We start from the raw sequence: 72,089 nt of genomic DNA on the forward strand, positions 1-72,089 counted from the left end.
CCTCAAGACTGGATCAATACTTTCAAAGAAAGCATCTGGGTCATCTATTAATCTTAGGAGCTTCTGCTGAGCCATTAAGGCTCGAACCTTCCTCTTCCAAATCCCAAAGTCCCCAGTGCCATCGAACTTCTCAATATCTACCCTGGAACCCCCCATAGGAGTATCCAAACTTAGGTAGCTAGGGTCCCTCCCTAGTCCTACAGCTCTACTAGAGCCTGTGGTTATAATACTAACCACACTGGGAGGTGTATCCTCCCCTGGTAGACTGAAACCCTTACTTGGCTCCACTTTGAACTCGGTACAAGACACTAATCAGTATATAAGAATCCAATTCACAATACTGATTAATCAATTCTGAAAAAATAAAAGATTATTCTAATAAAGTGTTAAATAATCAATATTAATCACAAAAAACATAATCTCAGTTTATACAAGTTACAGCAGCCTAATAATCAGATGTTAACACCACAGATCAATACATACCAAGTATTAGATCAATATTAACAAAGAAAGTTAGACAACAGATAGTATAATGAGAGATGCAAAATTAAATGAGATTAATTAAAAACCTAATCATATCAGAATTATCTACCTATACTCAGATTGTCACCCAACAGGTTATAATCAACTTAACAAAGCATACCACAGTTATATGACATAATTTTAACAGAGATTTTATAGGACCGAATCATAGTCATAACACATACATATCATATGAGATGAAAACAATTTCATACGATTAACAGTTATGACAGAAATTGAATGGAAACTATAAAAAACAGAATTATCATTCATATAACAGAGATATTAGCAGCGAAAGAAAATAAAGAATTTAAGAAATAACCTGAGACAACCTTAACCGTATAAGCAACCTTCAAATTTAGGATTTAATTGTATTAACAATACCTAAACGAAGCAGGGAACATGACTGAGATGGCTCTGATGCCAATCTGTGATCGTTAAATCCAAAACCTCATGCCCTAATTACTTGTGGACCGAACATACAAGGGTATTTCAAGACAATAGAGAAGACAAGAACATGATTACGGAGTTCGGCATAGCCTACTCTCCGGGATTCAGGTATGAATCCAATCCACTATATAGTATGGGAGATTACAGACCTAGAAGAAGAAAGAAAGGAATACGAAACACCTGATATAGTAATCTCTGATCTCCAAAAGACCATCGAGTGTTCGCCTCACTCTTGCGATCAGAAGCCCTCTCTTATCTTCACCAAGAACCAACTAAAACCAGAGATACAGGTGACCGAAGACGACTGCCATGGAAGTTCCTTCAAGTAGCTTCAAGAACCGTAGCAGAGGAATAACCCAAAATGAGAAAAAATGATTTGCATACTCGTGCGAGCCAACCCCAAACCCCTAATATAACTAGGTATGAACCATAAGAACCAAACCGGTTCGGTTCATAACTAAAACAGGTACAAATTACCAGATTAACCCCAACAAGAGTCTATCAATTTTGGAAGACAAAGCACAAATTCACTGTTGGAAGCAACTCTTTTTGGGATACAAACTGGGATGGATATAGCAACCCATGATGGAATTGACATAGAAGAAATATGGATTAACTATCAATAGATTCAAGATCTTCTACCTCAACCATCAAAAGGAACATGGCCTCTAAGGGAAGTACAGAAACTAATGAAGCTTGCCAACACAACAAAAACAGTTATATATGGCAATTTCCCAAACTCTATGCTCCAAATCTATTTTGAACATTTAGCTTTTTCAGCAACTAATCAACCGGATGACTGTAATAGACTATTATCCTATGGCTGTAGGTGCGTTCTAGACGTTTAATTAATAGTAATTTCTTTTCTTTGATCAAAAAAAAAAAAACTTTGATTACGCATTTACGCGTAAACAAGTTAATGCTTCTTCTTTTTTACCCCTCTTTTTAAATGCGTTAACTCCGTTAATATCCACCTGGCTCTTATGTACTTTTTGCTTTGTTTCTTGATGTTGTCTTTAATTACCAAAATCTCTTTTGGTAATATATCATTTTTTAGTAGGAAAATGCTGTTTCTATTGCTGGTTTTACATGTCTCTCATCATACTTTGTTTTTGTTTTTTTGTGTTGTCCACCATTTACTTCTTCCATGGCTATATTTCGTTTCTCATGTACAAATTGTGAGTTTGTGACGCAGTAGTTTTTTTTTTATTTTCTTTTTTAAACAAATGAAAGACATCAATGTTATTGAGTTAAATGTTACTCGTGAAATGAAGGGGTTGAAATAAGAAAGGTAAAATGACAACACTACCACCATATAAAATGAAAAATCCCAATTTCCATGAAATGAAAAACACTATCATTATTTTGATCAACTCCTACTTGAACCAACTTAGATTTGGGAAAACACGTCATCAATTTGGACGGTGATGATCCAATGATTTATGGATGGAAGAAGGTTTAGGAAGGCTCCAGAGACGCGGTAGGTGGTGATTTGTTTTTTTAAATGTTTTATTATTCCTTATGGACGCTGCGAAAATGTGTCTTTTTGTCATGTTAAAAGGGAGTGTAATGCAGTAGCTGACTTCCTTGTTGGTAAGGCTGTGTTCGTAGCGTGCCAGACTCTTTGGCCTATTGTAGAACCCTTGGTTTCTCGATTTGTGTAATCTTGATGCCTTGCGTGGGTCACGCGTTAATAAATAGACCCTTTTCTACCAAAAAAAAAAAAAAAAAAAAAAACGCTACAAAAATGTTACAAAAAATGAAGGAAACACCGACTCGTTCCCGATAGTCGAGTACTCTTCTCATTTTCCATTTTTTCTTTTTTTCTTTTTCTTTTTTCCCTTGTTAGGGTAATTGTATTACAAATTCTTCAAACACACAAAAATGAAATTGCAATACAATTGAGAGATGAAGATCTTTAGTCAATTCGGAGAGCTTGAAGTTGCAATAGAACGAACCACCGATCAATGAAATTGAGTCACACCTTGAGTGTTGTCTTTAAGGTAATTGATGCACCCTACTACCAAGGGTTCTTTGCACCACCACCTCCAAGATAAAGCAACCTCCAACTAGAAGATGAGGTAGTTCTTCTAGTCCTTTCAAGAAGCCAAAAGCTAGAGCACAACACTTAGACAAACTCAAAGAAAGATATTAACTTTGTAACACAAATAATGTGAGAGTGAGGTGTGAAATCCCCCGGATTTCTACCCCTTTAATCCGTGGCTTCGAAACCAAGAAAACCGGACCTCGAGTTGACGGCAAATGTGGGCCATTCAAGTGGAGATCAAAGGGTTGGAAATGGAACCAATGTTTATGGATGACCCTTGTGATGACTCATCAACTCTCCTAAAGTTTAATTGAAGAGAGAAGATTAATCATGATTGTGTAAAATGGGTGATCTTGGAACGGCCATAGATCGATGATAGAGAATCCGATTGACGCGAATAAGGTATCAAAACGAAGAGCGTCGAAAGACCTTTCCAACAAGCCAAAGATCTCCCAATTTGGACTTCATTTGGCCCCTCAATCAAGGCCGGTCAGTCTAGCCGGTCGACCACCCCCAGCCTCCGTTTCGGGGCAGACGGGTTTTACCCTTTAAAACCCTATTTTGAAGCTCTCTTTCACTCATACTCCCATTTTATGTTGCTAGTACGAGGCTGAGGCTCAAGGAGGAGGAGAAACCAAGGGAGAGGAAGGTTCCTAACCATTCGGACCGTTGCCGGCACCCTGATCATTGCGGAAACGTTAGGAAAGGTAAGAAATCATCAAACCCTCTTCTTTGGGCTTTGTTTTAGGAGTAGTTATTCGCTATAAATGTTGGATTTGAGTGGTTGTAACATGATAGGTGTTTTGAATGCTTGCAAATAATTTCATTTATGTTTCCCTTTTGTTTGTGAGTGGTTTGTGCAAATCGTTGCAAACGACTTTGCATTTTGGCTCTCAAACTCAACCGAGAGCACTCGCGAGAGCCCAAAATTGGGGCTTTTTGATTGAGATGGAATTAAATCAAATTGAAGGTATACTTAGGACCCTATTGCTGCTAATTAGACATTCCCAAAGTTTTGTTTCGAATCGATGGTGAAATTTGATTTTCGCTGAAATTAGATTGAGAAAAGTGGGTTCGAAACTAGCTAGCAGATTAGGCTTTTGTTGGGTGATTTTGGGAACCTTATTAAACCCAATTGACTTCTAATTTATGTCTAATGATCCTCTAACATGATTAGGTTTATTTTGATTATAATCACCAACTCATAAGTGTGACTTTGTGGAACTTTGGAGAGCTTATGCTAACTAAAAAGGTGAGGAATATACTCAACCTTATCTTGCATGTTTAATTATGTAATTAAATTTCATTATTAATATATTGCCTTGCTTTAATATTTATTATCTTGTGATTATGTGTGGGACTTTGCACGAATGAAAGGTAAGCAAGTATCTTTGCTTCTATTTTCAATATTTTTTGAAAACAATATGAGAATGTATGAGATGGATGAGATTGAATGGGATTGAGTGTTTTCTTTTATTTTCAAATTCTAAATTATTGATATGAAGATATATGGATGATATTGAATTAAATTACTCTTTTTATTTTATGTTTCAAACTAAGGTTGTGGGTTCGCCCATTACCCTAGTGAACTTACATGAGTATGCATCTAGACTTAAATACGTGAATGCTAAGTGTCTAAAAGTGTTTGGCTAGGTAACCTCATGAGTACTACTACCCTTCCTGCAGGGGTATTGAAGCCGATTAACCCGTGATGTTAGTGGCTGGGTCCTGAGCGTCAAGCAGGTCCACTATCACCATAGAGATGTAGGGTTGCATATAATAGATAAGGGCTCCTGGGCACTAAAGACCGGTGAAATGATCCGTAGAGAACATGGAGAGCATCCTGTCCATTATATGTGGATGACCACTGGGTTAAGGAATGGGATCCAACAGATGCCTCCCGTTGAGGATTCCATTCATAGGTGGAAAGGTATTGAACCAAAAGGGCATTAGGCATTAGGGGAGATATCCGGACCATATGTAGTACGAGACATTATGACTTTGCACTGGGCTATGATTATCCTTAACACGCGCCAATCTCATACCAAACAGTGATATGAGAGAGTGGTGACCTATATCCCATCCATGGCTTGACAAGACTTCACCCAACAACTGCGGAGAACCCAATTCTCTTGTTGAGGGAGAGTGACTGAGACCGCCCAAAGGAGATTGGTGTACAAACTTAATGCGTGTCTACCATAGAGACCTCATGATAGAGTTAGGAGCATAATATCATAATCATTCATACATCATATCACTATCATTAATTACATTATCGATACTCAAGCTATGTGTGTGGTGTGGGATCTTGTGTACGAATGCATGATATGATATGGAATCTTGTGTACGAATGCATGATATGATGTGGAATCTTGTTGATGAATGTATGGTAAGATGTTGAGTTGACATCACTTAGTTCTGTTGAATTCATTCCTTTTTATATGTATGTTTCTATTAGAATATTCTGCTGGTTATGAGGACTCCTTCCAAGTGGAAGATTCGTCGCCGCAGGGCTTTCTTAAAGGAGTAACTGAAGAAGATGTAGACTTGCATGGAGCTTCATGCCCGTGCAAAGACTATTCTTATGAGGTTGGATTCCATTGTGGAATCAGTTTAGTTTAAATTCCGCTATGACAATCAATGCTTCCTTCAAACTCTGATGTCCATTTTGATTAACTTTAGATAATGGATGATTGTAACCTTTTGATAATCCAGATTTAATAACTTATTATTAGAATTTGATTTATTCTTGTCCTTTTAATTATGCTATATCTTGTGTTGTATGGAATTGTCACTGAACCTAGGTCCTGCGATGTATCACCCCCACGGGTATTTGGGTATGGTCGGATCCGGCTGGGTGGGGTGTGACATGAGGAGTGTCTCAATTATACACCACATGCAAGAAAATGTTGGGTTTATATAGGCCCAAACCTCACCTTACACCCCTTAGGATTCTTGAGGCAATGAATTGGAAAATCAATTCTCCACTAATGGAGAATCAATGGCTTATCCCTCCTCCACTAATGAGAATAAACCACCTTGACCTAACCTCCCCACTACTTGGAGAAGTAACTCTCATATTCACTTCTTTGAAATGAATTAGATTTAATCCATTCAAAGACCTTAACCCCACTCATGGTAATGGCCATGAATGGTCATGAAGTTGAAATGAGAAATGAAGATCAAGAGTTAGAATTTGAGTAAATTTCATCATTCAAGTAAGTCCACCTCATCACCATGATCAAGACCTTTAAAACCCATGACCAATGTCATGAAGAGCCTCATAACCAAGGTCATAAAGGGCCTCCTTTACTCATGATGCCTCATTACCACCCTTATCTCATGGGTCCCACACACTAACAAAATAATTAAATAAAGAAATGCAAAAAACTAATTTTGAAACTTAATATAGATTTTTAATAAAAAAACCTAACATCCCTTTATCATGATTTCGTTTCACTCTGGTTTTTAGACTATTTTTCCTTGTTATGAATATTAAGTATTGCAGAGGCTCTTTTTTTCTTGTTTAAGGATGGAAATGGGGATGCTCGAGTTAACCCGATGCCCCGGTCCACTTGAAAAGTCCATTTTAGGAATCCTTACATTACATTGTGATTCGCCACGTTTGACTGTCGGGTTCACATGTTACACTTCTATGGTGTTTTCGGTGCCTTGAGGAGGAAGGCCAAAAACAAGGTCAAAAAAGATGGCTATGATTCTACGAACCTTAAGGCTGCGTTTGTTTGCTGGAATAAAGGTGGGGTGGGGAAAAAGGATGGGAAAATTCTTGAAAAAAGTATAGATTTTTCACTTTTCCCTTAAATCCCAAAATGTTAGATTATTTGGTTGCATGGGGTGGGAAAGTGAGAGACAAGCCCAACTTTCCCACCCCAACCCATTTTAAAACCCCACATATTTGGTGGGACTTTATGGGAAAGTTGGGAAAAGTAAAAAGTGGGACCCACCACTATGACTTTTCCACAAAACCCTTTTCTTTCCTTTCCTTTCCTTTCCTTCTCCCTCACCCCACTACACATGGGACCCACGTTTTTTTTTTTATTATTTTAAAAGGCTTTGATATTAATACATAATTTTTTTAAAACAAAAAAACAATCATTTACCTTCTTATTATCAAAGATCAACTTTATTACGTACTTCAAAAGATAAAATAAATAAAGGTCAGCTGAGTTGGTAATAATCAATGCCTTCAAATGGAGAAATCAAGTTGATCCTCGTTAATGCTGTATTTAATGATCCCTACTCTTAATTTCTAGTAAATTATATAAAATACTCTTTTAAAAAAATAAAAATAAAAAGATAAATATCATTTATTCCCCATCGTAGTTGAATAATATCACTTACCTCCCCTCTTACGTAGCAAATATATTAAACACCTCCCTTTTGTTAATTTTTTCAGTTAAATTTAATTTTTATCGTTAAATATTTTTCTAAAACTCCAAACTACCATTGGCTAAAAATATTTTTTATTTTAAACCCTAAATTGTCGTAATCACTCTAATAGTTAAAATACTAAATTATCCTCAATTAAAATATTTATTAAAAACCAAAACTAAAATCCAAATTATCGTTAGTTATTAAAAGCCCAACATACCCTTTTTTTTTTTAAAAATCATCAAACAATTAAAAAAACCCAAAATAGTAGTACGTGTTTAATTTTATAAACATACCCTTTCTTTTTAATTGCATTTTTAATTTTACTTGATAGTAGTACGTGTTTTTTTAATTGTTTGATAAAAAAAATTTTAAAAAGGGCATGTTAGGCTTTTAATAATTAAAGATAATTTGGGTTTTAGTTTTGGTTTTTAATAATTATTTTAATTGAGGATGATTTAGTATTTTAACTATTAGAGTGATTACAGCAATTTAGGGTGTAAAATAAAAATATATTTTTAGCCAAGGGTAGTTTGGGGTTTTAGAAGAATATTTAACGGTAAAAATTAAATTTAATCGAGAAAGTTAACAAAGGGGGGGTATTTGATATATTTGCTAGGTATGTGATATTATCCAACTAAAAGAGGGTGTAAGTGATATTATCCAGCTAAGAGGGGAAGTAAGTGATATTTACCCCCAAAAAAATCACCTTCTAAATTCAGATGGCTCAAAGACGCCTAATGATGCTAAATATGGGATAGTTAGGTTAGGATTTTTTTTTTTTTAAGAAGAAAAATATTAATATTATTGTAGCAAAGACAAAAACTAATAGTGTCTAATACAATTAATCCTTTCTTGTGTTCTATGGAGGATTTAGATGCCACATAAATGAACCATTGTCGGAGTGTGGTATATCAAAACCTGTTGAGTTTAATATCATTAATAGAAATAAATTAGTTGTACAAAAAATGGGACAAAGACTAATGGGCCAACTTCTGTGTTTCGACAGCAAAAGTAGATCAAATGCTTCCTCCTCATTTCATCAAAACTCAGATAGTTGAATGTTCGAAAGTTGGGCTTGATCTATTCTGTTGCGTAAACCAAATAAAAGCACCTCAGTGAGATCTCCTTTTCTTAATGCTCCTATGTTGACATACTTTAGTTGTCCTTCCCAAAATAGTCTCACATTCCATTATGTGCTATTTAACTCTGAATTATGTACCCCTGCACACATCAGAATTGGTAAGTGACTCAAATTAGTCATATTTTCACAAAAGCAAGTATGTTGTTTAGAAATCCTTACTTGTGTCGTGTTGTGTGTGATTTATGATGTTTCTTGTGTTTTGAGTTTTAGATTTTGATCCAATTGAAAATATTATTTAAAACTCGTATGGGGTTGGGGGATTGCTTATTATAAATTTTGTTATTTCATTCTTTCCAAACAAAATAACAAGTAATTATAAAGACAGACACTAGCCACCATTTGGATGGTTTGTCAAGATCAAGATTTGAGATGAAAGATTGGCAGAGGTCACTGATAGATGTATGTGGGACTCCTTCCATTCGGAGTCCTAGAGGGCCGGCCGCCCAGATCTTCTTTGTAACAACCCCCGTATTTCTAACCTGGAACTGTATTGTAGGTCCGATAACCCGAAGGTCAAGCCGGAATAAGTTGTGGAATATCTGGATTGAAGTCCATGATCCATATCCTGAGTCCATGGATCTGGATTCTCTTGATGAAGAACCTACTTTGCTGAGAAAGTGGATTTCCAATCAAAGTCAAGATATGTTTGAAGATGTCTGAATTGAAGGTAAGACATCCCCCACATATTGTTTAAGGTTAGGTTTGAGTTGGGGATCAACCCCTTGAGCAAATTAATCATGGCAATAACTACTTCTTTTAAGCGACATAGCTCACAAATACTCTTAGCTCTACTAGAAATGGATGCAGTATAGTAGTCAACTAATGACACTTTACAGAAAATCCTCATGTGTCATTCTATTGGCAATCAAAATCTTTTACTTTATGTGACTCAATGCCATGAGTGAATATACTTTATAGTTCCCACGAACCTGTATGGCATCTTTATAACTTGAGTTTAACTTTTATGTGTTATATTACATACCTCAAGGCTAATACATACATTAATACTTACATAATATGCAACATGATAATAATGTGAATACCCATGTGTCACCAAAAAACTTTGTTGAATTCAAATGACAAATTATCAATGCATATACAATGTCAAGAGACAAGTACAGATGGAAGATCTTATTACACAATAGAGCAAAATATACAAACTCCCACTAAGCAACCGCATTTAAGGATGTTCCTAAGCCCACAGTTACTACATGTCTTTGAAAGACGTCTGAGCGGAGACCCTTCGTTAAGGGGTCTGTAACTATATCATCTGATATGCTCTACTATGATGTCACATTCTTTAGCTTTTTCCCTGGAAGTCAAATAATTGATCATGTGTTTAGATCATGTGATCACACATTTCTTGTTGTTAACTAACAACACAACAAAATTATTAAATACAACTTGGATAGGTTTATCCACGATGTTAAAATAAAATTGTCAATTATATGATGAAATTCTTTAGTCAAACAATATGAATAACTGCATCATAGCATTCTACAAACTCTACCTACATAATAAAAAATAAATAAGTATACCTTATTTCACACTTTTCATGATACTGTCCCTCCTGCCATCATGGAAAACAATCTGATGTGAACTTCTTATTTTCCTAACAATTAGCAAGGTCAAACCCTATATACCATGTTGCTATAGGTCTAGAACATGCTTATATAATCACTTGTTCTCTTCAAGTACCTCATTATAAGATACTCTCTTTAATTTTTTCTCTCAGTATCATTTATAGGGCAACCATATTAAGCTCAATATATCTCCATTGAGAATCAAAACATTCTCAGGTCTGCAATTTAGCGTACTAAACTTCTTTAAATATAAAGCATATATGCCCTATAAGAAAGATTCAATAAATGGCATGAACAATCCCTATGGGTCTCAATGCCTAAAACAAATATATCTTTACCAAGGTCTTTTATATCAAAATTCTCAAATAACAATTATTTGGTCTTCATGCAATAGACCAATGTCACTACTAGTGAGCAAAATATTATCAATATAAATAACGAATAAGATAAAAATTTCTCCCACTGACCTTCCCATATATACTGATTTATAAGGTTCTCAGCAAAATCGAATAAAATCACAACAATATCAAACTTTAAGTATCATTGTTTGGAATCTTACTTAAAACCACAAATAAACTTCTTAAGTCTTACCAAAATGATTAAGATCATCTATCGCAAAACCCTCAGGTTAAATGATATAGACTTCCTTATTAAGATTTCTAATAAAAAAGACAGTCTTCACATCCATCTAGTATAACTCTAAATGAGTACTTAAAGAGACAGACAAGAAAATCTCACTAGTCAACTTCTTCTGTCTGAATAAATTTCTTAGCTACAAGTATGGCTTTAAACCTTTCAATCTTTACCTAGGAATCCTTATCAATTTTATACACCTACTAATGGTTTATAGCCTTTGGGCAACTTAACAAGCTTCCCAAACAACATTATGTCTCATCAACTATATTATATCCCTTGTTGCACCCAATCAACAAATCTAATTAGAGATTAAAGACAACTTCCTAGTAACTGAGTCAATCATAATGTCAATGTTATACTCATGTTCACTAAAATTAAATCAAATAGTGTAGGAACGAGCTACCCTTCTTAGTTATATCAAACTCTAGAAAACTAACTATCTATGAATCCACAATTATTGTGTCTCGACAAAGATGGTAAAAACAGGGTCGGGTAATAAACAAATTAACAATGAATACCTTTATATTCCAACTTCTGCAATACTGGATTGTACAACCTTAGCTTTGCAAAACAACCCCAAACTTTAAGATGGTTCAAGTTAAATTTATGAATATCTACAATGAAAAAGGAATCAAATGAACAATGAGAAAAAAATTTGAAAAAAAAAAAAAAAAAGACACGGGTTGTTATCAAAGCTTCAACCTATAAAAAAATATGGGTAAATTAGTTCTACGAACTATACTCTTCACTATATCCATAAGGGTGTAATTAAGCCTTTTGGCTACACCATTTTGCTCATGACTCTTAAGTATAGTAAACTGATCAATTATATTTGAATCCTCCAAGTACTTGGTGAATGAGCTCTTAAGCTGTACAACATTCACATGTCTGTCATACTATTCTCCTCTCGATCAAATCTAACAAAAAAAAAAAAAAAATTTGTGACTTTTCCTAATTGTTTCTCAACTTTAGTCTTAAAAATTTTGAAGATCTCAAAAGATTCAAACTCTTCATTAATTGAGTATATAAATCATATTAAAAGTAGTCATCAATAAATATGATGAAATAATAATTTATACACAAGATTGCTGAATAAAGACCAATATCTAGTCACCATAACCGAATGGGACAAGTGAAAATTGGATTCTCAACCGAGAGTCAAAAAATCAATACTTTTTATTCTCGCAAATGGCTAACTAAGACTTATACTCGATGCAACTTCTACTTACAGAAAAAAACAACGGTCATCTCCATTTTATAATGAAGCTTTATAGATCCCAAATTGTTAGTCTAACCGGATTCTTTATCTTTATCCTTAGCATTTTTGTGAATATTAATGCTCATAAGAACAAAGTTTCATCTTGAAAAAAATTAATTGGTCTTTATAATTCTAAACTTCATAGAGGGTGCTAAGGTCCTTGATGAACAACAATAGGGGCAATGAATAAAAACATTAAGAGTCTTGAGTTTTGTTTTGAAAAACAATCATCCTAATAAAATAATTCATAACTCCTCCAAAACTATCACACCTTATGATAAAGAACTTTAACAAAAATATACTTATTTCAATACTAGATGAGACTCAATATTTTTATGATACTATACCCAACAGTTTCAAAATAATGCATTCAGTTGGTAAACCACTCTTCAAGTGTTCCTTGATGGACTACTTAATGGACAGTAAATAGACATAATTCTATAACCAACAATTTCAAGGTAGTGCATTCAGTTAGTAAATCACTCTTTAAGTGTTCCTTGATGGACTTCTTAATGGACAATAAGTAGACATAATTACTTTTCACCTCTATAGTGTAAATCAACTTTTGTCTTCTATACTCTTATGAATCATATCCATAAGTTTCTCAGTAACTATGAATGTGTGGTCATGTATTATTTTCCATAGTAAACAATACATCTTCTATAATTTCTTAAAGTTTAACTTTATAAAAATCTAAATAACAATCATAATAGAGAATATGTAACTAACATCAAAAAATGCATACTTTATTAGTATATTATATAACTTATAAATACACCGCTAAAAAGAGCACACATATATATCATCATGAAAATACTTTTATGTAGAATTTATGACATACAATTGTGATACTCCATCACTTTGTTAGCACATTAATATATAACTTATAAGTACATTATTATAAAGAGTACACATATATCATCATGAGAACAAATTTTTATAATATACAGTTGTGATACTCTCTCACTTTAATAGCACAATGTGGGTAATATGTAACCTCTAAATGTATCACTAAAAAGAGTACACATTCATCATTATGGAAACACATTTGAACAAAATTCATGACATACAATTGTGATATTCCCTTACACATCAACGGGAGGGGGGTTTCACCCTCCGTAAAAAACCCCCCCTGGGGTGAAATATTAAATTGGTTGTTCCCCCCCCCCCCGGGGGGGGGGGGGGGAGGGGGGGGGGGGGGGGGGGCCCCAACCCACCCCCCGCCCGCCCCCCCCCCCGGGCCCCCCCTTTTAAAATTTTTTTTGATTGGGGGGCGGGGGCAACATTAAAAAAATATAAAAAAAAAATGAAGAGGGGTTCCACAAAAAAAGAAAGAAAGGAAAAAAAAAAAAAAAAAAAAAAAAAAAAAAAAAATAAAAAAAAAAAAACAAAATACGATATTATTATTATAATAAAAAAAAAAAAAAAAAAAAAAAAAAAAAAAAAAAAAAAAAAAAAAAAAAAAAAAAAAAAAAAAAAAAAAAAAACAAAAAAAAAAAAAAAAAAAAAAAAAAACAAAAACCCCCCCCCCCCCCCCTAATATGTGAGCGGAGAAAAAGGAAAGAGATGGAAAGCGAAACAAAACAGTAATGATGACCATGTTATGTTAAGAATGATTTGTACCCAACATATCTTAAATTTTTATTTTTAACTTTTGAGGGGAAAAAAAAATTATAAAATTTTCAATGTAGGCATTAGTTCACTCTCAACCAAATGTTGTATATGTCGTCATCTTAATGCTAATACATAATTACCACTTTTGGGTGTATAAAAACGTAGTAACACTAAGAGACATTTCATTATATTATATGATCGATATTCTACAAACCTAATCATGAGTGTCACTTTGGCAGTCACCCAAAATCAAGCTCATGAAACTCTCTCATGTTGGGATATATTTTATATTACCTACAATATGATATTATTTGTAATTTTAAACCGAATGGCAAGATGTTGGATTGCCGATAAAATTACAACACATGCTAATACATTGTTCAAAAAAAGGCTTCGAGATTACCAGAAGGCAATTAAATTTTTTTTTTAATAAAACATGCATAATATACATCTTATAATTGCATAATAACATATAAAACATGCTCACAATACAAAACTAGAAGACAAAATAAAGAAACCATGTTAAAAATTTGTCCAACGGTAAAATTATAAAAACAACATAAACATGTCATATCATGTTTTACATCTATAGAGGAGGAATTTGGTCCTAAAATGGTTCCATTGCGTTCAGAACATAAAACCCCAACAAAACGCTTTAAAATTCCTTACGGTTTGACAAAAAATTAAAAAATACTAATTAAGGCTCTTTTTTGTATCAATTCTCATTCTCTATTATGCCTATTTTAAAAAAAATAAGTACAATAATTCATTATTAGTCAAAAATGAAAAATGGTTTGGTGAATTTTGTCAAAAATAAATTATAGAATGAAACATAAATTTGGTATGTCAAAATAAAAATTTATTAGAAAATGATAGTGACCTACTGACCTAGTGAGAAAAGGGAAAGAGAAAAAGATATATAATTTTTTATAAAAGAATATGTATTGACTATTTTACCATCATTTTAACCATAAATTTTTAAGTAAACCTTTGCATAAATGAAGAAAATGTAACTCTCACCATAATCCATAATAGAAAAAAGTATATTATGGATTTTGGAAGTTCTTTTATTATTTTAAATAAAAACAAAAATGATAATAGATGCCAAACAATTTAAAATAATAAAACATTCTCATAATTGAAAACGATAATGGATACCAAAAAGAGCATAAATATATAATATTCTAATTATTATTGGCTCAATTAAAACATAATATATCATATTTCATATATATAGGGGTGGGATTTGATCCTAAAAATGGTTCCATCACGTCCAAAAGGGTCCAAGACGTAAAACCCCAAGAGAATGGTTCAAAATTTCATACGGTTTAGCCATAAATTAAAAAATACTAAATGTATAGTATTCGTGAATTTTTTTTTTTTATATTTTTTTAAATCAGATCAGTTCAACCAAAAGCGAACCGGATCAAGCCAAATCAAATAAACCGGAATCAAATCGTTGACTGGTCAAATTGAGTTGACTCACGGTACTAGTGGGTTGACTCGATAGGTCACAACCGTGTCGGGCAAGTCAGCAAATCAAGTATCAAACTGGTTTGACGGACCAATACAAATCCGTTTGACAGACCAATACAAATGACCCCTCTGGACCACGAAGGGGCGGCCCAACCCAACTAATTTTTAGGTCATCAAACGTCACAAGTCGGGTCCAACCTGACCCATTGACTCGGTCAAACTGTTACATCAACGTATTTTATTTTAATTTTAAAGCAACCATCAAACGCACGGGCGACCGAGTTTCAATGGGGCCCATAATATATCAATTTTTGGTTTTTGAGCCACCGGAGGTCTCGAAATTTCAAGATTCACTGTAGAAAAAAAATTTATATGGCAAAAACTTGATGAAAATCCATGGGAGAAAATTCACAAAATCTATAGGTTCAATTTTGGAGCCATAAATTCATCAATTAATTTATTTATGGGTTTTTAATCAATTCTATGTTTACTCTGATATTACATGTAAGATTAAATCTAGTAAGGATCACATTGATTGATAAAAATACCATAAGATAATAATAATACAAGATAATAAAACATACTTTATGTACGATCTATTGAGAGAACACAATGGAATCTTTTCTTTAGTCTCCCACAAATAATAAACCTGAAGTTGATTCTATGATCAACTTGATACTAGATCTTCTCATCTAGACTCCTCCCTATTCACTAGCTCCATAGTACAACCTCTCTGAATTAACACTTTATGTACAGGGAATAATGTGATGCATTAAGATTTAGAGGAGAGATCTAGCATACTTTATACAAACAAACTCATTAGATCGATCGTCTATCAAGATCTAATGTTCCCTATTAGCCACACTAGCCAGTCCATATAAGAGTTTTAATAATTGTGTATTACCATATCAGACCAATAAAAAAAACAAATCAGAGTGTAACACAATCAATAAAGCACATCTTATTTGAAATATTTTATTAATATTGTAACATTATATTCTCCCATACTTAGATCTAAAATATGGACCAGCTTGACTTTCATTCTTCCATACTTAAAAAGTTTACAAAAATACAAACAATGGGAAAAACACCCAAAAGCACTTTTGGATTAACCTTTGGGTGCCATCTTTGCATGATAAAACACTGACCTACCCTCCTAAAGGTGGGAGTCAAATTAAATGGGCATCTCAAGCCACCCAAACAGTTTATGGGATACAAATCTTTTACCATCTATTATTTCTACTCACTTTGTTTCTGAGATTTTGCAAAACAGGATCACTGATGAGGATGATAAAGGGCAACCTCCAAGTTCTCTAATAGGAAAGCTGCCCTACCTCCTACTTATCTCTCTAGAGTTAAGAATCTCAAGTGTTGGTACTTCTTTCACAAAAAATTTCAATTACACCCTAGGTAGAAGTTCTTTTTTTGAAGAATGTTTATAAATAGCATACCCTTTAGATCCTTATTGGGTAAATGGGGTACGTTGCCTACTTCTTGTCCAATTTGCAATCACCCTGTTGAAACAATTTGGCGTGTTTTGTGTGAAGCATATCCTTCTGCAGGTATATCAGGCATCCAATCTGAATTTATTATAGCAGACTCGTCTGTATATCATGGTTTACGCCGCGGCCCCGGCCCCGCGCCGCACCCGTGCCCCCCCCGCGGGCCCCTGGTACCCCGGCCGCTGTCTGTTGTTCCGTTGTGTGGCCGAAAGGGGGGAAAAATGCATGATGGTGGACAAGGATTCCATCCAATTATAAAATGAATAATATCTGAAGCAAATTAGAATATTTGCACCTTTGTGAGGGTGGATGACAAAAGAGTGATCCCTAAGAAAGGACACCTACAGATCATGCCACAAATTAAGTCTCATCTGGAATAAATCCATATCAACTTCAATTTGATGCAGATTGACATTAAGAGTCACCTGGAACAGATCATGAGTGTCCTTGAACTTCATTTTTGCCTATTCTTCCCTTCCTTGATGTAAGGGAACTTTATCTTGCTCCTGTATGATCTTCTCAAACAAGGTATTGTTGCCAAAAACAAGACCAGTAGTGTCTTGAGCCTGTTCACAAGCATACCAGACCAACCACATAACATGAGAAAGCAAGAGCAGTTGATTCCTCGAGAGAACTCTTTGGTTTCTAAGTGAGATCATGATAGCAAATAGTAAATGAAGGTACACAGAATGGAACTTTCAATTTCTTCCAATTCTAAACAAAGCCAAATGATGAGAGTTTGTAGAGGTACTGTTAAGCCTTAATCATAGTATCATAGCCGAACTGGAGTCCAATCAGATGGTTTAAACATGATCTTTTTCCTCGTGTCACCAAATCAATGGAGGCTGTATAATCACCATATCTAGGGTTTCAACTGATTCCAATTAATTCTTGATTGATCTTGGCTTGATTTAAACCAGAACTGATGAAAGCCAGTCCAAACTCTGTATTCAAAACCAATCTAGAATGATTGAAATTATACAGAAGTGTGCTCTGTAGCCACTTGCTTATAAACAAAATGTATCTAGAACAGTAATTCAATTGACGAGGGAAAAATATGAATGCGTCAACAATCATATTACCTCCGCACTGGTAGCTTTTGCCTTCTGTTGTCGATATGGGGTTGCATTCTAAAATTATAATCGAACAGTGTGCTGCAATGCCTGTGTTTTAGTGCATTGATCATCAGCTGTATCAGGTCAAATTTAACCTGCACAAGATTACCATACAGACACTACCGAAATGCTTCAACAAAGAGACCTGCAGCTGAATGATAACTCAGTCCAAAAAAGTAGACAAAATAAAATCCAGAAGGATCTCTCCAGTTATATTCAATCATTTAAAAAGAAAATAACCACTTGTAGCTGGATTAGCTTAATAACTCAAAAAGATTTAAGCAATTATGCGAATATCAGTTAACTGACCTGAGACATTAACATCTATGGTATAGGTTCCATCTAGCTAAAAGAACTCAGGCTTCATGAGGTGTCTGAGGTATTTAGTCCATATAAAGATGACAAGCATTCTAGTGGGACAACCAACCAGTGAACTAGTGAAGGCACGCATCAAGGTTAACTTCTAAAAGCATGGAGGATGGATGATCTTGTAGAAGGAAAGACCTATATTGCTAAGGTATGGATCTGTTCTAATTCCTAATTCTGGATTTGTGCCTCTGCATACTCTCTGACTCTAAATGATGACGGCAGTAATAGCTAAGAGAACCTATGCATTCATGTTCAACAAAAACAGATCGATACAATATGGGCAGGAGTCTTCTGTCTAGGAGGTGTGGCCCCTACACCAGCGTGGGAGCCAATGAGAACATGTGTAGAAGCATAATGGGTTGAGACTTAAACCTTAAATGAGGAGGTCGGTGATCATCTTACTCATACTCTCTTCAGGTGCTCCGAACATACCTGAATTTCTCAATATAAGATACAATCCATGTGTAACTTTCAGCAAAAAACCACATCCACCACTAACTGCATTTCCACTGAAAGAAAATGCAAACTAATCTCAGCAAGCAACCAATTTGGAAGATATAGGCAGTAGTATCACTAATTTGAATCACTAATTTGACTCATGTAATTACATATATAGTAACATGGGTAATATCAAGGAAAACACGTTTAGGCAGAACATCAGGGATAGAGTCATAAGACTCATAACCTATAACACATGGCTTCTGAATTATCCATTTGCCAAACCAACATAAATCCTAAGTTAAGAACCTACCTTTGGATGATAATTGTATCACTCAAGTGTAAGTAACATTACCAAAAAAAAAAAGTGTAAGTAACATTAATCCTCAATCAATTAGCAGAGCAAGGGTACCTTTGGGTTTCCAATTGAAAGATCAGGTATGCTTCAGAAGCTCCTATTTCCCCCAATAGACTTGAAGCTCCTTTGGGTATGGATCTGTTCTAATTCCCAGTACTGGATTTTTGCTCCATACTCTTTAACTCCAAATGAAGATGGCAGTAGTTAAGGGAGAACCTATGCAGTCATGTTCAACAAAAACAGATAGAAATAACATGGGCAGGAGTCCTTTGTCCAAGAGGGGTGGCCCCTATACCAGCATAAGAGCCAATGAGAACATGTGTAGAAGCATAATGGGATAAGATTTAGACCTCAAATGAGGTGGGTGATCATCTTATTTGCTCTCTGGGTGCTCTGAACACAGTCCTTTTTCCCATATAATTATCTGTAACTTTCAGCAAAACCACATCCACCACAAACTGCATGTCCATGGAAAGAAAATGCAAACCAATACTAGTAAACGACCAATTTGGAAGATATAATTACATGGGAAATATTAAGGACAATACATTCAGACAGAACATCGTGGATACAGTAATAAGAGTCATAACCTAAAACACATGGCTTCCGAATTATCCATTTTAAACACAAAACCAATAGAAATCATGAAGTTAAGTACCTACTTTTGGATGATAATGGTTAGCATTTGAGTGAGTGTAAGTAAAGTTGGTTCTCAATCAATTAGCTGAGCAAGCATAGCTTTGGGCTTCCAATTGAAAGATCAGGTATGCTTCAGAAGCTCCCATTTCCTTAATCGACTTGCATTTTGAACAGATACTGTTTCCAAAATGTAAGATGCAAATGAAAAATCCCCTGTTTGAAAATTGAAACATGAATGGAAGTAAGTCTCAATGGTCAAGAGTAAATGGTTTGTCACTGCCTAATGTGATTTAGGGAAATGGTCATGCACAAGGTTTCAAACATCTGGACTCAGATCTCCAGTACAGTAAATTCATGCCAAAGAACATAGAATTGGGGAGCCTTGAGATCTGAGGTCCAATCCTGGGGTCCTTGGGGCAGATTTGGATTACAATCAGGATGGAATAATTCAACTCAAATAACCCCCCACCCCCCCCCGCAGTTTCTTCACCCCTGAAAAACTGCTTGGGACTTGAATTCTGGACTTCTATGGATGCAAACATAACTAAAGATCTTACTGCAATCAATTATGGTTTTAGATAAAAGGAACTGGGGGGGGGGGGGGGGTCTTGAAGACTCCATTTATTGATTCACAATGACATTTTTTAAAGGTATATCCTCTTGTTCTGCATAAGATTATAATAGTTCATAATGCTTTAACTCATTTGCAACTAATTCTCCAAAGTAACAGGAAAATTTCAGGAAAAGTATAAAAAAACAGAAAGAAATAATCATGCATCTAATTCATCAAATATCTCACACTTGTAATGGAGTCAAAAGTCCTACATCCATTCGAAGTTCCAAGGCTCTCATTATCTTTCTTACAAAGCTGTTTGTGAGTGCAAATCACAAACTCAAAACACCACCCCGTGCACCCCCCCCCCCCTCCCTCCCCCAAAAAAAACAACAAAAAAAAAAAAGTGGACATTTTCTGCTTCTTTGTAAAAAACAAATTCGAGAATGGATTTATGGTTTAAATACTGTAGGAGATACATCACAATTCTCATGGTAGTGAAGAATAAAAAGACCAAAATTCATATATATGGACCATATGAAATCAATAGGACCTTAAGAGAAGTGGTGAGAAAATATATGCATAGCTTAGGCTTTGTATCTAGCATGACCTCAAACAGAGTTGATTGGAAAGCAAGAATCCATGTAGCCGACCCCATTTAGTTGGGACTAAGCTTATTGTTGTAGCAAGAAAATTAAACACATCTTGAAGCAAATAAAAATTTTTAATACATGATACCATTTCCAAAACTTCATCTTAAAAACAATTCAATAATGGAGATGAAACAACAATTGAGGTCTCCAAGGCACAGGATAGATCAAATTGATACAAAAATTAATCTCCTCAAGAATTTGAAGCAGTCCATCACCTTTGATCCCAAAAAAATTTACAGGAAATATGATTCCATTATTTGTCTACAAGTTACCAAAATACCTATACAACTTCAGCTAATTACTAGAGTCAGTACAATTCGGTTCATGTTCATAACAGCAACACAAACACACCAAAAAAAGGAAACATTGCTCAAAGAAAATGATGAAACAAAGAAAAGATCAATTTTACAAACTCATACCCTTATAGAAATTTCTGTGAACAAAACTTACTACAATGCGCTTTAAGAGGCATATACAAGTATTGCTTGATGGAAAACCTAGTAATATTATATGGCAAGTCTATATGCTCAAACCAGCCCCAGCAAGCAGGTTTGCAGGTTTCTTGCGTATTTTATATTACAACAGTAGGCCATTCACAGATCTCCCTCTCTTCCCAAAGTTTGATACAGTGTTCCCCTTCTTGTTAAAATCTGAAGTTGAAGGTTCAATGCTGTGCCCATTGAATATTTTTAATGTCAATTCCTTCCTTAACCATCTCATAGAGAGGACTCATCTCCCTTAACTTTTCCACCTGCCGTACAGTAAGCTCAACTGCACGATCAATCTCTTCCTCCGTAGTGAACCTCCCAATCCCAAACCTGATAGAAGTGTGTGCCATGTCCTCATCCACTCCCAACGCCCTCAGAACATAAGATGGTTCCAAGCTAGCACTAGTGCAGGCACTGCCACTAGACACTGCGATCTCCTTCAATCCCATAAGCAAGCTTTCCCCTTCAACATAAGCGAAAGACAGATTCAGATTCCCAGCATACCTCCTCTCTTTGCTCCCATTGACAACAACACCAGTAAGCTTGGAATTAATCCCATCAAGCAGGCGTTTCTGCAAGGCAGAGATACGCTTGTCATCATACTCCATCTCCTTCATGGCTAACTCACAAGCAGCACCCATGCCAACAACCAGTGGGGTTGGGACAGTCCCACTCCGAATCCCTCTCTCTTGTCCACCACCATTCATCTGGGGCTCCACCCTGATTCTTGGCCTTCGCCTGATATAGAGAGCTCCTACCCCTTTTGGTCCATAAATCTTGTGACCGCTCAGAGACATCAAGCTCACATTCATCTTCTCCACATCGAGAGGAATCTTACCCAAAGCCTGAGCAGCGTCTGTGTGCAAAGGAACGTTGCGTTCCTTACAAATTTGGCCAATTTCCTCCATGGGTTGGATGACGCCGATCTCGTTATTGACGGTCATGACAGAAACAAGCCCTGTATCAGGACGAATAGCTTCGCGGAGGCGGTCGAGGTCGACGATGCCGTCAGGGCCAACAGGAAGGTAAGTAACATCAAAACCCTCCTGTTGAAGATGTCGGCATGAATCAAGAACGCACTTGTGCTCTGTTTGAGTGGTTATAACATGGCGCTTCTTCTCCTTGTAGAAATGCATCAAACCCTTCACGGAGATGTTGTTACACTCAGTTGCGCCCGAGGTGAAGATGATTTCCTTCGGAGAAGCGTTGATTAGTGAAGCTACTTGGGCTCTGGCCTTCTCAACGGCGAGGTCAGACTCCCAGCCATAGAGATGAGTACGAGAGTGTGGATTACCGTAGCGGGAGAGGTAGAAGGGAAGCATAGCATCCAAAACCCTAGGATCGACTGGGGAAGTGGCTTGCACATCCAGATAAAGCGGCCTTCCGGAAATTTTGACGCCTTTGATGTTGATTCCCTCTGTGTTCTCGAATTCTTCCTGCCGAAGAGGCGATGGTTCTTCTCTGGCCACCGCTGCTGCGGCTGTGGAGAGAGGTCGGAATTGGGTAGAACATCTCCTGCTGCTGCTGATGTAGATTTCTCGGAGCTTCGAGCCGAGAAGCCTTGGAGCCATGGTTGTTCTCCTTCGAGAATCGTTCTCGATCAGATTGGAATAACCATTCAGTGAGGGGAAGAGGGAAAAAGTAGGATAGGGATCGATTCTAATGTTTTAATGTTCATTACGTGGCGGTGGATTTTTATTTTTTTTTTTTTTGGCGGTGGATCAACAATAATAACGGTTTTTGCGTGGAAATTATCAATTACCTTCCTACAAAGGCAGCATTATTGCCACTAATTGAAGGCAAATGATGTTTAAAGATTTAATCCTACTTTTAAAGTAACCATTGTGGAAATTATCAATTACCTTCCTACAAAGGCAGCATTATTGCCACTAATTGAAGGCAAATGATGTTTAAAGATTTAATCCTACTTTTAAAGTAACCATTGTCACGTTGCTCTCCATGTATCCTGAACGTGTCTTTTTATCAGAAGAGCCATGATATTTTATACAAAATAGTGGCGGTGGATCATAATTGTGACTATCCAGACAGAAGCACTCTGGGCTCTTCGAAAAAAGTTGCAACAACAAATTATGTAGGGTCTATTAGTAAAAAATAATAAAATATTTAAAAAAATAAATTTCATCAATCTTAATTCTTTAGGCCTTACTAAACCCCACACCCTAACCCTGTGGGTGTCCCTATAATTCAAGATTATTTTTTATCTTTATAGAAAGTTTAACTTGCTACATTAGCATTTAACTATGATTTTTTTAATAGTATGAAGTGTTCTTGATATATTTTTACACTATAGATGTCTGATTGATAAACTAAATAATTCGAGCAACATTAATTTCAAGGGATAACGCAAAGCGGCGTTGAAAATCTTCTTCAAATTTTCTTTGACTAAGTTGACTAAATTAACCTTCTAATTAAAAAAAAATCAAATAAAAATATTTTTCTGATATAAAATAAAAGTATATTAGAGACAAAAAAAAAACCCTAGAATGAGATCAATCAAACTCTCCATTGAATTGAGTGCATTTTATATTTATAGTAGAAGTAGCATCTTTTCTAATATGAAAATATTAGAGTCTACAAATAAATATAATATATGATTCTTGCACGCAATAAAATGTTATTGATATGGAATGATAGATCACCACCCAAGAGAGAAGGTGCATAGAATGGAAATTTTGACTACCAAAATTGTGTGTTGAGATGACTGTAATATTCAATTAAGATAAGAATATGAATCACTAAGATTGCATGCTGAGGTGCTTAAGATCTTCAATTAAAAGTATTAATTCTTTGAGGGTGATGGACATCCATAATCAATATTATTCATAACATTATTCATTATATATCCATCAATAGATAATGTACCTCGTTAAAATCTTACTAAGAAAAAACTTTGTGGAAAAAAATTTTGGTGAAAAAAAAGAGTATACATATTTAAATAATACGTATCACTAGCTATCTCATTAAAAACCTTACTAGGAAAACCCAGTGAGACAAAACCTTGGTGAAGGAAAAAAGAATACAACACGTATTTTACTTTCCCTGATGGTAACATTAGTGAATATCTTTTAGTCTACACATCCCAATCTTATGTACTAACTTTTCAAAATTTGAAGTAGGCAATGCCTTAATAAAATAATTCTGTCAAATTATCACTTGAACGAGTTTATTGAACATCAATTTCACCATTTCGTTGAAGATCTTGAGTGAAAAAGAATTTTGGTGAAATATGTTTCGTCCTATCTCCTTTGATGTATCATCCCTTCAACTGAGCTATACATGCAGTATTATCTTCATATAATACTGTTGAAACCCCTTTTTATAATGGAAAACTACATGTTTCATGAATGTGTTGATTCATTGATCTTAACCAAACACATTATTGGCTTGCATCATAAATCGCTATTATCTTTGCATGATTTGAAGAAATGGCAGCAAGTTTATTTTGTTGAACGTCATAAAATAGCTATACTTTCACTTGTGAATAAATAATCTGTTTGAGATTTAGCTTTGTGTGGATTAGATAAATATCCTGCATCTACATAACGAATAAGTTGATATCCACATTCATTTGAATAAAATAATCTCATATCAATAGTTCATAGAAGATACTGAAATATATATTTAATACCATTCTAGTGTCTTCATATTGCAAAGAATTAAATATTGTCAATAAACTTATAGAAATTGATTATTCGGTCTTATACTATTAGCAAGATACATTAGTGCCCCAATTGCATTGAGATATGATACATAATTGTTTCATGGATCGAAGTTCTTCATTGTTTCATTGGTCAAAATTGATTTTTTATATATTAAGCGATCTTACAACTATTGGGGTGCTCAATAGAGGTGTTTTATCCGTATAAAATTGCTTTAAAATCTTTTGTGTGTAAATTGATTGATGAACGAATATTCTATTTGTCAAATGTTCAATCTGCAAATCAATACTATACTTTGTCTCTCTAAGATCTTTCATTTCAAATTATTTATTCAAATAGTCAACTAATTTTGGAAGTTCTTTAAGAGTTCCAATAATATTTAAATCATCAACATATACACTTTTATAATAACAAAGTTAAATCCATATCTTTTAATATAAACACAAGGGTAAATTGGGTCATTTTTGTACCATTCCTTTAATAAATACTCACTAAGGCAATTATATCACATACACCTTAATTGTTTTAATTCATATAACGATCTTTGAAGTTTTATTGAACAAAATTTTCAAGAATTTTTATATGTTTCAGGCATTTTGAATCCTTCAGGGATTCTCATATAAACTTTACTATTGAGTGAGCCGTATAAATAGGCTGTAACAACATCCATCAAACGCATGTAAAGTTTTTTATGTACTGCAAGACTAATAAAATATCTAAATGTGATTGCACCACCATAAAAATATGTTTCTATATAATCAATGTCAGGCATTTGATAAAATCATTATGCTACAAGTCGTGCTTTATATCTTACGACTTCATTTTTCTCATTTCTTTTTCACAAAAAACCCATCTATACCCCACTGGCTTTACACTTTCAAGTGTTTGGACTACAGGTTCAAAAACTTTATGTTTTTCAGTGAATTCAGTTTCACTTAAATTGTATCTTTCCATTTTGGCCAATCATTTCTTTGTTTACATTCATTCATGGATTTAGGTTCAAAAACCTCGTCTTGTTTCATTATCTCGATCGAAATATTATACGCAAAAATGTTGTTGACAACTATATCTTTTTTGTTCAATTTTTTCCTATAGTGACATAACTAATTAAGATTTATTCATTATTTTCAAGTACCTAAACCTCTTTTGAGGTTTTATGGAAAGTTTTGCCTTCAGAATTTTTATAATCAATTGTTTTCATATTATGACCATTTTGATCATTTGCTCCCTTTTTAAGATTTTTATCCTTAGAACCGATTGATTTTCCATGTTTTAAACATGGTTTAATATAATTTGCACTAATAGATTGTCCTACAAAAATATCAATTCGAATTAGATCATTCACAGCTAGAATATAAGATTTAGTAATTATTGGCAAGTCAGTAAAAGCATCTGACAGCTGATTTGCTATATTTTGTATATGAATTATATTTTGAACTTCAAGTTCACATTGCTTAGTACGATGATTTAAATAAGATAAAGACAATGCATTTAAATCAATCTTTTTTTCCAACTGTTTATTTTCTTCCCTTAATATTGGAAAAACTGATTCATTAAAATGATAATCAGCAAATCTTGCTTTAAATAAATTTTTAGTCATTGGTTTAATATATTGAATTATAAAGGGAGATTCATATCCAACATATATTTTCAAATTTTTTGGTGACCCATCTTTGTACGTTGTGGTGGAGCAATTGAAATATAAATAGCACAACCAAATATTTCAAATATAAAATATTGGTTTCTGACCATAAACTAATTGTAATAAATAGAATTTATGATAATTTGTTAGCATGATGCGTACAAGTGATGCAACATGTAAAATAACATATCCTCATGCCGACATAAGGAGTTTTGTTATCATAAGTAATGATTTAGGCTCTTTTTGGTATCAATTCTCATTCTCTATTATGCCTATTTAAAATAAATAAGTACAAGAATTCATTTTTGGTCAAGAATGAAAAATGGTTTGGTGTCAAGATAAAAAATTGTTAAAAATGATAGTAAACAAGTGAGAAAAGAAGGAAAAAGTATGGTTGTTATAAAAGAATGTGTATTGACTATTTTACCCTCATCTTACTTATAGAACTTTAAGTAAACTTACACAAATGAAGATAATGAAATTCTCATCATAATCCATAATGGACAAAAAGTTCATTATGGATTTTGGAGGTTTTTCTATTATTTTAAATAAAAATAAAATTCATAATAGATGCCAAACAATTTAAAATAATAAAAATTTCTCATAATTGACAATGATAATTGATACCAAAAAGAGCCTTAACTATTAATTAGAGACGTTTAATAAATGATTTTGACATACCATTTTGGGTATAAATATGAGCGACAAACCTGTTCAACTATGATTTAGTTGACATATAATAATTATTAAAAACATGAGATGTAAACTCACCAGCATTATCAAGACGAATTGTCTTTGTTGTATAATCTGTTAATTGTTTTCTTAATCTAATTATTTGAGTAAACAATTTCACAAATGTCAAATTATGAGTTGATAGTAAACATACATGTGACCATTTTGTAGATGCATCTAATAAAATCATATGATATCTAAATAGTCCACATGATGATTGAATGAGTTCACATATATCACCCTATATACGTTCAAAAAATACAAGGGATTCAAATCCAACTTTAACTGGTAATGGTCTAATAATAAGTTTCCCTTGAGAGCAAATAACACAAGAAAATTCATTGAGTTGAAGAATCTTCTAGTTCTTCAATGGATGACTGTGAATTTTTAATAATTTTTAGCATCATATTAAACCCGGGATGGCCCAACCGGTCATGTTAAATAATAAAACTATTAAAATCAATATTCCTTTGATTCACCAAAGCATGTATTTCAACCATGCTAATATTTGTGGTACAAACCGAAAGAAAAAACAGATAATTTTTTCAAAATGTATTTTCTACCTGTCATTTTTGTAATAATACAAAGATATTAGATTTTACCAGTATATGTAGTTTCAATATGATAACCATTTTGACGAATGTCTTTGAAATTTAATAAGTTTTTTTTAGAGTTATTATAAAATAATGCATCATTGATTAACAATTTAGTTTTGTTAGGTAATAATAAATTAGTTATTCCTGAGCCTTCAATTAATTTTGTACTATCAGTTATTGTATAAACTTTGGCTTCCTCTATCTTCAAATAAGAGAAATATTTGATCCCTTAATATAGTATGCGTTGTAGTATTATTTGCGAGACATATATCTTCACTGATCTTGGATCTAACTGAAAATTGAAGGATATCTATATTCTTCATTAAAGTAAAATGGAATACATCGAAGATATGTAAAAATCATAAAAAAGAAATAAAACTTAAAGAAAAAAAACTATTTGAAAACATAACATCAATTTTATTCGAATCCAAAAAACATAACCATTGCTCTCAATCATTAGATGTTTGAGTGAAAAGGGAATCCCTTTCTCTCATTTAGGCTGTGTTTGTTTGCAAAGGTGGGGTGGAAAAAAACATGTGGACCCCATGTGTAGTGGGGTGAAGGAGAAGAAAAGGAAAAGAAAGGGTCATGTGAAAAAATAATAGTGGTGGGTCCCACTTTTTACTTTTCCCAACTTTCCCACAAAGTCCCAACAAATATGTGGGATTTTAAAATGGCTTGGGGTGGGAAAGTTGGGTTGCCACATCAGCAACAAGTTTTCTTGATTCAAGGAACATTGTTTCTCACTTTCCCACCCTAAGCAACCAAACAATCTACCATTTTGAGATTTAAGGGAAAAGTAAGAAATCTATACTTTTTTCAAGAATTTTCTCACCCATTTATTTCCACTCCACTTTTATTCCAGCAAACAAACGCAGCTTTAAGGTTATTCTCGTCTTCTTGAAAAGTTTAATTTGGCTGTAGGTATGCCTCTATGGTAAGGTTATCATTGATATAATTTTATTTATTGGGGGTGTAAATGATAAATTAGGTAAGTCAGAGAGTTGCAATAATTTTAGTTGATAACTAAGGGGGTGGATATGAAATTTTATTCCAAAATTTCCGCAGTAATATGTTTCGCGGTTCGCTTTACCTCTCCATCCCAACAAAGCATAGACTGAGCAGAGCAACGCCACAGTAAGGAAGAAGAAGACGACGATGCCGCAGTAGTAGGTCTATACCTGTCACTCCGGCCTCTGCTTGACGCCAGTCCATCCGGAGTCCTCTTCTTCTTTCTCCGACGCTTACTTCCTCTTTTCTGGTCACAAGAAAAAACCCTTGCTATCGTCGACTCAGTCCAGCAGGAACAGAAAGTGTAAAAGAAAACACTCAAGACCTTCTCTTAATTGGATTCAGACGGTTTCAGGCTATGCGCCCATATGCCTGAAGGGGTTTATCAATTTTACAGACTAGCAAAACTCTGCTACCGACATCTCTATTATCAATCCAGTGCTGACAATAAAAGATAGCGTGCAGCTTCGAAGAGGTATGCAATATCTATTCTGTAGGGATGGATGGCTTGGAGATAGATGAAGGGTTTATTTGTTACTTCTTATTCCAAAATCTGATTCTTGTTTTTCTTTTTCCTCATTTGTTTGATTGAATCGGAATGTGTTGTAAAAGAATTTGAGAGATACGAAAAAGAAGGGTATTGAAGTTAGAGTTTATGAGGAACTTCTTCTAGTATCGTTAATTTGTTAGAAAAATGGGCTGTGTTTGTTATGCTATGAATTTTAATTGAGTGTAACTTTACAAGAAGAGTGGTGGAGGACAGGTATGAGGCTCAAACATGTCTTTTTTGTGCATGAACAAGGTCCTCCACCAACCTTGCATGATCAAAGTCAGCGAAACTGACACACATTCTTGGATGCTGGGAACAGAAGGCTGCTTAAAGGTGATGAGGTTGATTGCATATGGGGGCGAGGGTGGGGTGTTGCTCAGGTGGGTGTGGGCAGGGATTTTCTTTTGTTTGGGGGAGTGGTGGGAACAGGAGGAGAGTCAGAGACTGGTGTGGAAAGATGCAGAGGGCAGTAAAGGTGTTGGCAGTGTGCTGCTAGGGGTTGGTATGAGGGTAAAATTGGTTTTTTTTTCATTTCTTTTCTTCTTTTTATTTATTTTATTTTGAAACAATGTATAACGACATATAATCTCAGTTTTCTGTAGGAAACAAAAGCTTTTGGCTAGTTTCTATGAGTAAATGTAGATTGAGTGGAGTATATTAATTGCATTTATATTATAGCTTTTGTCTTTATTTTGGTGAATTTTTTTTTATCCTTTTTGTCTTTGATTTGTATCATGTTTGTAACAGCAGAAGACTTATGAAAACCAGAAATGATAGTGGAGAAGAAGAAGAGAAAAGAGAAGATGGAGGAGAGGGAGGAGGAAGACTTGGGCTAATAAGCCAACTTTCCTCCTTGTGCAGGCTTATATTTAATGTAGAAAGGAAACCTGGATTTGGGAATAAACTTCCTAAATCTGATTACATGCAAAAGTAGAAACTAAATCATAGCGAACTAGCTTGTGGTTGGGTTGCTTGATACACCAGCTGCAAGGGTAAAAGTGGAACAGCATAAGGGGAAATATAAATTCACATGTGCTAGGCTAAGTGAAAACTTTCAAATTCAGAGAAACCCTGAAAGTAAAAAGGGGCAATCCTGAGCCAAATCCTATTTTCAGAAAACAAAGACGGGTTCAGAAAGCAAGAAAAGGGGATAGGTGCAGAGACTCAATGGAGGCTATTCTGACGAATGGAGTTGACTGCATTGGTAGAATACTAGAATCAAATCCTTCTATCGAAAAAAAAACTTAAGGATAAATCTATATAAGTGTGTATACGTCTTAAAATAGAATATCAAACGATAAATGACGAGTCGCGTCCATGTTGTATTTTTTCATACACAATGGTCATATACCCTTTACATAGCAAGGCCATTAACAATTTGAGCAAATTGCATTGGCACCCCAAAATGAAGGCCTTAAAGCACTGACACCCCACTTTATGTTTAAAAAGCATAGAGACCTCAAAATTGGATTTTCGTTGGATATATTTGTCAAAATTATCACTATAAACAGTTAAATCACTGTTTATTTTCAAAAGTTTCCCTATAATAAACAGTGTTTGAAAAGTTTTCAGTGATAAATTTGACAAATATATTCAACAAAAATCCAATTTTGGGGTCTCAATGCTTTTTAAACATAAAGTGGGGTGTCAGTGCTTTAAGGCCTCCATTTTGGGGTGCCAGTGCAATTAGCTCTTAACAATTTTCATTTAGCATTTTTAATAATGGTAGCTGGTAATGGCTGATTCTGTAGTTTCTACTAGTAGGACATAATCTGTATACTTTTGTACATGAATTTTTGCTCAAAGGTGAGTTTCTGGGGTCCTCTTTATGTATACATTGCAGAAGATGAGAAACACATTTTCACTAGTTATTTGGATAACTGAGCTTTGATGCATTTGATAATTGTTATGTTTGCTTACTTTTGGACCAATTGATTATTAGTGCAGATATATTTGAGGATTGATGAATTGATACATCTATAACATCTAGAAACCAAACTTCCTATGGTTTTTCGTTCCTGGTTGTTAAAGACTAAAGTTCATCACCCTTTCCGAAGCTTTCACTCTAGCAAAAGATTCTGGAATCCAGGCACTGAGGATATTCTTTTTGGTGCAATTTGTGTTAATCTACGTCATAAGCAATGGAGATTCTTGGAGAAGATTGCTTGGAATCTGACAGATTCATTAGTGGCACGGGTTATCCTACAATTTCAGTCCTCTCCGCAGTTGTCTTTGAATTTCTTCAATTGGGTTAGGGAGCAAAAGAACTTTTCACATTGTTTAGAATCTTATAGTATTGTAGTTCATGTACTGGTCAAAGCAAGATGGTTTGATGATGCTTTGTGTCTCATGAGATACTTAATGCAACATAGATGTGTATCCCCATTAGAGCTGTTGGAAGCCTTGATTGGTAGTTATGAAACCTGTTTGTCGAGTGTTGCAGCCTTTGATGCTCTAGTTAGGGCCTGTACTCAAATTGGGGCGACTGAAGATGCTTACAAAGTGATTAAGAAGTTGCAGACAGTAGGTTGCTGGGTTACTATTCACGCTTGGAACAACTATTTGGATCATCTCATTAAGTTGTCTGAGACTGATAAATTTTGGAGTACATACAGGGAGATGGTCTCTTACGGGTATACTGAAAATGTGATTACGTGTAATTTGATTGTTTGTGCTCTTTGTCATGAGTGCAAATTGCGTGAAGCCATGTCAATGATATACTGGATGCTGAAGAGGGATTTGTTTCCCAATATTGTCACTTTCAACATGCTCATTCATGGGGTTTGCATGGCAGGGGATGTCCAACTTGCTCTGGAGATAATGAGGAAGATGGGGGTCATGTTAGAGGGGTTTATCAAACCCAATTCAATCACTTATAATTCCATCATAAATGGTTTTTGCAAAGTTGGGAGACTTGCCATGGCGGAAGAGATTTGGGTGGACATGGTTAAAATGGGGATTGAGCCAAATGCAAGGACCTATGCGATTCTGATCAATGTGTATGCAGCTGAAGGAAGATTCGAGGAAGCTTTTAGGTTATGCAGTGATATGGTTGAGAAAGGATTGATGCCTAATTCTGTCATTTACAACTCAGTTATTCATTGGCTTTGCAAAGAAGGAGACATGGAAGAAGCTTCTTTGCTCTTCTCTGACATGATTGAGAAGCATGTTTCCCCTGATAGGTTCACGTACTCCACTCTTGCACAAGGGCTTTGTGGTAATGGGTATGTGGATGAAGCCATTAGCATTCATAACCAAATTGTAGAAAATAATCTGGTCGAGGATGCTTTTATGCACAATATTCTTATCAATTACTTATGCAAGGGCAAAAAAACAGAAAAAGCAAAACAGTTGCTTGCATGTATGTATGTTCGGGGGATCATTCCTGATGCAGTCACATATTCTTCTCTGATTGATGGATACTGCAAGGAAGGACAGATAGATAATGCCATTTCTGTGTATGATGAAATGATAAAAGAGGGTCGACAACCCAATTTGGTAACTTACAACTGCATTCTTAACGGTCTGTGCAAGGAAGGCCATTTGGATTTGGCGGTACTTTTAAAGGACGAGATGAGGAGGATTGGGTTTCCACTTGATGTTTTAACCTACAATACCTTGATAAATGGTTACTGTAGTTGTGGTAAGATTGACGAGGCCATTGATTTGGTCCAGGAGATGCAACAGGAAGGAATTTTGGTGAATACGGTTACTTTTAATGTGTTGATCAACCTCTTGTGCAAAAATGGTTGTATTGAGCAGGGAAAGGAACTCATGAAAAGAATGGCCTGTCTAGGCCTAACTCCTGATTGTTTTACATACACAACTCTTATCGCCGAATCCAGTAAAAATTTTGGCATACAGAAAGTACTGGAGTTGCATGATTCCATGGTACTAATGGGAATAATTCCTGATGAATACACTTACAGAGTCATTGTGAGCTTGCTGGAAAAAATTTGGGAGGATACCATGCCTGAAACTTGAGAATTTTTTATTGAAAAAAACGGAAGCCTCTAATTCTATTGGTTTTATCACCAGGATTTTGATGCATATTTTACAACTAAGTCCCACCAATGGATGATGCTGAGGGATAATTTGTTGTCTGGTTGGTGTTATATTTCTACCTTCACCATTCTTGAAGAAACAGTCTTCTCGGAAGACGTTGAACACCATTCACCTTTAGGTCTGAATTTGGAGTGCATTTCAAGATTGAGAATACTTTCTGATTCTAAGATGACAAAATGGCTGGTATATCTTCTTGTTTTTGTACCAAATGCAGCCCATTCGGGAAAAACTCACTTTTCCATTCCATTTCTAAGCCTCAAACATAATCTCTAGTTCCGATGACAAATCCTCCTCTCTAATCTGAAGAGGACATGGATGGGGGAGCGGGGAAGAGGAAGTTCGTTTTGGTTCATTCAAAGCTACAAGTTCGCTGCTTTCTTCACCCAGTCTCGATTCTGTACTGGCACTAGACACTCTCAACTACCATCTGAATTTCTGTTCCAAGGAGAATAGGTTTACGAGGGTTTTCTGGGTGTTTGGTTATCAGGTATTTTCAAGCTTCTAACCTAAGTCACTGTTGGAATGATAATCAGTACATTCTAGTCTATCATTTCCTGAAATTTTAATCCAGTTCATGTTGCTCTATGGTTGTTTAATCTTGTGGCTCCTTTATTCAAAAGGAAGAAGGGAAAGGCAAAACTGAAAACAGAATTCTATTAGCTACTAAGTATCCTAATGATGCAACCTCAAAATTGAGGGCCAGTTACAGCATCCAATAATTGAATTCAGCAGGCAAGTTAGGGTTTTCTCAAATCCTGGGGTTGGGAATGTAGGGGCTGTTTAGGGTATTTAGGGCTTGTAGGGATGATCTACTAGGCTCGGCTAGGGTTTGGAGATCTTGGATTGTTGAAGCCATAATTTGAATTCTGTTATTTTTAAATTCAGATTCAAATTTCAAGTCTGGGGTTTAGGGAATTCTAGGGTGATGTGAACCCGATCTAGAGTTTGACTAATTGATGTAATACCCTAGATCTAGGCCCACTCCAGGATCCTTTTTCTGAGTGTTAGCAGTCTTCTAGGGTCTGGAGTACCCTACGTGATGGAAACCCAATTTTAGGGTTAGGGTTCCTAAGGTGATGTCCTTAAAATTGAGGGTTTGCCCAGGATATTCTTCCTTTGAACCAGCAAAGAATTATCAAGTTTGGATGGGGATGATGAGTTGGGTTTGGGCAAGATTTGGCTTAACTAACTAAATGGGATGACAAGGAAAAGTTTAGGGTTTTAACAAATTCCTATGGGATGATTAAGAGATATCCATAATCAATATGGGATGGAACAGAGAGATATAGGGTGCATTAAAGATTCCTAGGAACCCTGCAATTGGGTATGGGAGGGTTTCAGGGAAGTTCTTGAAAGGGGTTTGAAGATCTTGGAAGAGGGTTCTTGAATGACTCTTGGATTCTTTCTTCTTTTTTTAATTTTACCCTTCTTTGCTTTCTTTGTTTCTTCTTTCTTGTGATTCTGCCACAAGCCAAAACAAAATGGGGGGGGGGTTTGCAATGAAGAAAAGAAGGGGCAGCAGGGTAGAGGAGAGGTGGGGGAGTGGCTAGGGAGGATTGCAGGGGGCAGGGGGAGGGACTTAGGGGCTGGGGATGCTGCTGCCAAGGGTGCAGCAGCAAGGGTGGGATCTAGGGTTGCACAGGCCAGGGAGCGGCTAGGGAGAGGTGCAATGGGTTTGCGGGGCGAGGGAATGGGGTGAGGTCTGCTGTACTTACTTGGAGACTGCTGTAAACTCTTGAAGAAGATGATGGAGACTGGACAAAGAGTGCTTAGACACAAGATAGATGTTGATCTTTGAAGAAGAACTCAATCCTTCCTCAACCATGGCCCCCTCAACGAGGAACCACGATCCTCATCTCATATTTAATTTTCATTCAATAATCAAACTAAAGAAAATACAAGAAAGAGTAGGCTTATTGATAGCCTAGTAAAGACTCCAACCTAAGTGGGTTTCCTTTATAGATTAGGATTCCCTTACAAATAATCTCAACCATCTAAATAAAGACTTAAGATCTATTGGAATCTCCTTGACAATAGATTCCCCCTAAGACTCCAAGACTAGTCAATAAAAGGAACTCTTCTTGTAAATAAAGACTTGTGAGAGTCTATCTTTAAAGAAGACTTTCAAGGACTCTAGGAACTTATCTTTAACTCAAACTAGACTACTAACTAACCAAGACTCCTCTCAAAATTAAAATCAGCAAGCAATTAGGGCTGGGATGGACCAAATTACCCCTCTTGGAGAGTTTGGCCTACGTGCGCCCCTTTGGAGTGGCTTTGGGGCCCATTCCAAGGTTTTGGCCAGGGGGTGAACTCTGGTTCACATCACTACAGTTGCTGGTATGTAGTTGATTTATGGGTGCTAAGGTTGAACAAGGGAAGGGCTAGGTTTGGCTAGGGTTTAGGAGCTGGGGTTTGAAGAATTAAGTCTGAAACCGTTTCATTTCATTAATTTTAGGGATTGAATATTTGAGTTACAGATTGGGGAATCTAGGGTTTTATGGCCATTAGGGTTTCTAGGGTTTGGATCAAGCTAGGGTTAAGGTTTGAGTGTTAATTGGGTGTTAGGAAAGCTAAACCTAAAAGGATTTCAGATTGGGATGAGGAATGAGAGATCTACAGATTTTGAAGTTTTTGGCGTTAGGGTTTTCTAATGAAGAAGATGAATTGCAGAATTTTCTAGGGTATGGAGGTCAAGGGAGGGGGCTGAACTTAGGGTCGAAGTTAGGGTATAGGGAGGGGAGCAAGTCCTAAGGGGGTGGGTATAGATCTAGGGGTTAAGGCCATCTAAGGTTTAGGGTGTGGCTGCAATTCCAGAATTTTATAAATTCAGGACATTTGAGAACTGCTGCAAGCTAGAGGAAGAAGAAGAAAGAAAACAGAGGGGGAAGTGTTGGGGAGGGGAGGGGAGGGGATGATAATATCACATTGGTGCATGACATTTACATTGATTCTTTGGTGGATTGTGATGTTTCATAGTCATTTAAGACTTTCAGTTCAAAAAGTTGATAAAAATGCATAACAATTGTGCTTACTTTGAGATATTGACATGATGAATAATAAGAAACATGTATCTACTCTAAATATTTCATCTTTTATCTGAGTTTATAGGTCAGCACAAATCTGAGCAAGACTGGAAACAAGGGGAGGCCCTATGAGCAAATTTAGTAACAAAATCTGAAATCTGGCAGAATTGCCCTACCTGAGGTATTTTGGCCATAATTTTCTCATCTCACCTCGGATTAAGGTGATCCAAGATGATCTGGATAGCTGACAAAAATATCTACAACTTTCTGGTATTGGGTTTTCTTATAGTCAGAAGGAATGGGGGTCAAATTAATGGGTACAAGAGCAAAGACTAGGAGGAGCCAAAAATAGAACTGGGAAAACGAAGAAAAGATATTTTTGGAGAAAGCAGATTTTATTGGCAAGAGACACCACTGCCTGGCTGTGTTTGACCGAATAACACATTAGGTATAACCCTAATGTAAAGTGGGTGGCTGAGTGAAAAAGGAGGGACAGCCACAATTTAAAAAGAAAAGAAAAAAAACGAAGGTGAAGAGGAGGAGAAAAACCTAAGGAAGGATCGTTGTGGCTGACTACCGCATCTTCACGAGCCCTTATTGAGAAACTTCCCTCCCTTCTTCTTGATTCTTTTTGCCATGTCTCAAACTTTTTTTGTAGTTCCTATTTGCTTGCAAACCTGAGTGGCTAATTTTTTTGTCTAGGGTTATGATGAAACTAGTGTTGAGATATTGATGTAATTCTTTGCTACCTTGTGATTAATTACAATTTTGTTGGTGACTTTTTCATCTATTTATTATTCTTGCATATTGAGCATCGTGAACTCAATTTTATTGTTACATATATGATGGTTGCTCGATACGTGATTAGATCTAGTAGATGAATTCTTTTAGTGGTTCAAAATCTTTGCAGTGAGAATTGTTAGTCGTGAGGATTCAATAGCATTTGTTATAACCTGTTATGAATTATATGACATGAATACAAGAATCACCTGGTTTTAGGTACTGGTATCATATAAGCTGTTTGTGTCAGTATGATACAAAGAGAGTAGTGTAGGTTGCTTGCGCCTGCACTATTTCGTCCAACCATGTCTTCTCTAGTCACTAAGAAAATTGTGTTTGTTCTTGGTAGTTAAAAAGAGCATAAATATTGATCATTAGCAGATTCAGAACCCAAGCCCTTGCCTCCTTTAGATTTTCTCCAAAGTCATTGCACTCTTAGTAGTAACTATTCATTGCACCATCTTTCTAATTAACAAGTTTCTCATTTTAGTGTAAGCAATTTTAAGTTTTTTCTTGTTAACTTCTTCCCTGCGGATTTGTTCCCTTGCTAGTATTATCAATAGGGTAGTAGGGTATTTTTGGGAGCATAACGGCAGCTCGTCAGTGGAATTGGAGATTAGTGCTGGGGAAGGGATTATGGTGATGCCGCAGGGTTTGGGAGGGGGAGGGGATTGTTCTCACTTCTCGATGGGGGGAAAGGGCTGTGGTTCCAGAATTATGGTTAGAGGGGAAGGGGGAAGACTGTAGGAGAGAGGGGCGGGTAAATCATAGGCTGGGGTTTGGGGAGGGGGCTTGTACATATTTGGGAACTGATTAGGTTGCTGCACCTTGAAGAAAGGTGCTGGAATTGATGATAAACTACAGAAAACTCTCACTGAAAGTTGCCGCAGGCCCCCTCTAGGGAACTCCAACTTCTTTCCTTGCCTCCAAATTCAATCTCAATTTTATTCATCAAAATCGATCTGCTGTTTACATAGTTTGAAGGCTTATATTTAACTTACTGAAAGAAATTAGACTAGGATTCAAGTTAAACAAATCAAACTTGGATTCTAACTTGCAATCCTATTCTGACTAAAACTTCTAATAAATAAACTCACTCAAGGAACCTTCGTGATTTGCTTTAGGGCCTGTTTGGTTGCGCGCCCCGGGGGGTTTAAACCCCCGGCCCCAAAGGGGTTTTTTCTTTGTTGGGGGTGGCCCCCCCCCCACCACACAAACCCCCCCCCCCACACATATTTTTTTGGGAAAAACCAAAAAATTTCCACCAAAAAAACAAACCAACCAAACAAAAATTTTTTTTAACCACCCCCTCTGAATTTTTTTAAGGCTATGAATTTTAACTACATTTTTTATTTCAACACCCCACCAACAAAAAAAAACCCCCCCTTAGAGAGTTTCAATCTAAATTCTAAGAGTAGATGCAGATTCCTAGCAGGGAGTAGGACAAACTTTAACGGACTCCTTCACAAGCTAGGATTTCCACTCTAATCATGATTCTTTAATAACTTGCAAAGTAAGGACTCATTTTCAAATATAAATGTAGATCTAGGGTCCCTCTAACATGATGGACCCAATTAAACCATAACTTGAACTCAACAAGAAATTGCAAAATTACGAAAATACACCTATACTTGGAGGAAATTGCTTGGGTTGCTGGTAAGCCCCATGGGCCCTCTTTAGGTGGTCTTGGATTTGGTTTACATCATAGGGTTTCTAGTTCTAGGGTTTTCTGGCAGTGGCTTGGGTGACGGTTTGGGTCAAAGGTAGAGGGAAAGGGAACAAAGAAACCAAAAGGGGAAGGGATGCAGGTGAGGGGATTGAGAGATCTAGGGTTTTGGGGTAAAGAAGATGAAGTGCAGGTTTTAGGGCCTTGGATGGGCAATTGGGTGAGGGATGGGGTTGAATGCTAGGTGGGGGAGGGGGTGATTGTCCCAAGAGGAGGTGGGAGTTGGGAGTTGGGGAGGAGATTAGAAGATGTGGGGATTAGGGTTTGGGGAACGATGGAGGAAAGAGAGGGGGTGCTTTCTTACTAGTTGAGAGCTCGAAGAAGGCGAATTGCATGAACGAAGGTCACAAACCAGGATGCCGCAGGTTTCCTCCCTTGGAGACCACCACTCCACTCAATATCTCCTTCAAAAAAAATTTATTAATCATAAAAAACTGTGTTAGTTACATGTGTAAGGCTGTATTTATAGCCTGCATTGAATGACTCGTACTTGGACTCAAGTCACTCAACTTTGAAACCAAAACAAAGAAGGATTTCCTACTTTATTTAGGACTCCTACTCTGCTCAAGACTCTCACTTAGAAAGGGAAACAACTAGGAATTCTGTTTTAAGAGAACTCCAAACTATATATAACTGCAATTAAAAGATCTTCCCCCAAGAACTAATCCTATTTAAGATAAGATTCCAACTTAACTACTCCTAAATAGACTAGGAGCCTTTTAAAGACTTATCAACAACCAACTCAAATAACAGAATAGAATTAGGACTGGGATCCTAATAAAATTCTAGTTCTACACAGGTCAAATTAAGTTGTTCTAGGGGTATCCAAAATGACCGAAATGCCTCTATGCTGGTTGAAATTTCCTGGGCTGTTGGCAAGGACAGGGTGCTGGGCAACCACCGTGGCCCTTCCTTGGGTCTCCCTGTTTGTCCTACATCAGCTCTCCATTTCTTGAAAACATTCATCTCCAATGAATGGGAGGGATTCCCTTGTCTGTTCAGCTTTTTGAAATCCTTGTTGGGGCCTAAGTGGAGGCAGCCTTGACCTGTGCTTGGAGAGTCCTTCAATCTCCTTATGTGGAACCATAAAGAGCTGCAGGCTGTTGTCTGAATTTTTTTGGTTTGTCCGAAGAGCTTGTTTCGTCTTAGCTTCTTTTGGCAAGTTCAAAGGTAGGAGTACAACTGAGACACCCCTATGTTTTTGGGATTAGACTAATTAGAAGTTTTATTGCTCAACCTTGCTCCTTGTGGTAGGCTGGTAGTACTACCATCTCCATCTACATGCTGGAAAGACAACCTTTATAAATAGTGGCATGCCTTAATTCTTATCTCCTGTACCTGATCCTTCGATTATCACCATAGTTGTCACGGCGACGAGGCGATACAAGGCGGTTTAGGCTAGTTGAGGCGATGAGCAATGAGGCCCTCCGAGGCGCTTAAGGCGGTGAGGCGTTAAGTGAAATTTTAGTGTACATCTCATTCACTATAATCCATTATAAATCTATCATATCTTATATAATAAAAATCTAATATTAGCCTACCTCAGTCATCCAACATACACAAACCACACATAGTAGGTCCTAAATAAAAAGTGCGAAGACCAAGAGAAGAAGTCCGCGTCGGCTTGCCGGAGTGTTGTAACGGGAATCGAAGGGAAGAGAGGAAAAGAGAAAGAGATTAGGATAAGAGTGAGAGTGTGGGACTTGAGTCAAGAACTTATTATCTTTCGACTTTGTTTGTTTTCATTTTTTTATTTTGATCACATATAGCGTCATTATAAATATGCATATAGGTTCAAACAATAGATACTTTACAATCGGAATCTAATAAGTAATTCAATATATGCCTTCAATTTGGCATCTTTCATGTGATTTAAAAAAGGAAAAAAGCGGACGCCTTAAGGTATAAGGGGTTTGAGGCGCCTAAGGTGACGCCTCATACCCTAAGGCAGTTGCTTTATTGCCTAAAAATAAGGCGACGCCGATTTGAGGCGCTCCGAAGGCACCGGGCCGCGGGGGCGAAAAAGGGGCCCCGGGGGCGGCCCGCCCAAACAACAGTGCCCCCCCCCCCCCTCTTCGCCCCTTTTCTTCTCCCCCCTTTTCCTCCTCCCCCCTCCTTCTATAACTATGTTATCCATTGATAAGTTGATTTCATGCATATTATTTTATATGATTAATTAACTATATTTTCATGTATTTACAATTGTTTTATATCAATTTACCCTAATATGATATGAAAATGAATATGTTGCACCCTTTCCTTTAATTTCTATAATTTTGGTGATTTTATATATTTCCTAACAAATTCTAATCAAGATTTATTACTTTTACGTGTAGGAAATTATCAATCAAATCCGGGTATTATTGCAAGAGTCCTACCTCAAGTCAAAACATGAGAGAATGAATCCTTGCATGCTTTTATGTTTTATTTCCTATTTAGGATTTGATCAAAGAAGGGAAAAGAGGAAGAAGAATCCAATTCAAATAAGAAAGATAGAAGAATCCCATTTTTGAGTGTCTTTGTCCAGTTTTGATCAAGATCTTCATCAGATGGTCATATGGTGTCCGATCGAGCCGATTTTTGGAGGAGAGCTTCACGACGTCTTGGTCTTCAAATCCAACGGTGGGATTATGCAGGAGATCTCTAAGTTAATCCGATTTATACGCAAAACATTCCTTGGTTAAGTCGATAAGAACTCTAGTTTGATTCAAACTCTGAGTTTAATTAATCTATAAAACTAGAGCAAACTCCAGCAGAGGGGGGACGTTTTTGAGAGCTTTGGAACACCAGAGAGAACGTTTTTGGGAGCTTTGGAGGAGCAGAGAGATCGAACCAGGAGACGTTGGTTGGCTTTGGAGATCTGAAGCTTGGGAATAAGTTTTTCTTGATCTTCTTTCAATGTTCTTGAACTCCTCTGTAATGTTTTTAGTTTCTAGTATGAACTAATTTAGTTTTTCTAGGGATCAGATGTAGCCTATCTTTGAATTCCCACTCTTGAATTCATCAATATAATTTTGAATATTGTTTCCTTTGATTGAGTTTTTACTCTATTCTTCATGCTTTGATTAATTGGCCACTAATCAACCGATTTGTTAATCATAATAAACTGAGAGGGGATTTATGTGTCTAGTTCATTGGAGTAAAAGCCATGAATTACATGTAAGATAGAGATATACTTACATGGTTTGTGTAGTTGTTATATGGGAATCCATAGAATTTAATGATTTCTCAGTTGTTGTAACCCACATAGAAATATAGTGGGTTAGCAATTGAGGGAATTTCTATTAGTACTCGAGAGAGACTAGTAGATAGGGAAGGGAATCTCGACTATCAATCAGGAAAATATTTCTCAAATTATAAAGAGGGATAAAAGGGTGGGAATGCTTAGTTATGGTGAAATCTGACCCCTAGATCTTTAGCAATTAATAATCTCAATTTAACTTTCAATTTGCAATATAGTCTAGAATAATTATCTTCCTTATTATTTGTTGAAATAAAATTGGTATAATTAATTTGGTACTTAATCTATAGTCTTGAGGGATCGATCTTTTATCATTATATTACTTGTTACGATAATACACTTGCGTTGTACTTTTTCACAACAAGTTTTTGGCGCCGTTGCCGGGGACTATTAGATTAATATCAATATCAGTTACTGCTAGTTTTAATTTGAATTCTTTTATATATTTTCTTTCCAATTATTTTATTTTATTTGTAGTTGTGAATTGGAGATCTTTCAGGTCCTACTGATTTTGCATGAGAAGGAGAGGAAACGATAATTTACTTCCTTTTGATCCTGAAATTGAAGCAACTTGTCGAAGGAACTCAAAAGCAAAGAAAGATAGAAGAAATTCATCTTCCACTTCTGGAGCAATGGATCTTGATAATAATCAACCACCTCTTGAAGTTGAAGCACCAAGGCGCAAGACTCTAGGAGAGTATGTTGCGCCAACTGTGAGAGATAATAGGACAGCTATAAAGCGCCCACCTATAGCAGCTAACAATTTTGAAATCAAGCCTGCTATCATTACAATGGTGCAAAATAATTTATTTTCTGAATTGCCCAGTGAAGACCCAAATCTTCACATTGATGGGTTCTTGGACATTTGCGACACATTCAAGAGCAATGGCGTTACCGATGATGCCATAAGATTGAGATTGTTCCCTTTCTCATTAAGGGACAACGCTAAGAGTTGGTTGCATTCTCTACAACCAGGATCCATCACTACTTGGGATCAAATGGCTCAAAAATTTTTGGTAAAATTCTTTCCACCATCTAAGATCGCTAGTTTATTAACGAGATATTTCTATTTTTTTCGAGTATGATTCAGAAACACTATTTGAGGCATGGGAAAGATTCAAGGACTTGCTAAGGAAATGTCCATACCACGGAATAGAGCAATGGAGGCAAATTCAGATTTTTTATGGTCTATCTAATTCCACAAGAACATTAGTAGATGCTGCAGCAGGAGGATCAATCATGAACAAGGATCCAACATAATTTTTTTATCTTTTGGATGTTATGGCCTCAAATGCATATCAAAGGCCAAGGGATAGAGTTGCCCCAACAAGAGTTTTGCAGAGGAATGAAACTGATCCCATGACAGCCATGGCCGTCCAACTTGAAGCATTAACAAAGCAAGTAGGGTTGTTAGCAACTCAAGGCACCAAACCTCCAGCTGTGATATGCAACTATTGTGATGAAACACATTATAGCAATGAATGTCAAATGGCTAATCCTTTTGAGCAAAATCAGTCTGAGCAAGCAAAATATGTGGGGAACTTTAACCGACAGAACAATCCATATTCCAACACATACAATTCAGGGTGGAGAAACCATCCAAATTTTGGATGGAAAAACAATCAATATCTCGAAAGACAACCTGAAAATCAACAAGCTCAATCATTTTGAAGAAAGCTCCATGGGAAGATGCTCTTGAAAAAATGACTACAGTTTCTTCACAATTTATGCAGAAGCAAGAGACCACAAATCAGAATTTTTTTGCATCCATTAAAAATTTGGAAGTACAAATGGGGCAAATCGCCCATGGGATGAATCAAAGGCAAAAAGGATCACCGCCTAGTAATCGAGACAAATCCTAGAGAGTATGCAAATGCTATTGAGCTCAAGTGGAAAAGTATTAGAAGAACCTTTCAAGAAAGCTGTAGTATTTGAATCCTCTTCTGAGGCGATTCATGATGAGCAAAAAGATGCAGAGGAATACGTTAAGGAGGATGAGAAGCCAAAATCCAAATTGTTTCCAGACAATCCACCACCTTATAATCCACCCATTCCATATCGGTTCAGAAAGCAGAAACAAGATAAGCAATTTTCTAAATTTCTTGATATATTTTAAAAATTGCATATTAATATTCCTTTTGCAGATGCTTTGGAACAAATGCCTAGTTATGTCAAGTTTATGAAAGACATTCTTTCTAACAAGAGGAAACTTGAAGATTATGAGACAGTGGCATTGACAGAGGAATGCAGTGCTATTCTGCAGCTAAAGCTTCCACCTAAGCTAAAAGATCCAGGGATTTTCACAATACCATGCATTATATGAAATTTTCATTTTAATAAGGCTTTATGTGATATTGGTGCTAGTATTAATTTAATGCCTCTATCTATTTTCAGGAAACTAGGCCTTGGAGAAGCTAAACCTACCACAGTATCACTTCAAATGGTAGATAGGTCGATTAAATATCCAAGGGGAATCATTGAAGACGTCTTGGTTAAAGTGGATAAGTTTATATTTCCAGCAGATTTTTTTAGTATTGGATATAGAAGAAGATCAGGACATACCCATTATTCTTGGTAGGCCATTCTTGGCGACTGGGAGGACCTTGATTGATCTTCAAACAGGTGAACTTACTATGAGAGTACAAGATGAAAAGATCACATTCAATGTATTCAAGGCCATCAAGTTTCCAAATGAATCAGATAACTGCTTTATAATTGATTCTATTGACAGGTGTACAAAGGAGATATTTCAAATAAACTATCCAGTTGAAGCTTGTTTGGTAGGTGTGACAAATGCATAAAATAAAGGAATTTCAGAATGTGAGATGCAGTTACAAGCTTTATCACCTATATCTGTTGACAAATTTCCTACTGAGGACCATGGCTAGTAACTTAATCACTACTTTGGAAGTGACTTCGACCCCCAGAAGTCACTCTTATCTTTGACCCAAAGTTGGGGGTAGTTCGGCTGCGAACTCTGATGCAAGCGCTGTTTGGGAGGCAACCCAAAGTTTTTCTTTACTACTTCTTTGATTTTTCAATTGTTAATTTTTTAGGTTTGATGTTTTTTGTTTCTTTCTCCATAATTTGTTTTTTTAGGAGAATGAAAAGAAGGGAGCGGATTTGGACTACATCACTCTTAAAGCTATGAATCAAGGGAGTCTTTTTCACCTTGCTTTACATCTGATTACTTTTCTTTCCCATTGCATGCATTTAATATTTTCATTTTTTCGCTGCATTGAGGACAATGCTTATTATAAAGATGGGGGTGGATGTTAAGACTCCTTTTTATGAGATAAGACTCACTATGCTGAAATTTCTTCAAAACCAGAATTCTTCAAATCATTTCAAAACTTTTTATCAGTGGTTGAAGCTTATTTGTCTAGTTAGTAGAGTAAAATAGAAGGAAGTTATGACATTAAATCTCTAGATATTATTTAGTATTTCATGTTTTAGTTGTGTTCATCTATAATTCTTTGAAATGATGAGTTTGCTAAATATCAGATGAGTATGTGAATCACTTTAACCTTGACCATGCGACCCACCCTTTGAGCACTAAACCTTGCTATTGAGTTATTGTATTTAGGGATTTTCAAGTAAGAATATAAATTTTCTTGTTCAGTCAACATATTAGAATCCACCTAGATTTCCTCTTGAGGCGAAATTCATGAGTGCCACTTGTTTAAGGATATGATAGAGGCCATTATTCTTTCATTTAAAAAAAAAAAAAATCTCTTCTAATCTGTTCCACCTCTATTATACCATGATTCACTACGTGGAGATGTATATGGTTTATATGCTAATACTTCATTGGTGACTCTCCCAAGTTGTGTGATCCCTTGAATAGACCGAAGGTGATATGGATTGTTAAAAGCATGGTGAGGGTTAAAAGCATTGTGAGTAGATCTTCTTTGTAGTTGCGGGTCTCCGTAGTTAATGCCACTGAGTGAGCCTTTTGGATTCTCACTGGGTTAACATTGCACAATTGGGGCTTAGGGACAAAGGCCATCGCAACGCTTAGATAGATAGTTATTTGAGAGCCATGTTACGGGTGTAGGATATGTCTTGGACTGCTTCTTGGGAGATGTGTTATCACCTTGAAAGAAAAAAAAGAAAAAAAGAAAAAAAAGAGAGTATGAAATTGCTAATTTTTGGCAAAAGGAAGAAAAGAAAAGAAAAGAAAATTGGTGCTTCAATGTTATCATCTCCATATATGTATTTCAGCTCTAGTCTACATTTCTTCCACCTTCACAAGTCCTCTTGACCTTGGATAAGTGATTGCTCTTCATTAGTGGAGAGAGGGATGATAGGCTGGACATATAAGAATTGACCTTGAAACTAGGGAGTTGTCGGTTGAATTTGGGATCTCAAACATGCATGCACTTGATTGGTTAAGGTATACACACACACGGGTCAAAGTTTTGATTTTGTGATCTATCTACTCATCTCTTATTTAGCTTATTTTATACATTCTTTGAATTATGGTTGAACTTGACTAAGATTGAATATTTAATCAAAATGAGAGTTTGTCTGATCCTGATATTTGCTCGAGGACTAGCAAATGTTAAAGTTGGGGGTAATTGTAGACAATTAAAGTAGTGATGTGCTGGCCCCATCTTCTTAATAAACAAAGTATGATTGTCATTGCTCCATTTACCTAGTTGACACTATCATCTTATGAAACTAACCAAACTGTGCTCTAGGGGGCTTTTCAGACCATATTAGGTTCTTTTAAATTGAGACACCTATCTATTTCTAAAGGTAACAGAGTTAAGAAGGATTTCCATGTGAACTTCCCATGATTTTTTATAGAGTTGTTGCAGATTGCATCCTTGGACAACAGTACAGGAAGTGAGTGCCCTGTTTGATGTAACCAGGGGTGGGCCCAAAAACCAGACCTAAAGACACCATCTTAAAGCTGCCCGAAAACCCTAGGGGTATTTTGGTCTTTCCCCTGCCTTTTTAGGGCTCTAGCTTGGATCCCTTCAATCCAAAGGTTATGGATCTAATTGAATTTTTATTTTATTTTGGGTAGCAAAAAGAGTCCAAGTCCATTATAAGTTAGTTGTGTTTTGACTTGGCGAAAGTTGATTGTTTGAGTCCCTGTTTATCTTAATTAGCAAGACTTTTAATTAAGTAAGAGTCCATGCAAGGTGGTGCTATCCTGAACTATAAAGGAGAGCCACCTAGAGTCCAAGTTAAAGAGTTAGGTCATCAGTTGGATCCATATCACTTAAGGAGTCCCAGGTTGAGTCAAATTGTCATGTAATTTGGCTATAAATAGCCTCTTTTATTCTGAATAAAGTAGATTGGATTATTTGAGTAAACCAGAGGCTTGGGCCATGGGGAAGGAAACCTTTGCAGCCTGGGCTGGAGAATAATTTTCAAGGTATTTCAGAAAATTCCAGCAGCATCTTTATGTTCTTCAAGCTCTCAAATTCGGTTCTGTAATTTCAGCAAGCATCTCAGCCTTCAAGCAATAGTTCTGGCCATCAACAAGTAAGTAGGAAACCCCACCACCCATCGCAGCCTATGCCTTACACTCTCCCCCACTTGCAAGACACCCCTACTCCCTCTCCTGTTCTGCGCATAGCAGGAACACCATCTCCACAACCCCGCAGCCCCTGGAAACCCCTTCCTTTGCTGTTTCAGACCTTTAGGCACCCTCCCACCTTCCTGTGATCCTCCTAGTCCATTCCTTCTTCAATCTCACCCCCTGCATGTCCTATTAAACCTCTCCTCTCTCATTTGGTTCCCTGTTTAGGCAGAAAATAGTGAAACAGAAAATTTCTACAAATGTTATAACCCTTCTGAGGTCTGAATCCTAACTCTATTGCTATTCAGAACCTTCCTTTGATCAGAGCCATTAGGATAAGGTCTGCACCTTCAAAGGCAGCAAGCCTAGCCCCTGTTCTACCCTAGCCGAACTACCCCAGAACCCTAGTTTTGTGCTGGTTCTTACTAAAGAGGATCTTGGAAGGTCTAACCCAGACCCTGGGTTACATCAGTGTTAGTGTTCATCTTGAAAACTGAGGGAAATGTTTTTTGATAATCAATCCTATAAGTCTGGGTGAAACCTCTGATGACTAGCTGAGCCTTGTATCTTTCCATGAGATCCATTGGCCTTCTATTTTACAGCAAAAACCCATTTGCAGCCAATGGGTTTCTTTCTTGGAAGGAGAGATGAATCCCATGTGCCATTTTTTTGGGACATCCAAAGCATCTTTCCTTCCAAATTTGTTAATTCCTCTTGTTAGGTCTTTGGAATAGAAACAGAGGACAAAGAGGAAACAAAGGTATGGAGAGGAGAAAGAAAAATGATATGAAACAATGTTAGAAATAGGACCCATGGTACAAGCTCTTCATGGTTTACAAATAGCAATTGGTAAGTTAAGGATTAGGATGAAGATCAATCCTACTAGGAGGAGAACTTGAAATAGGTAGTGCACATTGCATGGGAGCAGTTATGGTGGTTCTTTTATCTCATGGTCCCAAGAAAAGGTATTTGAGGCACCAGGTTGCTGCTCCCTAGGCTCCCCCTGAAACTGAAGTAGAAGCTGCTCTTGCTCCTGAGAAACGTCTACTATTGGCTCGATAAGATGCACCTCCACTTATGGAATCCCCTTGAAGAGGGTGTTAGAAAAAATAAGCCTCAGATACCTGAAAAACTATATTCATGGTGACCAGCAATTTTCAGGTACGAGGGTGATACCCCAGGATAACCCAAAAAGATACAGCGAAGACCCTGGGGGTCAAACTTAATAGTAATGGTGATTTTGGACAAAACATTGCAGCCAGACAGCTTTGGTGGCACAATAATTAAATAAAGTCCCTGAAAAGACCTTAAGGGAAACTAAGCTACAAGTATGCGCACTGTTAGTCGGTTAATAAGGTATGCAGCTGAAGGAACTGCATCACCCTAAAACCAATAGTTAATGCAGCAGTGAACATGGAGGACTTGGCTGCTTCCAAGAGATGCTGATTCTTCCTTTCCATGACAATAATTTGGGCTGAGTGCCCATACAAGTTGTCTGGTGTATTATCCTACGAGTTGGACAATATAGTTCAAAAAGATCCATCTTTATATTCTTTCCCATATAATTCCTCAAATTATGCTTTCCCATATAATTCCTCAAATTTCCACCTTGGCATCTTGACCTTCTTAGGATAAACTCGTGTAGTACGACTAAAACAATCAATTAAGGTAATGAACCACTGAAAACTAGAAGTAGAAACACAACATCAGGACCCCATACATCAGAATGAATCAAAACATGACATTGAACTTCTACAAGTTTTGAAACTGGATAAGTAGCTCTAGTCTGTTCTGAAAAATGCGGGTGTCACAACTCACAAGAGTAATTATTTGCATTACAACTTTTCATTTGACTGAGATGTAATGTAGATAAAACTCCTAGAGGATGGTATACAGGTTGATGCTACCTATATTTCTCTGCAAAAGCTGAAGCAAATGACTGAGAATATGAAACCAAATCTGATCTGATGGAGGCTGCCAGCATGTAGAGGCCACTGGCCACGTTAGCACTTCCAATCTTGCGACCTATTCTCAAGTCATGGAAAAAACAATGGATAGAGAAAAGGTTCTTTGCAATGCAAATCCTAAGTCAGGCTACTAATAGACCATATATCAGCATAAAATTTAGGAACATGTAATACAAAACAAAGAGGAAGAAGGGGGGGGGGGGGCTTAATGATACACTTCCAATAAATAGAAGAAATGGAACCATCAGCTACATGAAGTTACTATTATTAGATAATGAAAATATTGAAGGAGCAACCCTAAGGAGTTGGTTCAGTTGGCAAATGACAAATGCCTCACAGTATGGGGTCAAGAGTTTGAATCTCCTTAGGGCTGGGGGTGAAGCCCCATATACAAGGTTTGGACTATCAATATCGAGTATCATTTCGGTCAGGTGATTTAAGAGACGTATCCTATCGAGTATTTTACCATAATAGTCAATACATTTTAGTGCAATTCAATATAGAGATGTATTGATATGTATCATATCGGTTATGTCCAATATGGATATGTATTAGCTATATCGCATTGTATCATGGGATACTATAAACCTTACCCTATATATAAATGGTTACCCCCCCCCGCGGGTGTCTTTATATGAAATTACCAGTTCCTAAAGGAAAACAAAAATATTGAAGGAATTGAGAAGAACCTATCATATGGTCAGTGGCTTCCAAGTCCCAAGTCTATTATCCAACATATGGACATAACCGAGGCATTTTGGCACCCAAAGGAAGTACCTGATAGGTTAGAATCAGTGTTTAAAGCATGGGCCTGTATTGTGCCATCTTAGCTAATATAGGCCAATACCTCTCTAAATTTTGTCTTTTTTCCATCTCATCTCTCATATCTCGATCTATTGGCCGATACACGCCAACGTTACACAATACACAATACATCTCTTTAAAAATAAAATCACATCTAGGTCCCTTTAGTGAAGGCTAAAATCTTGTTGGATCCCTTTCATGGGAAACTTTAAGGCTAGGCCTAGAGACAACTAATGCCATTTGAGAGATGTCATGTTTGTTCGTGAAATGACCAAAAAAACCCCACCCACAATTCCCTCCCCTAAACACCCATCCACCCTTCTAGAAATCACCCACCACTGGCCCCACCTTGTCAGAAATCACCAACCAAAAAAATTAAAATTAAAATAAAAAAAACTACAACAATCCCACCGTCACCCTGCCAGAAGTCACCCAATTTATATCTTCCATTGTCTTTGCTTTAAACCTAAAGTCACGAGAGCCACGCACAAACCACTCTATATGGTATATGAGACTTTGGAAGATCATAAACTAGTAGATATGGTGGCATAGTTGTACACTTAGGATCTTTAAAGTTTTTGCAGCAACTCGATTAGACCTAGTGATAGCCCTATTTATCACCAAACATGGAACCCAAAATTTTGATTAGGCGTAGTCTTCAAAATTCTGATCAGGTGTTAGTTGACAATTTCCTTCTTAAACTATCAGATTTAATTCTCTCTTACCAAAATCATGAAAGGTCTCTATCTATGGCTGGCCCCACTAGATTTCCTTCCTCATTACAACTCTTTCCTAATGATCTCTATAATATTCTCCTATTTAGATAACACCGAACTCCATTATCTGGCCCTTGTTTAACTGGATTGCTAATGCAATTGATCTTTTGTAATGACCAGAGAATCTATGGTATTGGAAATTGATAAACAAATAAAATCTAGAATAACAGGACGAGTTGAGGACTTTATGTGCTAAGGTTTGGGGATGGGGTTGCAAAGGGATGTGAGGGCAAGTGAAGGGGGATAGGGCGGGTGAATTGCAAAGGGTGGGGGTGCAAGGGTTTAGGGTGAGTGGATCGCATGGGTGGGGTTGCAAGAGGAGTTGGAGGAAAATGAACGGGAGGGTAAGTCGAGCAGCGGGGTTACAAGAGGACTAGGTGAAGGAAGAGGACCAATGGTGGGTGATTTCCAACATGGAATGGTGGGCAGTGTGCGGGTGATTTCCAGCATGTTGAAGGTGGGGTAGGGTGGTCTTTTTTTCTTTTGTTGGGGGGGGGGTGATTTTCGGCAAGGTGGGGCCAGTGGTCGGTGATTTCTAGTGGGGGTGGCTGGGTGTTTAGGGGTGTGGGTGCCCCGGGGGGGGGTAATGGGTGGAGGGTATTTTGGTCATTTCATGAACAAACTTAACACCTCTCTGAAACAGTGTTAGTTGGTTTTGGACCTAGATGTAAGGTTTCCCATGAAAGGGAGCCAACATGATTTTAGCCTTCACTAAAGGGACATTGATGTAAAATTTTCTAAAAAGAAAAAGTGTGATACAATTCCAAAAAAAAAAAATGATATGGGTCGATACACACCGGTACATATCAATACCATCGATTTGTATTGATCCAGCTTGAAAAGAGGGGGAAAAATAGGTTGCGGAGGCTAGATGATGAGCCGAAACCTTGCTTTAAGGCTCCTTTTTTCTTATTTTTGGACCAAAAAATTGAGGTTTTCACCAATCTGTTGCCTGAAAGTTTGATCTATGCTGGATCTTAAGGTGAGATCTGACCAGGATTAGATCATAGCCTGTAACTTCAACTGAAGTAGGTGAATCTGACGCTTGAATCTGAGACCCCCCCTCTTATGGTGAAGAGCTACTGGAGGACAGAAAAGGGAAAAGACGAAAGGAGGTGGAAGCAATGTTCATGACAAAAAACAGAAGTAAGAGCAGGAGGATTTGATCAACTGCCAATGTACACAAGGAACACAAGTCCCTGCCCAATTCCAAAGTCACTACTTTCCAAATACCAGATGGAAGAGAAGGAATCCTATGACAAGGTCACCATGGGGGCTGACGAACACTTTGATGGTGAGGCTCTGGCTGATCTTGATGACCCTTCAGACAAAGAAGCTGTCTCCAACACTGCACCTGATGCAAGGGTCGATAGTGAGGTTGATAAGAAAGCAGCTGAGTTAATAGCCAAGTTTAGAGAGCAGATCAAGCTTCAAAGGATTGAGTCAAATTAAGAAAGCAAGTGGGGAAAGTCTGGAATAGAGCCTCTTTGCAATAAATCAATGCTTGTTCTCCTTCAGAAGGCTTCAAGCAAGATAAATTTGTGGCTAATTTCTCTTAATACTTATCTTTTTGTTTATGTATTACCTCTCACGTGAGTACTATCACTGGGTTTTTGGATGAAAATCTGGTTTATTGGCATATATGTGCATGATTCAAAGCCTGTGAAACCAGCACTTCCATTAGAGAAGAGTTGCTGTAGTTGTTTCTTCATCTTCTTTCTGCTGGCATCCTTAGTGACTTTATATCTTTGTACTTATGAATCAAACTGCATCTCCCCCCCCCCCCCCTTCCCAAAGCATGTTCAGTTGCCCTATGGTGTGAATATGTGTATGGTGATGTGAATGTGTCCATGTGGGAGACATCTTCGGCAAAAATTATCTGCTCTATAGTGTTATAAAATTGTTAACTTGTTGCTTTCTGGATACAGTAAGGAATGGATCTCTCTTTCTTGGAAAGGAAAACATTCGTGGGGGTCATTCAGCATTACAGCTCATAAGCAGGACTCCGTTAATCATATATTGAATTTTTCCCAACTATCGACTTACTACAATAAGATTAACTGTGCATCACAAACATGATGTTAAGGGCCTATTGCTTTTTTTTTTTTCCTGTATAGGGACTTGCCATTCCTATTTATAATTCCTTAAATAACTATTAAGTTATCTAGCAAAAGGGATGGGAAGTGTAGAGATTATTTCTATCAATCTCTTGTACATCAATGAAAATGATCATAGGCCATATTTGTCTTCATTCTTGGAATATATCCTGGGTCTAAAGCATGTTTTGTGACCTATTCCTCACTCTAGAGAGACTATTTTTGTTGATCTTGCTGATATATGGCAAAGTGAGTGTTCCCAAAGTTGATATTTTACTTTTGTGTTTTAGTTTTTGTTAAAATTCAGTTTTGGATGTGAAAAGAAGAAGAAGAATAAGAGAGATTGAAGGCCAGGTTTAACGTGGTTTGGTTGTGATGAACAACCTACATCGACAATGGTAATGGTGTGCTGCTTTTCTATAATATTTCAAGAGTAATGAGTACATTATATTTATAGAGATACTTTTGAGTTTCCTACAGTGTTACAACTCTTTGTATCTAAGCTGCCTTGGATGAGGATCTTTGAAGAAGCCAATTGGTGAGATGGTATACATGAGATCAAACTCTAAGATTGAGGATAAGGTTGGTTTGAGTTACTTCCATGTTGAATTAAATCACTTGGGAGAGTTGCGCATGAGGTAGAAGACCTCAAGTTGGACTCCTTTGATTTGCCGCAGATGAGTGCTTGTGGGACTCTATTAGGGCTATGATTTGGGTTCCTTACATGCCGCCTCAAGCTCAACGGCAGATCTGAGACGTTGAGATTGCTCATGAGAAAATGGAACTGTTGATGGTTGAGTGGCTTGGCAAAAATATCTGCCAATTGATCCTTTGTGGAGATGAAGCGAACTTCAAGGTGGCTCTTAAAGACCTTATCCTGAACAAAGTGATAGTCAATTTCAACATATGCTTCGTGCGAGTGTGGAAGACTGGATTTGTATTTAGGTATGTGGGCCCCCATTATTACACCACACCACAATACCGGCGCAAAAGACAAGTAAACCTTTAACTCCTCAAGTAAAGATTGAAGCCAGGTTACCTCAGCAGCCAAACTAGCTAGGGCTTTATATTCAAATTTAGTGCTAGATTGGGCCACAGTAGCTTGCTTACGATAACTCCAAGAGATCAAATTCCGGCCCAAGAAAATAGCATACCCTCTAGTGGACTTGCGATTATCTAGGCAGCCAGCCCAATCCGCATAAAAAAAAGTGCATAATTTGAAATCCGAGTATTTTGTGGATAAGCAACCCTTTGTTGATATTGCCTTTGAGATACCGTAGAATTCTTTTGACAGTTGACCAATGATCACTGGAAGGATTGTGCATGAATTGGTAGACCTTATTGACCGCGAATTGGATGTCTGGTCAAGTAAGGGTAGCATATTGAAGGGCACACACAATGCTTCGATACAAACTAAGGTCGTGAAGAGGTTCACCATGAACTTATTTAGATGGTTGGATGTAGATATAGGAGTCTAAGCTGGCTTGCAGTCAAGTATATTTGCCTTGGTCAAAAGATTAAAGATGTACTGAGACTAGCTAAGGTGTAGGCCATCAAGATTCCAATGAATAGATATACCCAAGAAAAAAGTGAAGTAGACCCATTTTCTTAATTGCAAATGTAGACCCAATGCTTGTCAGAAAATTAGATAATATACCCTCATTGCTACTAGTCAGAATTATATTGACATAAATGAGAATATAAATTGTCCCATTTGCCCTTGTATAGACGAAAAGAGAAGTGTTAGTTTTGGAACCCTGAAAACCATATTCTTGAAGAAAATTACTAAGCATGTCAAACCATGCATGTGGGGCCTGCTTGAGTCTATAGAGAGATCGATGTAACCGGCAAACATGATCAGGCCGATGAAGGTCAACAAACCTTAGAAGCTTTTTCATGAATATTGTTGCTTCTAAGAGCCCATACAGGAAAGCATTTTGAACATTCAACTAACAAATGGGCCAAGACTTGGAGATAGCTAGAGATAGAACCAGTCGAATGGTTGTGGGTTTCACCACAGGGCTGACAGTCTCATTATAATCAAGGCCCTCTTGTTGGTTGAACCCTTTTACAACCAAGTAGGCCATATATCTATCAATAGACCCATCAACTTTCTGCTTAATCCAGAAAAACCCACTTGCACCCAATATGTTTTTTGAACTAGGGGAGAGGAACAAGAGACCAAGTGCCATTTCTTAGGAGGGCAGTGAACTCTTCATCCATGGCCTTATGCCAATGGGGGTATTTGTTGGCAATGGTGAAATTAGTGGGTTCAAACTGGGTGGGGTCACAAGGAGATGTAGTGGCAATAAAACTTATGGGTTTTTGAGTCCCATCTTTAGTCCAAGTGGTCCTGGGGTTGGTGTTGAGAGTTTGGGTAGGAACGGGAAGGTCAACCACTAAGTCAATTTGAGGGAGGATTGTAGTGGGAGAGGGAGAAATTCGGTTGGGAGAGGAGGAGTTTTTGGATAAAGGAGAGGGTGGCATAGGGTTATCGGCCAAGGAAGGAGGGTGAGTGTCAGTGGGAGAGACCATACTAGAGATAAGGTTTGAAAAAGTGGGGACACTAGAGGTCAAACTAGGGTTGGGAGGGAGGTGAAGAGATGACAGGAGGCAGGACTAAGGGTGGGCCAAGGAGTGACAGTAACGGACTCTTAGAAGGATGACTCTCTTCATTAAAGGGAAAACAAAATTCATCAAAAGTTACGAGGCGAGAAATAATTATTTTTCCAAAAGTTTTATCCAAACACTTGTACCCACGATGATGGGAAACTGTAACCCAAGAAGACATGTAACCCTGATTGATAGTCAAGCTTGTGTTTATTGAATGGTCTTAGATGAGGGTACATGCACAACCAAACACACAAATAGTTTGATATTTAGGGTTTTCACCAAAGAGTTTGAGCAAAGGAGAAAAGCCACCCAAAACCCTAGTTGGCATTCAGTTTATCAGAAAAATGGTAGTCTCAAAAGCATGGGTCCAATAGCATTTTAAGTCTACGATTGGGCTAAGAGGGTTATGCCAGTCTCAAGAATATGTCTATGGCATCTCTCAATAGCCCCATTTTGCTCATGGGTGTGGGAACATGGCAAGCGATGGTCAATCCTAGAGGCAATGAGAAATCTGGAGATAGAGCGATATTCTCCACCCTAGTCACTGTGAAATTGTTTAATTTTACGCCCAAACAAATTCTCAACTAATTTCTTGAATATGTCAAAGATACCAAGAACTTCAGATTTTAGAGTTAGAGGGTAAATCCAAATAAACTTACTAGAAACATCAACAAATATCACATAATATCTATAACCCTCAATCACATAATATCTATAACCCTCAATTGAAACTATGGGTGAAGGTCCCCAAACATCCGAATAAATAAGGACCATAGGATGCTGAAAAAAAGTAGTAGAAAAATTAAAGGGAGCTTTATGACTTTTCCCTTGTTGATAAGCACTACAAACTAAAAATCTTCTGAAAAATCTTTTTGTTTAAGAAATGGTAAATCAAAATCAGAGAGCAATTTCTGAACAACTTTAAAGTCGGGATGTTCCATTCTTGAATGCCATTGGGAAAGAGAGGGCTTTTCTCCAAAAAGGCTTGCACATGAGGCTCCTGTTTAGATAGATTGAATTGGCAAAGGCCATTATTAGTCTCGCCCTACAGAAGACACTTCCCCATGATGCGATCCTTCACATAACTGACGTCAAGGTGAAATTCAAAGATAGAATTGTTATCTTTAGTAAATTGTGAAACTGGAAGTAAATTCTTCTTAATAGCCGGCACATGTAAGACATTGCAAAGAACTAATGAATTGGACTTGTAGAGGGGAATATTACCAGTATGTGCAATGGGTAAGGATTTGCCATTGCTTGTTGTAATTTGATCACCACCTTGGTATGGTTGCGTTGCATGAAGAGAGTCAAACTCAAAAGTTATGTGATGGGTTGCACCTGAATCGGAATACCAAACTGAATCCAAAATTATAGATGGTGCATGCTGAAAAATTCGCTGCAATGTAATGATTAAAGCCACTTTGAAAAGCATGATTGAAGCGTTGACAACAATCCAAAGCTCTATGTCCTCGCCAATTACAAATTTGGCAAAACTTAGTGTGAGACATAGTCTAAGATCCATGAGGGGGATTAGATAATTCTTGATTAACACCATGATAAGTGGACTGATTATATCTACTTTGAAAGGGCCTTCTGGGGTCAAATCTTCCACAACCATTAGATCGACCTCTAGGTGCATTGAATGGAGGCCGAATAGGTCTAGGGGTAGTAGAATGAGTCCCAACAACCATGTTTACAGTGGGTGGGAAATCAACAGTGGGAGTTTCATCTTTCAATCCAATTTCTTGAGTTAGCAACATTCCACTTGACTCATTAAAAGAAACAGGATTCTCACGAGTGGATGTAGATGTAACAAAGGTAGCATAGTCAGTTCCAAGGCCATTCAAAGCATATAACAGAGATCCTCATCTGTGACACTCTTGCCTATAGCGGATACTTGATCAGCAACCGTTTTAATTTTAAGAAGACAGTCATGTGCAGATGGAGGTGAAGTTGAGAAACACATGCTATTGAAGAAGTGGAGTAAAGCTTCTCAAGATGATCCCATACGGCCTTTGCATTGGTAAAGCCAATTACTTGGGCATGCACATTTTCAGCTAGAGAAGCAAGGAGCCAGCACATAAAGCAACTGATTTTGACGAATCCAATAAGGGATTCGGGAGTTGCACAAAGGGATTGGAAGAATCGGGGATAGCAGGAGGTGGGCATGGATCAGTCCTATCAGTGATCCCATAAGATAGCAGGAGGTGGGCATGGATCAGTCCTATTAGTGATCCCATAAAGAACAAGAACAATCTGATCCTTCCACCTGAGATGATTACTTCATTGAGCTTAATCGAGAGAAAACTATTGAGGGGAGGGAAACAAAATGGGTGGGAGACCTACCTGGGCTTTTGATGCCATGTTAAAATTCGGCGTTTGATTTGAAGAGAAGAAGAAAAAGAGAGAGATTGAACACGAAGGTTTAACGTGGTTTGGTTGTGATGAACAACCTACGTCCACAATGGCAAGGATGTGCTGCTTTTCTATATTATTTCAAGAGTAATAAGTACATGTTATTTATAGAGATACTTTTGAGTTTCCTACAGTGTTACAACTCTTTGTGTCTAAGCTGCCTTGGATAAAGATCTCTGAAGAAGCCGATTGGTGAGATGGTATGCATGAGATCAAACTCAGAGATTGAGGATTAGGTTGGTTGGAGTTGCTTCCATTTTGAACTAAATCACTCTGGAGAGTTGCACATGAGGTAGAAGACCTCAAGTTGGACTCCTTTGATTTGCTGTAGATTAGTTCTTGTGGGATTCTATTAGGTCTGTGATTTGGGTTGCTTACAAGTTTAGCGTATAACTAATACTCATTGAGTTGCATAGATTCAACTTTTGGTGCAATAATAATTTACCTGTTGTCATGGAAAGTCACTAGTGTCTCTTGCTGCCCTGTTATATTATATTTCGAATCAAAGATGATTGCAGCATGCGGACTTCCGCCACAAACTGCGAGCTCCTTGTTTATGTACATATGTCAAAACAAGGTGGAAGTCCAACAATATGGCAGTTGTTTGGGTTAGCAAAACTCTCCTAACTAGGTGAATCATAGCAGTTTAATGACTTTTCTTTGATTGAACTGTAGCATTTGCTTATTCAAGAGTCACTAGTGGCTTAACATGAGCCTGAATCTAGTCAATTCTAGTCACACTCCATAGTTTGGCAAGCAAATAAAAAATTGAGGAAATTGCACCGGCACCCCAAAATAGAGGCCTTAAAGCATTGACACCCCACTTTATGTTTAAAAAGCACAGAGGCCCCAAAATTGGATTTCCATTAGATATATTTGTCCAATTTGTCACTAAAAAACTTTCAGACATGATTTATTATAAGGATATTTTTGAAAATAAACAAGTGATTTAATTATTTTTAGAGATTAATTTAACAAATATATCCAATGAAAATCTATTCTTTTGGGTCTCTATACTTTTTAAACATAAAGTGGGATATCAGTGTTTTAAGGCCTCCACTTATGAGGTGCCCGTGCAATTTGCTCTAAAAAATTTGAAGCCCTTCTTCCCATCTTCTTCCCATTTCATGAAGGCAGTTGCATCAACATCGCAAACAGCAGCACTGGGCCCCTTAAAATCTAGATATTGCCACATGCCACGCAGCACAAAATAATGCTGAGAGGGAGATAACTCTTGATGCTTTCTAGCATGTATTTTCTGGCGAAGCTCATGGTATTGAGCACCTTTGCCGACTTGGGAATAAATATCCTTGGCCTCTTCCAAATCTTTGCAGTAGCATCAAAGCACAAAGCTACCAGTGTTGTCAGGATCCATGCACTTGCAGTTGGTAAGAGATGAGGTCCTGTGAGAATTGTATGGCATCCATTTATGTAGGGCTGAGCCAGCAGTGGCAGGCGTACAGATGCCCCTCTGATGTAACTCAGAAGACAACAGGAACCAATACCTAAAACATAAGACAACCAACCACATAAATTTAGAGTCTGGATTACAAAATCTTGCTTTTCATTAAAAAAATCTAAAATTAGAATCAATCCCCTCTTTTCAAAATCCATTTTATATCTATGAGAATTTGCGAAATATTCGAAAGTATCCATTAGGATAGAATGCCTTTTTAACTACAAAACTAGCCTTGAACGCATGTTACAATACTGCTTTAGTGTTTTTGAGCCTTCTTGTAAGTGGGTCTAGCCTTGTAAATGGATTCAATTAATGAAATTTTTTGGCTTGAGATTTTTCTTATATGCTGTGTGATTCAAATATGCATTGATGGGAGGCAGCTGATGGGATTTCAGTCTAGTTCCAGGAGATTCCTGGTGCATGTCTTTCTGTCCGTATTCTTCATTATAAATCCTGAAAATCAAGTTATTAAACAGAATATCTTCAATACATAATTGAATATGAATCATATCCATTAATCCACCATAATTTTCAGAATGTTGTCTACTTTTAAGGTTCCAAATTGTTGTATTATCTTGATTTCAGTTAGATTTTATCATATTAACAGAACATAAGATATTCAGTCTTTAAAGGGTTACTGAAATTTGAGGTTTTAAGGTGAATCTTTAAGGGACCGAGGTCTAATAGAAGGTCTTGATTTGTCCGAATGAAGATGAAATGAGTACCACCTACCAAAAAAGGGAGGTATTTGCCTCATGTTACACAAATCATAACCTGAAGGAGTTGCAAAATGCACATACATCCATGAGAACGAAGATGCAGGTAAGCAGATGCGTTATTGCACCATAGAAGCAAAAGTCGTTTCCACTTTGGGGAAATAGGAACATTAAGGCATGGCAAAATCAAAAGTGATTTATAGTTGTCACAAGGCCAATTTGTGGCCAAAAACAAAAGAAGACGAAAAGACACCATTCCGAAGCCCTGGGCATCACGAATGAAACATGCCTCTTAACGGCCAAATCAACTAAAGTGAGAGAACGAAAACAAACAACAGCAACACGCAGACCATGAGAGATCTAAAAGGCCTCATAGTTTGTTGCATTCATATCCTCAACCAGAATTGGAAACTGAGTTTTCCTACCCAACTGCCGTGCTAGAACTTAGACGTCGTGCAGATGCACGAATCCAACAGATGAATGCACTCACTCAAAGAGCACCAGCTGATACTGCAAAGGAGAAAGTTTCAGAACACAAGAACTGGCGCTATCTCACAAAGACAACAGGCATGGGTGAAAAGACATACAATCTTTGCCAATACACAAATTGGGGCAGCCTCTTCAGCTGTAAAAACTTTGAAAAATGCCTAAAATAAAGAACAATATGTTCAACATAAGAACAACTTTGTTCACTGAGTAAACTCTCATCTGCTGAATACCAAATTACAAAACGCATGGCCAGTCACTGTGTATATCCCTCTGTTTTATTCAAAATCTTTTTTATTCCTAATCTTCACCTGTATTCTCACAAACTCCCTTCACAAAAAAAAAGAACTCTGCTGAACACAGTAGCCAGTGGAAGTTTCTCCCTGCTGGAATTACTTGGCCAGATTCCGGATCACATATGGAAGAATACCCCCATGGTTGAAGTATTCCAACTCCACCTGCATTTATTGAGAACGAAATGAAAACCAGAAATTAGTACTTGAGGTTACATTAATTGAATATCCAAATATTGATCCCTACCACAGAGTAATTTGAATATCACAAAAGATGAAACCAAGCTTTCTCCAACAAATTCCAACACCAAAGGATGTCCAGGCACTTTTTAAGTATGAACTAGTTCCAATTTCCTCCCAAAAGAAAGCATACCTCTGTGTCGAAGCGTGCTGTACAGGTGAATGATTTGCCAGTGTCGGTCACAACAGTAACATCCTGGCCAGGCCTTATGTCACTAATTTTGCTTGGAAGGTCAATGCTGTAGCGTTCATGACCTGTAAGGCCAAGTGTGTCTGCATCCTCACCGGCCTTGAAACAGAGGGGGATAATACCCATACCCACCAAATTACTACGATGAATTCTCTCAAAGCTCTTGGAGATCACTGCTTTAACTCCCTGAATACATCCACACAAAAGGAGAATTAGGAACAACCATGGCTAAGGTAAATCTAGAATCCATCAACAGTCAAAGCATGCAAACTCACCAACAACATTGGGCCCTTTGCAGCCCAATCACGAGAGCTTCCACTGCCATACTCTGCTCCAGCCAGCACAATGGTGTCCTGCCCGGCAGCCTTGTACCTCTGAACATGCAGATTTATTAGTAAGGTGACATCATCACCAAACAGGCCTTTTCTATGAATGGTCATGTTCTCTCTCTCTTAACCCAAGGAATCAAAAAAAGGGGGAGCAAATAAAATGACCAATACATTGTTCTGGTAAAACATAACACCCATAGTTGTCAATGCAACACCTACATGACCGCATTGCCTTGCATCCAGGCACCCTCAACTGGGCCATTTATATGCATCATTACTATGAATAACAGTTATGAGCAATAAAGCATATGGAATGATAAAGTTTACGGAAGACAAATATCGTGGTAAACATCCAAAACAAAACAAATGTCATGGATGAAAAATTATAGCTAAAGAATTATGTCCATGTATATGGCTGCAGGGCCTTCAAATAATTGTGGTGGTCAGACATTTTGAGGGGATTTTTTTTTTCCTGTGAGGGAAAAGGTGAGGGAAGGAGACTAAAAACAAGGGAAAAGGGGTAAGGGTTTATGATGACTTCATTAATCAGCCATGAATTTCCAGAAAAGGTCAACCCAACAATTTGAATATAAAGGTACCACTACTATGACTTCTGACCAGATATAATTGTCACATTTGGCTACCCATAGACCTGTGCAAGAGTAGCATGGACTTATATTGCCAACTACCAGACTTGAAATGTTGAGTTCCTTATCAGATTAAAAGCTCCAACTAAAGGCTTCTGCATAATTGGTGAAAGTATAACACATCCAATAAGTGTTGACTAATAATTTGCTTTTCTTCATACTCCCCAAGTAGTGAAGGAGGCTCAGTGGATTCTTCTTACCACAAAAGCAGCTTAGTCAACATTTAGATTACATGACCAGGGACCAGCACTGTCCAGTACAGGTAAGTTCCATCTAAATGGCATTTGCCACATGGCAGAAGAGAATTCAATAAATTGTTGAATACTTGACACTTTGAAAGAATTTAGGGAGGTCAGAAGATTGATGTATAAGGATAATAATGCATACTCATAGTGGCTCATCAAATTGAGTAGGGCCATGAAATCTGACTGGATAATTATACTACACATAGAGGGTCAAATAATTGAGTTAGGCCATAAAATTTGACAAGATAATTATACAACACATAATGGGTCAAACAACTGAGTTAGGCCATGAAATTTGGTAAGATAATTATAAAACACATAATTGGTCACACAATTGAGCTGGACCATGAAATGGGACACCTATCTATCCCAAATATTAGTATTGCCTGCTTAATCCCATAAGGTGAAGAAATAAATCCACCCAACCAAGCTAGGCTATTAAACAACTCAGGAGACCTTTAGGCTTTAACCATGATTGACAGTATCAATTAACTACAACAATAACAAGCCTTGCTCCAACTAAATGGGGTCGGCTATATGGATTCTTACCTTCCAATCAGCTCTATTTGAGGCCATACTAGATACACGGCCTAAGCCATGCATATTCTCTCACCACTTTTCCTATGGTTATCTTAGGTCTACCCTAGCTCTTTTAGTTCCTTCGATTTGGATTAAATCACTTCTCCATATAGGGGCTTTTAAAGGCCTCTGTTGAACGTGATTGTGCCACCTCCATCGACTTGCTTGTAGCTTATCAATTATCAGAGCTACTCCTAGACCAGCTCTTTGATACTATCAATTAACTAATTTATTAAAATCCACCATACACAATTTAGGAGCAAGAGACTAACCATTGCTGCATCGAACACTGAGAGTTTCTCGCCTGTTGGAATGTGAACTGTCTTTGGACCAACTTCTCCATTCAATAGCTTGTTGACAAGACGAATATTGGCAAAGGTTCCTCTTGCCATGATTTCATCATTCCCTCGTCTGCTTCCATAAGAGTTGAAGTCTCTGCGGTCCACACCATGCTCCATGAGGAACTTTGCAGCAGGGCTGTCCTTGTGAATGCTACCTGCTGGGGAGATGTGATCAGTTGTGATGCTGTCACCGAAGTTGAGCAAACAATAAGCATCCTTTACTCCATGTGGACCAGGTGGCTCCATTGTCATGCCCTTGAAATATGGAGGCTCATGAATGTAGGTAGAGTTAGGTTCCCATGAGTAAAGTTTGGAAGCTGGAACTGACAACTGATTCCACATTTCATTGCCCTTTGTGATAGCTTCATAAGTGCTTTTAAACATGTCAGGCAACACACTGGATTCAACAACCTGAATAATCCAAGTTAATCAATGGAGATTTCAAAAGATGACTATTGATGGAAATTAGAATTAACAGATCCTAACACAGGATTGAAGATTAGCAATACCCACCGCTGCAACTTCTTCACTGGATGGCCAAATATCCCTGAAATATACACTCTTACCATCCTTCCCCACTCCAATTGGTTCTTTCTCAAAATCAATGTCAACCTGAAAAGTAGATTTCATTATTAACAAGATTTATGACTTGATACATCACCCATTTAAGCACAAACATTTAGATCAAATATGAAGGTATGCAACAAGATTAGTTAATCACTATGAAAAGAAGAGAGGACTTTATTTTGAGGGGTGGTAGCACTGGTAAGCACCTATCAATTAATGCAGATCTAAATTACCAACAGCAGCATATCCAAAAATCGCTCACAAAAAGAATCAATTAAAAGAAATTGGGAAACTGTTGCACTGATTTTTTTTTGGGGGAGGGAGGGGAGGTGGGTGGGAGTCCATTCATCAGAACCTATCTCTTGGCCTCTTTCTTAATGATTCCCAGTTGGAAAAAAACAAGATAATAATGAATCACACCAGTTTTGCAGGATTTTGTTTTTCTAATTCACCAGTTGGTAGATATTAAAGGCTCTCATTACTTTAAAAGGTAAGAAAATATCATTACTTATAAATTGACAACAAGAAAGTATTGAGATGGTTTGAATTTTTTTTTAAGCCTCCTATAGTCCACTTATTTCAATTCATATATAATATTTTAAAAACTGGATTTCGCAAACAGTTTTCATCTTTAATGGTTTGCTGGATATTTTTCACAAATGTAGACAATGTTGACTTGGAAAATTGAACAGAATTTCCAGAACGAAAATTGCTCGAAGAAGGTCTGTTTCGTAAATCATTTATATCAGAGTCATAAATGTTTCAGCAAATAAAGAAACAACCATCTCAGTGGCAGTCCAGCAGGTAAACCATTGTCAAGTTATGCCACATTTCTCCAATAAATCGTTTACCTAAAGGGGGAGAGAAGATGAACCCTAGCACTTTGCAAATGAGACCAATATACATACCGTGCCAGCAAGCGCATAAGCAACAACTAAAGGAGGTGAAGCAAGATAGTTAGCTCTGGTCAAGGGATGCACACGACCCTCAAAGTTTCTGTTTCCTGAAAGCACAGCTGCTGCAACAATATCTGCAAAAGACAAAGATTTGCGTCTACATTAACAATGGGCAAATACCTAGCCAGAAAAATGAGCATGCATATAGGGAGTTTCAAGAAAGAAGGCAAAGAAGGTATCAACTATGAAGGTTAACTGCATAAGTGCAAGTGCATCAGGGCCTTAATAATAGGGAATGCCCCCTTCTGCTCTGTTATAATTTTATTTTACTTCTTAAAACAGATTAAATCCATAATATTACCATTTTCAGTAATTGCAGAAGCAACTGATTCATCCAGATCCCCAGAGTTCCCAATACAAGTTGTGCAACCATAACCAACAATATGGAAGCCCTGCTGATTTAAGTACTTCTGAAGGCCACTACACACAGAAAACAAACACAGAACCATGATTCAGATGTCAAGACTGTATAATAAAAACTAGAGCTTCACATCATTCATTTCCATAAAAGGTCTGAAGTACCTTTGGAGCAGATATTTAGTAACAACTCCAGATCCTGGAGCAAGACTTGTTTTAACCCATGGCTTGACCTGAGGGAATTTCAAATTCAACAATATTGTAAAAACAGGACTAATATAGAGCACAGAATCATCATATTCAAAAGAGAAGTCAAGTTTCTATAAGAAAGACTACAAGAAGCATAATCTCAAAGCACAATGACTAACCTCCAAACCAAGGTCACAAGCCTTTTTCGCAACAAGAGCAGCACCAAGCATGACGGATGGGTTTGAGGTATTTGTGCAGCTGGTGATGGCTGCTATGACAACACTTCCATGCTTGAGTTCTGCAGGCTGCCCATTAAAGGAGAACTTTACAACTTTTTCCTGTGCTTCCTTTTGGACTGCAAAACCCTGCAAAATATTTAAACATTAAAGTTCAGGTGGCAATTAACAGATAAAAGACATAATAGAGCTTCTCTTAAGCTATTTATATAACCTAACCCTAGTCTGACACTAAAGTACATGTACAGTCGGACATTACTGATATCATTAACTAGTGTCCTATTGCAATATCACATTCCCAAATCACCCAACCCCCCCCCCCACCCCAAAAAAAAAAAAAAAAAAAAAAAAAGAGAGAGAGAAAGAAAGAAAATAGTATTAGTCAGGTTTTGATTGGACTCAACCATACTTCACACACTATGGCAGGTTCAACCCAAAAATACCATGTTCGCACACAATTTTGACCAGCCTAGCTTCTACCAGTTTCAGAAATTTTAACCAGTTCTGACACCATCTGAATTATCAAATCGCCCTAAAAATACCAGGTTTTGTCCTGGTTTCGCTCAAAGCCTGGGAAAACTGAGTTTTCTGGATGTTCAAAACCAGCCCTGGCACCAAGAATTAGAACCTTCCCTCTAGGAAAGATTAAAAAACCAAATAATTTTGGTGCCATGAAGTCCACTCAAAACACCAGAATCAGATAATAAACCATCACATGCATATGCAGCTTACACCTCACCTTGAATCCAACTTTGTTGTCCAAACAAGCATGCCAGTCACTCTTCATTTCTTTCACAGGAACTCGGTCATGCGGTCTATCAAGAATTTCAAAGGAGCAAAGTGAATTACAGGATAAAGGAATGACATACCCAGCCTTAAATTGTGCAGGAGTTGCAAGGCAATCTACCTTTTAGGTCCTGAAACAGAGGGTTCAACATCCCGCAGGTTCAACTCTAGATAAGATGAGTATGCTCTTTCTAGCTGAGGCTATGGATCCACAGAAACATAATAGGTTAGATCTCCAATGTAAAATATAGAGGCAGAATTGAGGTTTCTTTCTTCTTTTCTTTTCCATCAAGATTGAATGAGGGATTGGATTAGTAAAAGCAGTACCTCATTGTAGTCAACAAACATATTGTTGGCACGTAGATAAGCTTCAATCATTGCCACCTGACACACAAGAAAAAAGGCATGAAAAAAGGAATGAACTTCTACTCAAACAGTTCAACCACTTTTTTGGGAAGAAGCATAACACTCACAGTTTCGTCACTTCTTCCAGTCAGTTTAAGGTATTGCAGAGTAGCTTTATCAACAGGAAAGAAACCCATTGTTGCTCCATACTCAGGAGCCATATTGGCAATGGTGGCCCTGTCAGCTAACGACAATCCAGCCATTCCCTCACCTGTGTTGCAAAACAAAACCAGATGAAAACCAGTACAAAATAGCATCCACTGTATAGTAATTATCCCATGAACAGTTGAAATTACCGTAGAACTCAACAAACTTGCCAACAACGCCATGCTTCCTCAACATTTGAGTTACAGTTAGAACTAAATCAGTGGCTGTGACCCCATCCTGGAACTTTCCGGTCAACTTGAACCCAACAACACCAGGTAATACCATGCTCATGGGCTGAAAATATTAAAAATGAAGCATTAGAGGTAATATTGAAACAGAATTCAGATGCATAAACATGCACATATATATACTCAAGCAATGGTGTGTTAGCAAAAGAATAGTCCCAAATAGCGATGCAATATAAGAGCCTGGTAGCCCACAATAAACTTGAATGGTCAAAAAAAAAGGAGGTTCAGATTTCATCTGCTTGGATGATTGCATAAGTCAAATGCATAAGAAAGAAAACCTATGACATTTAAAGTGTGTATGTGAAAACATCTATTACCATGGAATACATGGATTTCAAAACATAAATAAGCTTACAGGCTGGGCACACTGAGTCTGTCCCCCATAGTATATGGAAGAACACCCCCCCCCCCCCAAAGACCCACACACCCCTTCCCCATGCCACCCTCTCCATGGGCACAGCCACTAAACCCAGGAAAGCAGCAGCATGCCCAACCCTCTCTGCAAAAGTAACTATAATCATGAGGGACATATAGGTAGAAAACAGACTGCACAGGAAAGTACAGTAAGATATAAAAGGAGCTAGGTGGCCCTCTCAGTGTTCTCATATTCACCGCAAATTTCAAGTGTAGAGCAAGTATCTGGTAGAACAATTTGGTGCCCATATAAGTTCCTTCATTACAGTATCCAGGTACATCCAAATTCCCAAATGGAATGATTTGCTTTCTATTCTTTGCATGACTACTCCAAACTTGAATTTCCCCATGGTTATATTATGAGTAAAAGCATTTCCTTAGACAAACAAATCAATAGCTTTCATTGGAAACTTCCTCACTATACCTGGCCAAGCATTGCTGCCTCAGCTTCAATTCCTCCAACTCCCCATCCAGCAACTCCTAACCCATCAATCATGGTGGTATGGGAATCTGTTCCAACCACACTGTCAGGGTACAGAAGGCCATCAGTGTTGAATACAACCCGACCAAGGTATTCCAGGTTAACCTGTACATAAAGACAAAAACGATAACATTAGCATGAGTGACACAACACTATTTGAAGATTTCATATATTCTACTTCTCAATTGAGAGAAGGAATATTCAGAGAGGGGGAGGAGAGGGGGAGAGAGATTTGCTCTAAAAGTAGAAACCATGTCAGGTAACATTTCTATTTCTGAGGATAAAACTCCCTAACCTGATGCACTATACCAGAGCCTGGAGGAACAACAAGCATGTTGTGAAAAGCAGTAGATCCCCATTTAAGGAAAGCAAATCTCTCCTTGTTCCTCTGGAATTCAAGATCCATATTTGCCTTCACTGCATTTTCTGATCTTGCTACATCCACCTGAACAGAATGATCAACAACAAGATCCACTGGTACCTGCATAAAACATCAATATTTGGAAGAAAGTCAGAGATTTTATAATAGATATACACAAATACAACTTACACCCAAAATATTAATTGCAGCAATTTTAAAATAAAAGTATGCCTATTAAAAGAAAGTGAAATTGATTGACATTATAAATCAAATACAACCTCTATAATATAACATAGAAAGAAGAACAGAAGTAGCTCACTTCACACCACTTCAGCAATTCTTAGTTCATTGCTGTTTTTCCCGCTATGGGGAAGATTTTGATGTCTGGCCTGAAAGAACTACAAGGGAAAAAAATTTCTGATGGAAAAGAAAATTATCACCACCTACCAAGGGGTTAATCTTGCTAGAATCACTGCCAAGATTGTTCATCGCATCTCTCATGCAAGCAAGGTCAACCACAGCTGGTACACCAGTAAAATCCTAACCAACAAATGTGAGTCATCAATATTTATCCAAAAGGCAACAAGTTAAAACTACTAATCAATCTCAGAAAAACAAAACTGCTACATAATCAGGATAACAATGAACACCTGCAGGAGAACACGGGCAGGCTTGAAAGGAATCTCAACTTGTTTGGGAGAAGTTTTCTCCCAATCAACAATTTTCTCAACATCTTCCTTGGTAACTTGGAAGTTGTCACAGTTACGGATCGCAGATTCAAGAAGGATCCTGATGGAGTATGGCAACTTATCTGTGATGCACAACAAGTAAAGAAGAGAGGATTTGTAAAACATTATGCTTTTAGGAACCTAATAAGAATACAAATTTTCATCTATTTCGAACTTCCAACCCGAGTTCACCGCATAATTCAATACATAAAAGAATGAGGAGAAGATGATCATTAACTCATGATGGAAGTAGAGATGATGATACTTACCAACCCTTGGATCATTCATAGCAGTTAGACTATAGTACTTTCCGAATTCACCACCCCCAGGCTTGGGAAGATTGGTTAAGATTCCCTTGAAAGGATTCTCAGAAGCTGAGCCACAACCACAAACATAAATCAATTAATTACGTCGATCTATGCGACAGTGTCAACTAAAAAACATCTAATCATCTATAACAATCAGACATTTCTCTAGGAATAATATGCTGAGTTGTATTAGATAGATGTTCTCTCAATTCCAATAAAAAGGCACAAGTCAATGATGAATATAAGTGAAGTCTCATCAATTCATCTGATCCGATTTCAATAACATTATGGAAAAATTAAACCAAAGATCCATACAATATTCATGAAATGAACGAAAACATAAGCTAAAAGGCAGGTCAGCGCATAAATTCGTACCCATGGTAGCGAACTTGCGCGGAAATCGTTCAATTACAGGAGCAGTGGTCCTGATCTGAGACGTGAGACTAGCCGGAGATCTCCAATCAACACCGTGACTCCAGCGAGGAACTGAGGTTCGGATAGAACGGAAAGCAGTGGAAAAGGAAACTGATCGGGCTTTGATGAGCGAAGAAAAAGAAGCAGAAGATTGAGGAAGAGGAGAAGATAGGTTTCTGTAGACTGAAGGTGAGGATAAGGATGACGAAAAACGAACCCTAGAAGCTCTGAGCAGCGCCGCTGAGGACGAAGCAGTTATATACATGACGAAGAGCGCATCAAAGCGTCAGATGATGATAAAAGACCAGAAGAGAATGGGCAAGAGTCACAACAATCCAGGCTCGAACTGCTATAGCAGAAACCACGCACTCTAAACCAAATGGAAACCTCTACGCCTTTTAAGAAAGCAAAGATCGGCGAAGAGAGAGAGCTGGCAATTGCAATTTTAAAATGTTTTTTTTTTTTTTTGGGTTCAATTTAAAATGCTTTGTCATCTATTGGACTTCCACTTTGATTTTTCTTCTACCCTTATTACCGGTAATAAATGAGAGGCGCGTGGACAACACTGGAGGTTCTAGGGTTTCGTGGACGATGTTGAGATGTTCCAAATGAAAGGTCCACGTGGGTCGACCGTTTTGCTTTTGAATGAGCTTTATAGGCACGGTCATCGCCGTTACGATGAAATAGTCTCCTCTCCAACGTGTAACACGTGTCGATGATCTAACGGTTAGTATTTGTTATCCTGGTATAATGGCTGATATTCATGGTGGGCGCAGGCTGGCCCGGACGAACTTCATTCCAAAAAAAAAAAAACTGTTGATATTCAATGGTCAACGGTCGTTCTAGAACCAAACCCCGTTAGCCGTTTTCCTGTGGGGTCAGTCCGGATATTTTTTTAATATTTTTTGTTCAAATGAGCTTTATTAAGCCGGGAGATAGGATATTAATATGCCTCAGCTAAAATCGAACCCACGACCTCTTCACTAAAGAGGTGTTGGCTTCAACCACTAGAACAGTTCTGCGTTGACCAGTCCGGATCCTTTAACCTTACTTGGGTGTAAGATTGTGCATTTGTAGGTACCAAAAAAAAAAAAAAAAAGAGATTGTGCATTTGTGCTCTTTTTATACTATCTTCATCCTATTTTTATTAGGAGTCTATTTTCGAAGAATAACAAGGTAGACTAAAGGTAGGTCTTCTTTCTGAGCATTGCATAGCAAGGGATGCAAGGCCGCTACTATTGCATCTTCTTATTTACTACATATATATATATATATAATTGCACTGACATCCCAAAATAGAAGTCTTAAAGCACTGACACCGTACTTTATGTTTAAAAAGCATAGAGACCCCAAAATTGGATTTTCATTGGATATATTTGTCTAATTTATCATTGAAAACCTTTTAGACACTGTTTATTATAGGAATATTTTTGAAAATAAACGGTAATTTAACTATTTTCAGTGATAAATTTAA

General features: G+C 37.2%; 2 protein-coding genes, 1 non-coding gene and 1 pseudogene across 3 annotated transcripts; 1 reads left to right on the forward strand and 3 right to left on the reverse strand.

Annotated features, from left to right (window-relative positions):
* Positions 1–20,929: 20,929 nt before the first annotated feature.
* Positions 20,930–22,888, reverse strand: LOC149002507 (cysteine desulfurase, mitochondrial pseudogene; annotated as a pseudogene).
* Positions 22,889–28,967: 6,079 nt separating this feature from the next.
* On the forward strand, positions 28,968–34,948 carry LOC149002508 (Pentatricopeptide repeat (PPR) superfamily protein). The gene is made up of 2 exons (XM_089138566.1): positions 28,968–29,373; positions 31,396–34,948. The coding sequence occupies exon 2, from the start codon at positions 31,453–31,455 to the stop codon at positions 33,430–33,432; it is 1,980 nt and encodes a 659-aa protein (XP_088994692.1). The 5' UTR covers positions 28,968–29,373; positions 31,396–31,452; the 3' UTR covers positions 33,433–34,948.
* Positions 34,949–43,337: 8,389 nt separating this feature from the next.
* Positions 43,338–43,440, reverse strand: LOC149002509 (small nucleolar RNA R71). The gene has a single exon (XR_016170528.1). It is a non-coding gene; the product is annotated as a small nucleolar RNA R71 (small nucleolar RNA).
* Positions 43,441–60,805: 17,365 nt separating this feature from the next.
* On the reverse strand, positions 60,806–71,034 carry LOC149002510 (aconitate hydratase, cytoplasmic). The gene is made up of 20 exons (XM_089136370.1): positions 70,577–71,034; positions 70,163–70,267; positions 69,816–69,976; positions 69,613–69,705; positions 69,100–69,285; positions 68,748–68,909; positions 67,811–67,955; positions 67,583–67,725; positions 67,437–67,493; positions 67,231–67,310; positions 67,063–67,138; positions 66,267–66,452; positions 66,064–66,131; positions 65,843–65,961; positions 65,494–65,615; positions 64,532–64,630; positions 63,950–64,429; positions 62,153–62,251; positions 61,821–62,063; positions 60,806–61,612 (listed from the first exon to the last, which is right to left on the reverse strand). The coding sequence occupies exons 1-20, from the start codon at positions 70,878–70,880 to the stop codon at positions 61,547–61,549; spliced, it is 2,994 nt and encodes a 997-aa protein (XP_088992496.1). The 5' UTR covers positions 70,881–71,034; the 3' UTR covers positions 60,806–61,546.
* Positions 71,035–72,089: the final 1,055 nt, after the last annotated feature.

The sequence above is a fragment of the Hakea prostrata genome, chromosome 10 (assembly GCF_041222555.1).
Source record: "Hakea prostrata isolate BN-2017 chromosome 10, UWA_Hpros_2, whole genome shotgun sequence".
In the NCBI taxonomy this organism is placed as follows: Eukaryota; Viridiplantae; Streptophyta; class Magnoliopsida; order Proteales; family Proteaceae; genus Hakea; species Hakea prostrata.

What these genes read in the sequence shown, in the direction of transcription:
- LOC149002508 (XM_089138566.1), top strand. Translation starts at nt 31,453, where the DNA reads ATGGTTTTTCGTTCCTGGTTGTTAAAGACTAAAGTTCATCACCCTTTC.
- LOC149002510 (XM_089136370.1), bottom strand. Translation starts at nt 70,880, where the DNA reads ATGTATATAACTGCTTCGTCCTCAGCGGCGCTGCTCAGAGCTTCTAGG. An exon ending in CTGGAAGAAGTGACGAAACT is followed by an intron (nt 67,494 to 67,582) that starts GTGAGTGTTATG and finishes CTTGTGTGTCAG; the next exon opens with GTGGCAATGATTGAAGCTTA. An exon ending in TGTTTGTTGACTACAATGAG is followed by an intron (nt 67,311 to 67,436) that starts GTACTGCTTTTA and finishes GTGGATCCATAG; the next exon opens with CCTCAGCTAGAAAGAGCATA.